Source organism: Monomorium pharaonis, chromosome 7 (genome assembly GCF_013373865.1).
Source record: "Monomorium pharaonis isolate MP-MQ-018 chromosome 7, ASM1337386v2, whole genome shotgun sequence".
In the NCBI taxonomy this organism is placed as follows: Eukaryota; Metazoa; Arthropoda; class Insecta; order Hymenoptera; family Formicidae; genus Monomorium; species Monomorium pharaonis.
The window spans coordinates 20,643,686-20,704,633 of record NC_050473.1 but is presented as its reverse complement, the minus strand read 5'-3'; the positions used below and the strand labels follow the sequence as shown (position 1 = coordinate 20,704,633).

The window sequence follows — 60,948 nt, the reverse complement described above, 5'->3', positions numbered from 1 at the left end:
ATAAATAGCATAGTTAAATAGAGGTATTTATGTTGTAAAACTTTTGTATGAAACATTTTTTATATTTTGTTTAGTTTGCAAGATATATCGAGAAAACGCAAAAATGTCTCAACTTTGAAGGGTGATTTTACCCCTTCAAGCCGTTTTTGAACTAAAATAGAGAATTTCCGAATTAATGTATTTACCTCCTCTACATTTATGCCAAGTTTCATTAAAATCACAAAATTTTCCGTTTGATATTATAAACGGTTTGAAGGAGTGAAACCACTCTTCCAAGGTTGAGACATTTTTACCTTTTCTTGATATATTAATCTTGTAAATTAAACAAAAAAAAAAAATGTTTCATACAAAAGTTTTACAGCATAAATACCTCCATTTAAATACGCTGTTTATTTTTCAAAAAAAAAAAATTATTTTTTTATTTAAATAAATTTTCAATAAAATTGACTTATATGTATATAGCATTTATAAAGTAATTATACTATCTTATACTACGTTTTATTTATATTATCTATATGTATATTATGTGTGTTATATATTATCTATCTTATATAATACTATACATTTATATTATCTGCACCCCCATTATTCATTTATAGACTTTCATTTATTGGTGAAATATGTATAATTTGAAATAATTAACATATTAAGAACATTCGCAACATTTATGTGTAACATTATGCTTCGCTTAATTAAAAACAATCTAACAGAAAAATCAAGCACACATTAGATGTGATACTGATGTACTGATCAAGCACACGTTAAACTTGATACCGATGTGAAAATGACGCGTAACATCATTAATAAAGATACTAAACTTTTATTAATACGTGACTTCCATTTCATATATGATACATACCGTGACATGACAAATATAAAACTTGAATGTGAAATATGTGACGTAGATAGAATGAACACTGTGTGAAAGCAACGTGACTATTCTAATATTGCGCAACTGTTAGATAAAAACTAATACAGGGATGCAGATAATATAAATGTATAGCATTATAACATAGATAATATATGACATACACAATATACACATAGATAATATAAATAAAACGTAGTATAAGATAGTGTAATTACTTTATAAATGCTATATACATAAAAGTCAATTTTATTGAAAATTTATTTTAATTAAAAAAAAAACTTTTTTTTCGAAAAATAAACTGCGTAGTTAAATGAAGGTATTTATACGGTAAAATTTTTGTATGAAACATTTTTTTACATTTGTTTAGTTTGCGAGATATATCGAGAAAATGCAAAATTGTCTCAACTTTGAAGGGTGGTTTCACCCCTTCAAACCGTTTATAAGCACCAACTAAAAATTTTTAAATTCATGTATTTACCCCCTCTACATTTATGCCAAGTTTCATTAAAATCAGAATTTGGGTTCGCGAGGTTCCCTTGTAAGAAGAATTTGATTTATTGACTCGTAAAGGCATATTCCCGTACGAGTATGTTGACTGTGTCGAGAAGTTGGAGGAAACGCGTTTGCCATCGCGCGAATCATTCTTTAGTTCGTTGACAGGCGATACCGCGTCCGAGAGCGATTACGTGCACGCCAAGAACGTATGGGATCGGTTCCCTATTCGAACATTGGGCAAATACAGCGATCTGTATTTGAAAACAGATGTATTGATGTTAGCCGACGTTTTCGAAAATTTTCGCAATAAATGTGTCAAAAGTTATGGTCTCGACCCCGTGCATTACTATACATTACCGGGATTCACGTGGGACACTATGCTTAAATATACACGCGTCAATTTCAAGTTGCTCACCGACATCGATATGGTAATGTTTATCGAGCGCGGTATACGCGGAGGTCTGAGTCAATGTTTCGGCAGATATGCGCAGGCTAACAACAAGTACATGCAGACGTACGACTTATCGAAATCATCGTCGTACCTTATGTATTTCGATGTGAATAATTTGTACGGATGGGCAATGTGTCAGCCGTTGCTGCATGGAGAATTTCGATGGGTCAAAGACGTCTCAAATTGTGACGTGAACGCGATCGCTGTTGATTCGCCCATAGGGTACATTCTCGAAGTTGATCTGGAGTATCCGCAACATCTGCACGATCGACACACTGATCTACCGTTCTGCCCGACGCGCAATAAGCCGCCTGGCAAGCGAGAATATAAACTTTTAGCGACCTTGCACGATAAAAAGCGGTACGTCATTCATTATTGCAATTTGCAGCAATGCACTCGTCACGGTCTCCGCGTAATACGGATACACCGTGTATTACAATTTGTTCAATCCGCTTGGCTCCGCAATTATACAGAGTTAAACACACAGTTTCGTACCTTCGCGAAAAACGATTTCGAGAAAAATTTATATAAATTAATGAATAATGCCGTATTCGGAAAAACTATGGAAAATTTACGCAATCATTTAAAAAATCACGTAGATGTAAAACTTTTGACAAAGTGAACAGGACAATACGGTGCGGAGGCAATGATCGCAAAACCAAATTTCCACAGTCGCAGTGTTTTTGCAGAAAATTTAATTGCCATCGAACTTCGAAACTTCGAAAACTTGAGGTGAAATTCAACAAGCCGATTTATGTAGGTATGTGTATACTAGACATATCAAAAATTTGCTTGTATGAATTTCACCACGAGTACATACTACCGCTGTACCATGACAAATCTAGAGTCATGTACACAGATACTGATAGTCTCGTGTACCACATTGAGTGCGACGACGTATATGAAAATATGAAACATGATATCACAAGGTTCGACACGAGTGATTATCCGACTGACAATGCATACGGTATGCCTCTTGCGAATAAGAAAGTTCCCTGGCTAATGAAGGACGAGAACAACGGCGCGATAATGACCGAGTTCGTTGGACTCAGAGCGAAAATGTACGCGTTAAAGGTAAATAGAAAAATTGACACTAAAAAAAGGCAAAAGATGTAAAATGTAATGTTGTCGCAAGAACGATAACATTCGACGACTACACGCGGTGTCTGCGAGATGAGATAGAGATGACGCGTCATCAGTCGTGTGTACGATCCAAGCTACATGAGGTATACACGGTATGTGAAAAAAAAATCGCTCTGAGTCCATACGACGACAAGCGGTATTTCGTACCTGATTCAGTAAAGACGTTGCCGTGGGATTTTTTTCTCATTATCAAATACGTTTATAATATATTTTTTGTATTGTACAGGCATTTTATATTTGCGTTTTATGTATTTTATATTTTACATTTTTATTTTAATGTTACATCTCGCGTTTCGCATATTTTATAGTTTATATTTGTGAAGCGTCCGGTTAAGCTCGTCAGGATTGATTCAGGCGTTTAAGATTCAGTCCAGAGCGGTCCGGTGCCGCAGTTCCGTCCCAGGATCGCTGCCAGCGGAGACATCACGTCGTGACGCGAAGGAGCCGGTACAACGCAGAGAAACTGATCAGGGCTGATTCGGTGACTTCCCTGACGTAGGCGGCGTGCAAAGAGGTTCGGCATTTGGTAATCTCGGCGGTGGGAAGCTTCCAAGAGGATGTTGGCCACTCTGATTTGTCCTTACTGAGCCAGCGTGGACCGGTCCAGAGCGGATGCTTGAAGAGTTCGCTAGGTAGAATTCCTCGGGATGCGCAGTCAGCCGAGTTGTCCTTGCCAGGAACGTGGCGCCAGGAGGTTTCTGGAAGGAGCTTGCAACGTTACTTTTTTCGCGTCTACAACTTCGTCGTGCTCGTCACTTCTTTACTATAAGTTGGGCGCCAGGCGCGGAATCCGCGCCGCACAAAAATCGCAAAACTCTCGGTACTTCGCACGACGGCCGAATGCCGGCTAGCCCGCCTCCACACGAAATGGCAGAGGGGCGAGGTTCTTTCTCGGTACGCGGAATAGGAGAGGAGAGGTCACGCGTGAATAACTAGATCGAATTAATAAGAATAATAATTGTATATTAAGAATAGAGATATCAACAATTCCAGAGCACAGATATATGGTCGTTCGACATTACATTACACGACTGTCGCATACTCGACGTGAGATTAACACGTCTCTAATACTCTCAATAGGCTATACGCAAAGATTTTACAATATAACACGCAACTTTAGCAATAGATGGGATAGGCTACGACGGAATGCGCGTATTCCTCGTAGGTATTTTCTCTTACGGAGGCTCGTCTCGGTAACGCGTACATAGCTCGCACTCTCGGTATGCGCCAAGTGAATCCCGGTGATATCAATTTACGCACTATCCCATTGCGAGACTTTACACAAATACAGAGATCGACTGTCGGCTCGACATACTCCACGAGGGAGGAGACAATAGGCGCAATAAGTAATCTATACGAGGCGGAGATCGACACGGCCCTGCTACGCGGTGACTCGACTCTCGGTATCCCGAATATAATTATCTCGCCCACCGAACGCTCAGTAGGGTAATTAGTTTTACGAAATGCCGGGCCAGCCGTCTCCGCCCTTACCGCGTGGTCGAAGTGGTGGCCTTACAGGTGCAGACGTCGTCGAGGACCGTGGAACCGCTCAGTAGCTTGTCTCGCCGAACAGTGACAAACCGTGAGCGGTTGGGGGCGCCGCGGACGCCGGCAGCGGCCCGGGCATCGATCGCGCTTCGATCCGCGCACACCGATCGCTAGTCGATGGGGGGGTCCTCTGCCAGTCCTATAGGGTTCCAGCGTCCGAGGGCGCCTCTGTTCATGACGCTGCGCGATTTGAAGGCCGCGGATTGCACGCCTCGATGTCCTTCGCCGTATCGGCTGCTGCTGGACCGGCTCGGGGTTGATCAGGCCCCGTCCGGCTTACTCCTCGAGGCCGTGGCTACCGCGCCGGCTGGGGCTTTCTCCGCCCTGGTCGTCGGGTGTAAGGGCGCACGCTCTCTCCCCGGCGTCGTCTCCGGCTGCACCGGACTGCTGCTCCTCTCTCTACAATAAAGTATAACAGCAGTGTCTGTCCCCTGACTTTTCTAACGTACCTCGGTACTGTACGCAAATACTTGCCTTTGCTCGCTGTCCTCCGGCTGTCCGCGGCCGCTCGGTCGTCTATGCTTCTTCTTAACAATCCCTCGACGGCTGCTCCATCAATTACAATTGGTAGTTGTGGCACACCACTTCTCCCGCGGATCGCGACTTCCGCTTGGCGGATACCTACGTGTCTTACAAGGGAAGTATCACAAGTGTCCGACGCCAATTTGATTTTCCTTGAAATATGTTGTCAAACACACAAATCTAAGAGACACGTATTTTTTTTTATGAGCGGAGTTTCATGTTTAGAGGGTGAAACACCCCTTTGAAAAAAAAAACAATTTTATTCTTTCGGAGCGAATATCATCGGAAGTATAAAAGATAGAAAAAAATTTTTTAAATAAAAGTTGTACGGTTTCAAGAGTACTATAAATTTGTAAAGAAAAAAAAATTTTTTTTAATTTTTTTGTTTAACAAAACACCTCCCACCATTATTTTTTTTTAATTAAAAAAAAATTTTTTTGCTATATTAAAAGATTTCTTTTTTCTAAATTCAACCATGTATATTAAAGTTATATTACGAAATATCATTTTTGAGAATTAATTATAAAGATTTCCGTATATAAGCTATCCGTGCTCATGTACGCAAATAATTATCGTCTAAACAAGATTATACACAATTTTGATAAGATATATAATAGAAATCTATATAATTGATTCTAGCATCACAAATTATAAATTATAAATAATATCAAGAATTATAATGGTTTTTATTACTTTTCTTTAAAATTAGTAAATTTTTTTATTTTACTAATTTTTGTACATTATTTCTTTATATCTTGTGATTATTTTCTTAAAGCTATTTTTGGTCTTATGCTTTTATATTTTGTTTATTTACATAATAAGATTGTGATTTACATCATCACAATCATTTCTAAATATTTATTAATAAAATAGTTTTTAAATATTTATACAATAAATTTATACATTTTGTATTGTATCATTTACTCATTATACTCATTGCAATAATGATACTCAACGAAGAAATGTTTTAAATATAATGATTTTTTGCACCATGAACATTTTACTATAGCTATATTATTGCAACCTTCGATATCACATGTTGTTGAAGTATCATCCAAACTAAATTCTACTGGATTTTTAAATTCCTGTAGTCTTTCGTTCGTATAACCACTTTTAAACCACGAATATTTAAATAAGTTACGATATCGCGGGGATGACAATTGATTATGTATCAAAGATTGCAATTTTATTATATTATTTCGTTCATGCAAATTTATATCACATTCCAATAATAAAACTATATCTGAAAATCTTTTAGCAAAATTTTTCCAAATTCTAAATCCGTAAACATCTAATGGTTGTATTTTTCCTGTAGTACCTTTCGGTATAATCATAGTAGTAATATGTTTATCTAGAGGTGTTGAATCCGAAATGATATTGGGACAATGTCCGGTCCATGAATCGATAAGAAGAACGCTATTAGAACCAATGTTTGAAAAATAAGCTTCTAACCAAATTTTAAAATGATCTGTAACAAATATAAATTAATTTAATAACTTTCTTATGATTGTTATTAAATTGTTAAATTAAATATAAAATTTTATAAAGATGATAATTGATTATGTATCAGAGATTAATTTTATTATATAATTTTATGTAATTGTTTATCCAAATTTATATATTTTTTTAATTATCAATATTTAAAAATCTAAAACCTTATAAAAGGAAATTTATATTACCTGATGTCATTTTACCAGATTTCGATGCTTTTACAATAACATTTGTTAGTTTAAATAAAGTTTCTTGTACTCTCGGTTCAAATTCGCCGTTAGCTTCTTTCAAAACAATAAATAAAGGTGACAGCAAATTACCATTACATGATATTATTGGTTGTATCGTGTATGAATGGGTTGTTGATGACACAGATTGTACGATACGCCCTACTTTTTTTATTCCTTTAGGAGACAATGATCTTCCAGAATGTATTTCTAATTAAAAACCACTTTGATCAGAATTATAAACATTTTCTGCTCCAAACTGTTCAATAAGTGGTTTCACTGTTTTAAAAAAATTATTTACTGAGTTTTGTAAATCAATAGAATCTTCCACTGTTCTTTTAGTTACAAACTTTGTAACTTTTCTTGAAACAATTCGATGGGATTTTTTGAATCTTGATATCCAGCTGTGAGATGCTTTAAATATAGGAATTACATTTCCTATTTCTTCTTGAGCTTGTAAAGCCCATCTTTTTAAATCAATATCATGAACCATAAATCCTGATTCAATAGTTGCAGTAAATTTATCATGTGTAAATTTGGAGATATAAGATAATTTTTCCAAACGATTTCCAGTTGATTGTAGTTGTTCTTCCCATCGTCTTAACTGACGTTCAGATGAAACTCTTTTAAATTTACTTTGTACTGATTTTAGAGAACGATGCCTTTTTCTGTGGTTAATTTCTTTATTATCGTCTAAATTCCGCCAATATTCAACAGCTCGTCTTTTATAAGTACTGTCAAAATTTACTTCACTGTTTGAACACTGTAGATGAGAATTTAAATTATCTTCACTCCATGCTTCTTCGTCATCTTCAATTATTTCGAAACTGTGTAATTTATAAGGTTCTTGATAATCAAGATAGGTTTCTTCCATCACTTCCAATCCATTATAGTGAAAAATGCTATCCAGCAATAATTTTTGTATGTCTTCTTTTAATTGTATTTCTGCTTCAGTTACTGGCGTTTCTGTTAGATATATTGAACTTATAGATGCCAATAAAAGTCTAACAACATTACGCGGATTGAGAATCATTTGTAAAGATGTTAAACTTTGCTTTGTATTATAATTTAAAATCAATTTAACAAATTGCACACATATGATTATTACAAAACGATTGCACTGATTGAACGTAAGACTGCTGCATGACTATATTTATACTGTCAATTTATACTTATCTTGAGTGTACACGTAAGCCTAATAAGAGATAAAGATTAATTATATTTGATGAAAACATTTTAATTGAAACATGTAATTCATCACGTTCTTGATATGAGGGATACGTGACTTTTAGTTTATTATATATATATATATATATATATATATATATATATAGCAATAATTTTTGTACGTTTTCTTTTATATATATAATGAACTCATCCCTCATATCAAGAACGTGATGAATTAAATGTTTTCAATTAATATGTTTTCAAATTTAATTAATCTTTATCTCTTATTAGACTTACATGTATATTCAAGATAAGTATAAATCACGTGTTTTCAATTAAAATGTGTGTGCAATTTGTTAAATTGTTTTTAAATTATAATACAAAGCGCATATGAGCACGGATAGCTTATATACGGAAATCTTTATAATTAATTCTCAAAAAAGATATTTCGTAACATAACTGTAATATACATGGTTGAATTTAAAAAAAAGAAATCCTTTAATATAGCAAAAAAATTTTTTTTAATTAAAAAAAAATAATGATGGGGAGTGTTTTGTTAAACAAAAAAATTAAAAATATTTTTTTTTTTTTACAAATTTAAAATACTCTTGAAACCGTACAACTTTTATTTAAAAAATTTTTTTCTATCTTTTATACTTCCGATGATATTCGCTCCGAAAGAAAAAAATTGTTTTTTTTCAAAGGGGTGTTTCACCCTCTAAACATGAAACTCCGCTCATAAAAAAAACGTGTCTCTTAGATTTTTGTGTTTGACAACATATTTCAAGGAAAATCAAATTGGCGTCGGACACTTGTGATACTTCCCTTGTTAGTAACTAAGAAAAATTATTATTCGAAAAAGGAGAGACCGCTCCTCCCCTCGGGGTAATGAGCGGCCCCAAATGACCTTTCCCAGTCGGGCCATCCGGCCCTCGTGACTGACGAAAAACGTCACGTCACAAGCTTCTGGATGCGCGAAACCCGGTTGGCCACGTAAGTTTTCCACCGAGACGCGTGGCCCTCTATTCAATGAAGTGTGACCTTGGAGTCAGACCACAAGGTGACAGGAGCTGTGAACAAACTCAATGTGTTGCGAACATGTATGATCAAATCGGACAGCAATGAGGCCGCACAGAGCTTCAATCGCGGCAAAGAGATGGGTCTTATCGGGGCGATGTTTGTCTTGGCCGCCAGAAAATGCAGGCAAACGCCGTCGGCTTGAGCTACGCGGAGGTATGCAACGGCTGCATAGCTTCACTCCGGCGCATCAGTGAAGCCATGCAGTTCAAATCGTGAGTCTTTGTCACCGCCACCCACCCAGAGGCCGACTCGAAAACGGGCAAGCTGCGCTTGGAAGAATTGCTGTCATTGCTCAATTGTCACGTCTCCTGGCTGAAAAGGAGCATCCCATTCAGGGTTCTGCAACCAGGTGGACTGGATTAGAATCTTGGCCCGAATCACGATCGGAGTCAGCCAACCAAGAGGATCGAACAGCCGGGCGGTCTCAGCGAGCACACTTCTTTTGGTGTACTTGGAGATGGAGCGGTGCTTGATTTAGAATGAGAACGCGTCTTCGGCAGGATACCAATGCAACCCAAAAGTCGCATGATCCTCGTGCTCCCAAGTGACTGAGTCGGCCAAGAGGCAGTGATCGGACGGAATCCCGACCAAAATGTCCGGGCAGTTGCTACTTCACTTCCGCAAAAGAAACCCGCCCGCCGTGCACAGCTGGCGCAACTCGTTTTGCACCGCTACTGCGTCCTGCTTGGGGTGGGCCCCGGTCACTATGTCGTCTACGTAGCAATCGCGGCGCAGCACGGCGCACAGTGGGCTAGAATTGGCTTTTTTCGTTCAAAATGGTCTAGAGACCTCAATATTTAACCAAATAAAACAAATTTTTTTTTAAATTACTCGTGAAAAGGTATCAAAGAAGACTGTCTGAGCCGATTTTCAATTAATTTCATCCCTCAGGGCATACAATCCTATATTCTCATTGATAATGACAACACATAACGCGGTAACTTTTACCTGCAAAACTTCACGTATGAGCTCAGTGACATCGAAACAATACAAACTCACATTACAGCAATGACTGCATGACTTCATGATTTTATGTAATCAAAATAAAAAGTATAATAAATTATACTTGTAGCTTAGTACGACTCAAATCAGCTACACTTGAGATGAAAAGTGTACCTAGAATGTACCACGAGAAGGCTTCCAGTTTACATTCCATGGTTTTTGGTTTGTTTGTATATTTAATTTTTTACATTTTTGTAATTAAAAAAATTTTTTAAATTAATTTTGATTCAAAAATCTTTAATCAATTTTTATGTTTTTTGTATTTTAATTTTCTGTTTTGATTTGTACATCAGTTTTCAAATTAAGATAACTTTGCATTTTTAACTTGTAATAGAATAATAAAGATTGCTTAATGTTTACTTTCCATATATATCTTCATGTATGTATCTTGATCTCTGAAGACCTCATAAAAAATTATTTGTTTCCTCGGATCCTTATATAGCAAGTTTAAGAATTCAATGGCACAAAAAACCTAAAAATATTGATCCGAAAGCACAGGATCTACTGGACTTATTAATTCAAAATTCAGTATTAATTCAAAAACAAAAAAATTTACAAAAATAAAAAAATTAAATTTGCAAAAAGAAAAAAAAAACAAAACCCCATGGAATGTAAACTCGAAGCCTCCTTGTAGCACATTCTAGGTACATTTTTCATCCTAAGTGCAGCTGATTCGAGTCGTACTAAGTTATAAGTATAATTTATTATATTTTTTATTTCGATTACATAAAGTCATGAAGTCATGCAGTCATTGTTGTAATGTAAGTTTGTATTGTTTCGATGTCACTGAGTCCATACGTAAGGTTTTGCAGGTAAAAGTTACCGTTTTATGTGTTGTCATTATCACGTAATGGTATTTTGTATTTTTCAATGAGAATATGGGGTTGTATGCCCTGAGGGATGAAATTGGTTAAAAATCGGCTCAGACAGTCTTCTTTGGTACCTTTTTACGAGTAATTTAAAAAAAAATTTGTTCTACTTGGTTAAATATTGAGGTCTCTAGACCATTTTGAACGAAAAAAGTCAATTCTGGCCCACTGTGCGGCGGCGCCGCGGGAAAATCGCGATCCCTCGTCGTCGGCAAGCTGGCGGAGAGTGCAAATAGCGAGAAACGGCGTGCACGCGAGACCGTATGTCACGGTATTAAGGCGATATTCGCGGATCGAATCACTTAGTGAGTGCCTCCACAGGATGCGCTGAAAGTCTCTGTCCTCAGGAGCTACAAGGATCTGGCGGTACATCTTCCCGATGTCCGTTGCCATGACGTAGCGATGCCACCGCCAACGCATCAGTACGTCACGCGAGAAGAGGAAGTTGGCTCCGACGAGCAGGTGCGAGTTGAGAGACTCACCGGACTTAATACGTTGAGACCCATTGAAGACGACTCGGAGCTTGGTGGAAACGCTCGTCTCCCGCAGCACGCTATGATGTGTAAGTAGCATAAGTTTGGGTGGCACTCACTTGGACACGGTTTAAATGACCACGGTGCATTTGCATACGATGCATTTGCACACTGTGCATTTGGACACAAAAGAAATTTTATTAAAAATGTACACTAGTTATATGCACACGTAAAATTTTATCACTGGATATTTGCACACGAAAAAATAACCACCGTTCACTTGGACACGTAAATGTTGCACATCATTCATTTGCACACCGCTCACTTGCACACCATTCACTTGCACACCGCCCACGAACTGGGTGTCGGCGACGCATCGGCGTTCCATGGAGGCCAGCAGTCGCTCGGCCGACCTACGGGTCTCACCAAGAGAAGTCGGAGGGGAAGCAAACAGTAACTGCACCATGTATCGCCCGACGGAGGTGCGTCTGTGAGACCACACGAACATGCTTTCGCATAGTCGCTCATCGGGGGTGAGGAGCTCGCGAGGAGCTGATTCCTCTTCCTGCGTCCAAACCTCCCGGTAAACGAACTCGAACAGGTCGCGATCGACCGTGCATTGAAAGGATCCGCAAGTGGACGCCGACCGACTACTCTCGCAGCCTCCGGAGAGAATCCATCCGAGTAGGGTGCACTGCGCGATGGGAGATAGCGCGTCGCCTCTTCGAAGGCCCTCCCGGAGTATAATTAAGCATACTTCTGCTTCGTGAAGCAGCTCGATTGCGTCGTTGGCCAGGAAATCTGGATCCACTAACTGGAGTCCGCGGAGATACGGCCACTTGTTCCGCGTATTTTATTTTATTTTAATTTATTTGCGAAACAAATAATTAACGTGACTATTCAGTTGATCGAATTTAATTATTTTATTTTCTCAAGCGTGACCGATGTAACCGCGCGCATGAGACGATGTGATTGGTGAGGGCCCGCGTATCGGATGGTCGATGAGGGCAGTCAATATCGACTCGAGACATATCGATTGTACGTGGGGGTCGATGATTTATCCAAGATTCGGAAGCGCCACCACAGGGGATAAATAGAAGGTCAAGAGCCCGCTGCTCTTCACTTCTTCCGTGTACGCGACAGCGAGTATATCTTTATCCGCAAGTTAATCCGTGCAATCGAGAATATTCGGTCAAGAGCGCGAATTACCTCACAGGGGTTTAGAGTCATTTACACGTGTATTTCAATTTCAATAATTAAGTGAGCAAGGTGTTCATATACGGGGCTTCGGTCCATTTAAGGGAATATTTCCCGACTTGTCTTCACTCGAAAACGGAAGACCACATGCGATTCATATACGAATAAATTCATATACGATTTTATACGATACGGGGCCCCGATAATTATAGTGGTACCACGACATGCGATATATACGATCTTTATGATCTACACGATTATACGTACAATACGACATATATGATCTTCATGATCTACCCGATTATACGTCTCACTAATTAATACAATAATACGATTTCTATAATTGTCTAATCTGGGGTTTTTATGGGGGGCCGCAAGGCTTTTCCCCACGAGCCAATAAATCTTCTAAAATATTGGCTCAAACCCACGCATTTTGATTTAACATTTCCCTTCCTATCCGAAACCACGAGATCTCTCCACAAGAAGCGGTTTCGACCCTACAGCCACTCGACCTTGCGTTCCGTTACTGCGCTTTGATAGAAAGAGAGAGGCGCGGCAGAATAAAAGCGACGACGGTAATCCTTTCGCCGTTGACCTTGGACGTCAGAGTGAGTGTGACCCTTCCGCGACAGGCTCTGGACCTTGAATCGTCGATTCCAAAAATACACATGGACGAGCGCGATCTTGACAGGTGCAGCCGTTGCACCAAGAATTCGGAGATTAGGGAGACTTCGGACTCCTGGTCAATCAGAGCGTGCACGGTGTGCGGGTCGCCGTGGTGATCGGTGACGTCAACTCGAGCGGCCGCGAGGAGAATCGCCTTGCAATCACTTTCCCCACGCGTTGCGGACATTGTGGTTACTTCGGTCGCCTGTGGCGGCGCGTACGCTTCATGCAGCATGGAGTGGTGCCGAGCCCTGTATGTCGTACATGTCTTGGATGACTGGTACTTAGCGGCGGAGTGCGAGCCAAGGCAATTGAAACACAGCCGGTGCGTCTCGGCGACCGCCTTGCGCTCATTGGTTGACTTAGATTTAAATTGTTTGCACATCATCATGTTGTGGCGGCCCTTACAGAGGACGCACTGCGATCCGTCGGAGGATCGTTTCGCGAAATGTGACTTTGCTGCTTTCGTAGAATTCGCGGGAATCTTTGCAGATTTCGGTCGCGCGGTATTGAGCGAGAGAATTTGTTTAGAAATGAAGTTTATTAGGTCTTCAAATTCAGGCGGATCGGTGGACTCGTTTGAGTGCGTTTCCCATTCGAGCCGAGTCTTGGAATCCAACGACTTTACCACAAGGTAGTTGAAAAGGTTGAATTCATGGGAGCTGATGGGTCGATCGATGCTCTTCTGAGCATTCACTGCACTGGTGGCGGTATTGTTGATGCGGGTAAACTCATCGGCGGTATCTGCTTTTATTTTCGCAACCGAGTTGAACAACGCGAAATTCGAGCGAAATTCGAGCCAGTTCTCTCTTGTTTCCATAATGCGTCGATAGGAAGCTCCATGCGCGCGAATAATTATCTCCCGTTACAGACAGTGAGCGTATCAATCTTTCAGCAGCCTCTTCCACGCTGCATTTGAGGTGGTGAAACTTTTCGATGTTGGACAGCGGGTTGTCGCCTACGATTGACAAAAAAAGGTCGCGGAACAATGACCAATCTTCATAGGCGCCCGAGAACGACTGAATTTTGATACGCAGCAACGACGTTTTTGTGGAAGGGTCAATGCGCGACTCGTTTGGCGTGGGTGCTTGGGCCGGAGGGCTTTGGAATCTCTTCGTATAGTCGTTGAGTATGCTACGCTGCGACACGTACGTATTTTCCGCGGAGTCGAAGAATTGGGTAGTGTTGTACTCACTCTCATCAAATTTGTCCCCGTAGGCCGCTCGAATCAGATCATGATGACCTTCGAACTTTTCCCACAGTTTGTCGAGGAGCGACATTCGGGTCTCAACTGCGTGGAGCGTGATGTTGTCCGCGCCCATTTTCTTCAGATTGGAAATCGTTCTGGCCATGCGACCGTGGAGGTCGTTTTGAGCGGTCAGCAGGGCAAGCAGTTCTTTGCTTATGACTCACTTTGTCCCACTTTTTCAGATGCTGAACACAGACAGCAAGGCGGCACTTTTACGAACGCGTTTACGCGGTATCCGGGTCGAAGGACCAGCAACGTTCGCAACAGCGCCAAGGTAGTGGAAAGCGTTTGGGAAAATTGATAACAATTATGAGTAGTCTTACAAGGGGACCTTACGGGTCATGGAACACCGATTTTTTTTATATTTATAGGATTTGAAGATCAGTACCCGGACTTCAATTTCCTAAAGCAGTACGATGCGCTTCTCAAAAATACTCGAGAAAATGGATTTTGAAGATTTCCGATATCTGTAAGTACAGAAAATTTTAACCTTTTGTCAGAGCCGCTCGTAGCCAAGCGCACAGACCTCTAGTTTCGTAAGCGCGGAGTCGCTGGTTCGATTCTCGCTCTGGCCTCAATTTTTTTTTCATAAGTTAATAAAGTTTTTTTTTTAATCCTATATCTTAACATTTATCAAATTGAAATGCTAATTAATTATTAAATATTTATTCGTTATTTTTTAAATAAAAATTAACATCTTTTTATTTTTAATTACTACTCGATTGAAAATGCGAATATTTATAATAAATTAAAATTTGGTACAAAAAATGGAAAACATTAAAGAAAATGAAATACTTTTTAAGAGATTACGAGTAAATACAAAAATAATATAAAAAACAAAAATAATATTTATAAAAATGGTTGTTTAATTTTTATGAGTTATTAATTCATGTATGTTATAAAATATATTAATAATAAATACATTTGACATTACTCGTCAGTATTACATGAGCCAATTTAATTTTTATTTAAAAAATAACGAATAAATATTTAATAATTAATTAGCATTTCAATTTGATAAATGTTAAGATATAGGATTAAAAAAAAAACTTTATTAACTTATGAAAAAAAAATTGAGGCCAGAGCGAGAATCGAACCAGCGACTCCGCGCTTACGAAACTAGAGCTCTGTGCGCTCGGCTACGAGCGGCTCTGACAAAAGGTTAAAATTTTCTGTACTTACAGATATCGGAAATCTTCAAAATCCATTTTCTCGAGTATTTTTGAGAAGCGCATCGTACTGCTTTAGGAAATTGAAGTCCGGGTACTGATCTTCAAATCCTATAAGTATAAAAAAAATCGGTGTTCCATGACCCGTAAGGTCCCCTTGTTAGTCTAATATATTTCACAATCACAAAAAAGAACTAAGGCAATTTACATATAATAAAGAATTTGATTTTAGGCACTCCAATGACGATGGTAGATAATTGCGCGCAGCGCGGGTACTAGTTGTAAGATTTTTCGGTGGGCTATACTCAAGCAAAGGATACGGCGGTTGATATAGACTATCTCGGCCGAATTCTTTCAAGAGAGTGGAGAGAACTCGAGAACTGTCGCGGCGATCGAAGAGACGTACCAAAAGGCTCCTCTTCCTTGTTCCAATGAGAATCTCAAAATTCTCGGAATTTTTAAATGGCCTCGGAGGGCCGCGTGCTATTCGCGGGCTCTGGCTCTTTATCGCGATCGTGCGCGCTTTTGTCATGCGCGCTCTCGGGTATTCAAGCGCGATTGGTTCGCGAGTGCATCTCGGAGACTGCGCTATGCGAGTCAGCGCGTGGTGCGCGTCTTGGTGACGGGCGACCGTTAAACCATGTTGTGCACACAGCGTGAGCCTGACCTTAGCGTGGAGAAAACGAGAGGATTAAGCAGATAAATAATAAATTATTCTTCAAGCTCACGCTGTGCGCTCCCGAATTTTCACCGCTTTCTGAGCACCATTTCACGTGAATATCCTGATAAGATATTCACGCGGGGTCTTAAACAATATTTTATGTATTCTGCATTTTACACATATTTTATAATTTTACATTTAACACTTCATATGTTTTACGTGTTACACATATTGTATATTATATTTTACGTTTTGTTTTTCAATTAATTGAATAATTTGTTTGTAACGAGCCGTTCCCCCGCTGCCGCTAGAACGGAGATAGGGCCGTTACCTCTACTTCGCACACTCCCTCCGCTCTTCTCTGCTTCCCTCACCACGGGTGGAGGGTATATAAACCCTCCACTCGTGATAAGAGACAGAGCTTCTCCGGCCGGCGCACTGAGCAGACCGTACCTCCTGGTGCATTAAGCCAGGTATCCCAGACCGCACACTGAGCGCCTTAACCTAACACACTGCCTGGCACGCAGTGAGTGCCTTCCTGGCCACGTAGTGAGAGGCCGCACACCGCTACGCTCCGTACCCGAGCTCTCGGCCGCGCACTGAGCGGTCGCCGTCGTTCCGACCCGGGGACTCCGCAGTGAGGAGGAACCGGCACCGCGACTTGTCACCACGCGGGGTTACAGCGACAGCGACGACCGATCAGCTGATGCGCCGAACAGCTGGTACCGGGCACAGCGCCGACAACCGCGCCGATTCACGCGCCGCTACACCGCCGGCCAGGCTGGCCACCGCATGCAACAACGCCGCTAGCGTTAGGCCTTAAGCTGGTCACACACACTTTCCGTAGAACGTAACAGTAAGATTTCGACATGTTGGATTGGGCGACCGTAACAGTAAGCGACTAAATCAAGTACGTGATTGGTCAAAACCTTACTGTTACGTTCTACGGAAAGTGTGTGTGACCCGCTTTAAGGCTAACGCCACAGCGTATCACCGCGCCGCAACCTACCGACACCGTGCCCGCCGCCAATCTCCGCGCAGTGGTGCAAGATTTAGTCCGCTAGCACCTCGGATATTCTCGGGGCACCTCGGGTGCTCTCGGAGCACCGAGTCGGCCGCGTTCATACCTCGGATTTCGGGCCGGCTCGGCCGTTCTCGCCGCGTCTGCCGCTACTCGAATATTAAAAAGAGAGAGACATCCGTCTCTTTTTCTCCAAGGCTGCCACGAAAACGTGCGTTCGCGAGCACGTTGATGTTGATCAACTTGACGAAAGGAACTTATGCTCGCTCTCCCCCTGCTCGTCCCCCGCTCATCTCAAGCGTCGCGGTCGATTTAAGCAGATTAATTAATTGATATCAATCATCGATATCATTAATTATATTATTTATTATTTATTTTTTTAGTATTAATGTAATTTATTGTCTTTTTTTAATTATAATAAAATTAATTTTAATAAAAATATAAATTAAATAATAAAAATTTGTAATAATTTATGAAATACACAAACAAAAAAGAGCTGACGAGTTAGCAAAAGATTAGTGAAAAAAATTTAAATTGTTAAGTGGCTTCCACGCCACCCATGAGGTGCCACTAATAGCGCGTTAGGTTTTTTTTACGTGGACCTTTGCCGGTAGCCCTATTATACCACATTTAATTTATTGAAATTTTTAACACATCTATTTATAGATGTGAGGTCTAGCATACCAGACTAGTTTTTAATTATTGCTTTAACACACCTATTATTTATAGATGTGAAGTCTAGCTTGCCAGACCTGTTTTTAAATATTGCTTTAACACATCTATTATTTATAGATGTGAGGTCTAGCATACCAGACTAGTTTTTAATTATTGTTTTAACCACCTATTATTTATAGATGTGAAGTCTAGCTTGCCAGACCTGTTTAATACTTTAACACATCTATTATTTATTATATACATATATATATATATATACATATATATATACAATATAAATAATAATAAAAGAATAGAAACACAATTTAAAACATTTTTAAACATTATTGTATATTATTAGAAGTGGAAGGTTGATGAATCTCATCATCATCATCATTATCACAATCTGCAGCATGTAATGTTAAATGACATTTTTCTTTTTTAGGACATGTATAATATAATTGATTAGATGACATTAAAGCTATATGCTTCTCATTAATTTTTATATCTAGGGCAGTTTCTTTTCTCGCTTTCAATGCTGATTTTATAACACAAGTAGCATTGACTACTTCAGACGAAAGTTTATTTCGTTTTTTCGTTTTTAAGTCTGGTAGAAAGGAAAAGATTCTTTCTGAGTCGGCATTCGAATTTGGCAGTGATCTAACAGCATTCAAAAAAGATTTTAAATTAGGAAATTGATCACTGCGTTGGAAAATTTTTTTTCCACATTTCATCCAAATTTAACATTATAAAATTATTTTTTTCTACTTCTGTAAAATTTTGATGTAAAGCATACCATTCTTTTCTTAATCCGTTATCATCAAACCCGCTAAAAGTTTTAGCAATGAAAGAAACATCATTAAATGATGTTTGTCTGTTAGGATCACGTAATGCTGTCTCTGCTTCAAAAACTTTTAATTTGGACAAGAATGGATCATTTATTGGTAGTTTTTTAGAAATTTCTTGAGCAGCAGTAATGTAAAATTGCAAACAGTTCTGTCGAACATTTGCAACTACATCTACGTGTCCTTCTGTAATCAATTCATCAAGATATTTTTCACATTCAGTTCCTAAATATATATCGTTTAATGATTTTTGATGTTCTACATTTGAAAAATCAAAATTAATATTTACATAATTTAAAAACTCTGTTTTTAAAAAAGGTTTACAAATCATGGTTAGGAACTGAAGTGATTTTGGTTGCAATAGATGTATTCTTGTTTCTATTGCTTGAAAGAATGTATTAAATATATTAAAAAAATGTAAAATATGTTTCAAAAATAATAAGTATGCTTTTACATCCAATTTTTGCATAATATCTAATAAATATTCGCCAGTCTTTGTCTTTTCATTAATAACAGTTTCTTGTAAAAAAAGCTCGATAGTATCCCAATATTCCAAAAGTCTCTCAATACACAAATACCGAGAAAGCCATCGTGTATCGGATAACTTTAGAATTTTGCGGTTTGTTTCCTGAAAACATTCACAAAATTCTTGAAAAATAGCGGATCGCTTGGGACTATTGTTAATAAAAGTTGCTATTTTTTTAATAAATTCCTCGCAATAGTTTGGAATCTTACTACATGCAGCATGTGCAACTAACGCGGCGGAATGACATGGGCAAGATAATGTTAAAACATTTTTACAAATGTTCCCAAGCTTAGTTTTAAAAGACGAATTTTTGCCTGTCATTACGGATGCATTATCACATGATAAGGCAACAATATTTAGAAATGGAATTTGTAGTTTATACATTACATTTTTAAATGCCTCAAATAACTTTTCCGCGTTGCTATTTCTTGCATCAATATCAATTAATTTGACTAGTTGCGAGCGAACCTCTAATGTTTCAGGATCAACATACCGACTATGAAACGTCATCCATTTATTAGTAATATCAGACGTTTCATCAATAAAAATTGAAAATTTAGTATTTTGAAGAATGTCAACAACATGATCGGTTTCAACTGGACATAACACGTTTGAAATTATTTTGTTACATTTAGTCCGACTCATACTCATGGCTTCTAATACTTTAGAATCTTTTCCTATCTGTTGAAAAAACGAGAGAATATCTTTTGCAGTTTGATAAGAGATATTTTTTTCGGCGATAAACGCAGCATATTTAATTTCTGCTTCTTTCTTTCGCTCATCAAATGACAAAAGTGACTCTGTAATGTTAATATCTTCGTCTGTTTTCTTTCTTTCTTTATTTATATCTGTAGCAATTTTTAAATGTGTTATGGAATCTGCATGACGATAAATGTGCCATAAACTAGCATCCATGTATTTTTTGCAAAATTCGCAAAAAAATAATGTTTTATCATGTGATGCTTCGCGTAACCATGGTTTAAATATTTCAATATCTAACCATTCTTGTCGGAATTTTTGTTTTGTCTTAGAAATACTTTTCTTTACATCGTCATTTTTTAATACAGAAAATGTAGTTTTTTGCAGATTTTCTTTGTGACATGTAGAATTTGCATGTCTTGAAATATGTGTATTACACGAAAAATTTTTCTTACATATAGTGCAATGAAAAAGATTGTCATTTAACGCTACTTTGCGTATCCAAAATTTATATTCATTGTCGCTAAGCCAAGCTTCCTGAAAGCTTCGCTTATTTTTCTTCTCTAATGGTTCGCACATTTTGATAGACAATAAAAAAGAAACCAAACAAAGAATCAAAGAAAGGATAAGAATTAAAAGAAGGAGAATAAATAACGGAAAAATATATAAAAGTTTCTTACTTATTTCCAATCGAAACTTTCAACTCGAAACTTTCTCAATGTAACGTTATTTATAAAATGTACTTACGTTCAAAATGTTAATGTTATAAAAAGAAAATATTACAAAAACACCGTGAAATAAAGTAACACAAACAAATCACGATCTCGTGCTTTTCGCACAATAGTCAAACGACAAATGCGACTCGCACTCACACAATCAAGAACCAGCCGCGCGACGCTCGGCGCAGCACGCGTACGCGATTCTCGATTGTTTATCATAGCGCTGCCGTTTTGCTCATTTGGGAAGCAACTGCCAAGAAGCACAGTATGTCCCGTGAGTAATGAATTAATTTATTCTCTTTTCTGCATTTTAATGAAATTTTCTTTTATATTATGTACATTTTCTTATATTACCAGAATCGGAGAATTCCATGCAATTGTTGCAACAACTGCTGCAGCAGCAGCAGCAGCAGCAACAACAACAACAACAGCATCTTGAGGAAGTGCAACGGGCGTTGCACTTCCTCTTCGAAGGGCTGCAGCATGGGCAGCAGCAGCAGCAGCAGCAGCCGCAGCCGCAACAGCCGCAGCCGCAACAGCCGCAACTGGAACAGCCGCAGCCGGAACAACCGCAGCCGCAGGAGCTGCAGCCACAACCGCAGCCGCAGCAGCAGCAGCCACGGCCAAAACGTAAAGTATTTTACATTATTCATTATTAATATAAAAAATTATTTGACTTTAATAACGTATTTATTTATTTTTAGGAAAAAAAGAGGTGCCGGCCGCGCGCGGGCCCACTGGCGAACCCAGCGATGGGGCTTTTGGGGTGCTGGCCGAGGGGGAGGCCGAAGCAGCGACGTCAATGACAGAGGTGGTGGCCGAGGCGGCGACCGAGGCGGCGGCCGAGGCGGCGGCCGAGGCGGCGGCCGAGGCGGCGGCCGAGGTGGTGGCCCCACATATATTTACAATTTTAAATATTATAATATCTCAAAAATAAATATGATAAAAAATACTTCAAATCTTTTAAATATCTTTTTTATTCCTTTCATTATTCCTTTCTTTCACATAAATTAAATGTGGTATAATAGGGCTACCGGCGAAGGTCCACGTAAAAAAAACCTAGCGCGCTATTAGTGGCACCTCATGGGTGGCGTGGAAGCCACTTAACAATTTAAATTTTTTTCACTAATCTTTTGCTAACTCGTCAGCTCTTTTTTGTTTGTGTATTTCATAAATTATTACAAATTTTTATTATTTAATTTATATTTTTATTAAAATTAATTTTATTATAATTAAAAAAAGACAATAAATTACATTAATACTAAAAAAATAAATAATAAATAATATAATTAATGATATCGATGATTGATATCAATTAATTAATCTGCTTAAATCGACCGCGACGCTTGAGATGAGCGGGGGACGAGCAGGGGGAGAGCGAGCATAAGTTCCTTTCGTCAAGTTGATCAACATCAACGTGCTCGCGAACGCACGTTTTCGTGGCAGCCTTGGAGAAAAAGAGACGGATGTCTCTCTCTTTTTAATATCCGAGTAGCGGCAGACGCGGCGAGAACGGCCGAGCCGGCCCGAAATCCGAGGCATGAACGCGGCCGACTTGGTGCTCCGAGAGCATCCGAGGTGCCCCGAGAATATCCGAGGTGCTAGCGCACTAAATCTTGCACCACTGTCTCCGCGCCGACTGACCGGCACGCGCGCCGCCGAATCCAATCAGGGCATCGCACCGACGCCGAACACGCACCAGCGCATACCGCGACATCGTCGCCAGTACATAACGCAAGGCTACCTCGCACGGCGAAGCTACACACTGTATATAATAGCATAGGGACTTGTATATATATTAGCATAGGGGTTATTAATTGCAATAAATCACATTATACCGAATACTGCCGTCTTCTCATTTATTCGAGCCCGCCGCCCAAACCCTGAATCCCGCGGCTATCCGTAGCCAATCGGCACACAGGATTCACGGTTACATGTTTTTTAATTAATTGAATAATTTATGTGCAACGTTAGAAATGGACAATGGAAGAATAATAAAGATGCTTTGTATACAGGGTGTTACAAAAGCATTTGCTTAGCAAATCCGATGCTTTTGTAACACTCTGTATATTGTAAAAGTTATATATTTTTATATAATATATGCATTACATTTTTTATATGTTTATAATAAAAAACAATTTTTGTATGGATTAAATAACATTGTCTTTGTGTATCCATGAATTGTGTGATCTATCAAATCCCAACCACTTGACGTAAACCTTTTCTTCTTGCGTAATACTTTCTCCACCAGAAATCCGTCCGGGTGAGTCGCGTGATGCAACTCATGCCCGTAGAACGCTCCAGCGATAGATGTTCCTCCAGCGATGATAATCCTCGAATAAATAAATTACGGGATTGGTACGTTGCACTTTAACGATCTTGAACACCTTGGTTGTTCAATTTGGTGTGTAACCTTTCTCGAAAATCGTCTTGTACTTGCTCACGCGTACAGAGTCGCCTACTTTAAATTTCGCTGGACCAGCAATCTTTATAGCGCTGTATACCGTATCCAAGAGTCTTTCAGCCATCCCAGGAGTTACGTCGACGGGTCGCACATCGATCGTTCGGTGCTTCCGAGTGTTGTAATTCGATACGAGATGCGATAACAGATCAATCCACTTGTAATTGCCGTTGAGCGTAAACTGCTTTCACATATCGTTCTTCAGCGTGCGATTAAAGCGTTCGACGACCGACGCTTTTATTACCGAGTACGTAGAATAATGGGTAATGTCGTGTTTTTGCAATAGTTTCTGCACGTTGGCGTTGTAAAACTCCTTCTTCTAGCGTCAGCTGTTTCGCTTCCACCTTTGCTGTTGAGCGGTATAACCCACGCATACTTGCTCAACACATCGATGACGGTGAGTATGTAGTGGTAATTTCTCACTCAGAGAAAAAATTATAGTACTGGCAACTATGTAGATGACAACTGTACAAATGTTGTACATAAAACTATTATTATAGTTAAATGCACTATTTTATAGTTGTTACAACTAAATTTATTGTTAAGAGAATAAATAAATAATAATTGTACAAACTTTATGGGTAAAGCAACATAAACTATAATTTTCTTTTTCCATTTATTATAATAAAGTTATTAAAACTATAATAAATAGTTAGGAGAACTAATCACTAAAGATTGCATTAGCTTTATAGGATAAATAACATAAACTATAAATTTTGTTTTCATAATTATTTTATAGTTATTGCAACTAAAATGAATAGTTACGAGAACTAATACATAAGTATTGCACATACTTTATGGGAAAAATTACATGTACTACAATTTTCTTTTTCCATGAATTATTTTAGGGTTATTGCAACTAAGCTGAATAGTTAGGAAAACTAATTAATAAATATTGCACAAACTTTATAGGTAGAATAACATTAACTAAAATTTTTGTTCCATAAACTAGGTAATAGTTATTGCAATTAAAATTAACAGTTAGGAAAACTAATAACTAAATATTACATAAATTTTATGGGAGAAATAACATAAACTATAAATTTTGTTTCTATAACTATTTCATAGTTATTACAACTAAAATGAATTGTTACACAAATTAATAAATAAATATTGCACAATCTTTATGGAAGGAACAACTTAAACTATATTTTTTTCCATAAACTATTTAATAGTTATTACAATTAAAATAAATGGTTAAAAAATGTAATAATTAAATATTGCACAAGCTCTGTGAGAAGAATAACGTGAACTATGATTTTTTTTTCATAACTATTTCATAGTTATCGCAATTTTGACAATTTTTAGTTTATTGTATTATTCCGAATACATTGTCATAAAAATCTTTTTACAGTGATAAGATTTCGGATTCGTAAGTATACCTCCACCACATATACCAAACGCTTTATTTGTGTAACATGCGCGCTTAACTAAGTTTAGTACGCGCCAAACGAGCGAGAGAATCTTTTCCTTCTCGCTGTTCTGGAACCATCTCAACGTGACCGAGCGAGAAGAGAGGATTCTCTTGCTCGCTCGGCGCGCGCAGAAGTCGAGCGCATCTATGCATCGTCACATAGAGTGATAGAGTACTTTCGTAGTTTCGTTATGGTGAGGCGCTTACAGATTCGAAATTTCATCACCGCTGCGACCAGCATAAGACACACAGGTTAACAAAATAACAAATGTTAGTTTTCATCTCCTAAATATCCAATTCGAGCAACAAGCCTATCGAAAAATAGATGATTTACTAAAGAGAAGCTACATCTATACGTTTAGCGCCACGAGGTTAGTATCCCTTCTATTCACTTCTATGCCTTTCGACAGGATCGCAATTGAAGCGTGGTCTACAATACTGGAATGAGCGTGGAGTAAGGCGTAAGAGTAACAACTGACCAATTAAAAAACAGGAATAAACGAAATAGGCAAATCTCATTTCATATTTTTTACTTTTTATTCCTACTCTACGCTTACTCGATGTATTGTAGACCACGCTTTAAGTGTGTTTCCAACTTTTCCTTCGTTTCTTCTTCAACTATTACAACGGCTGCATTTCTTCTCATCGCATTGTAACAATATCAACATTGTTGTTATAAATTACCGAAGCTTAAAGTTATTTTTATCAGTTCAGCTAATAATTTTAAGTAGATAATTTGAAATAGTAAAATTTTTATTTATAATAAGTTTTTTCAAAAATTGCCAGTCACATTTATGAAATAACATTAACATCACCTTTGAAGAAATTAATAAATTATAAAAATAAATATGATTCTTAAAAATTTTTAAAAGATTTTAAATTCTTAAATAAAAGAATAAAAAGAAATGTTGTGCAAATAATTAGAAAATTGATATAATTAGTTACGATTCCTTACTTGCAGGGTGATTAAAAGTTTATTTTTATCATATAAAAAGAATGGCAACATCTAATGCAGATAATAATGATGCAGGACCTTCAACATCTAATATTTCTATTCAAAATATGTCTATCGACAAAAATAATGAAGATAATTTTGTTCGTGATAAATTGAAAGAATGGAATCTTGAAAATTATACTGAAATATTTATTAGTAAGTGTGTGTAAATAATTTTTTAAAATTATATTTATTATATACATACAGTTTTGTATGTGTTACATAAATTTGTCATTTATATTTAATAAATAGGTCATTTGTCAATTATGTGTATTTTGCAAAAAATATTTGTAATTGTTTGATGTTCATTTCTTTTTTGTGAATGTTTTAATCAATTTTATAAATTTATTTAAACTTACATAAACATTAATACATAATAATAATAAATACTACAAATATATAATTCAAACCTATTTAAAAAATGATTCATTTCGTTTTATTTATTGCATATTTTATGTTTATTACTTTGAATAATATGCATTAAGTTTTTTTTCTATTTTTACAGATAATAAAATTAATAAGTCTAACTTTATGCTTATTCCTGACGAAACAATAAATGAAAAATTAATTCAGCCACTAGGAGATTATTATACGTTTATCACGCAAAGAAACAAATTAAAACAATCAGTATAAGTATCACATTATAATCATTCCATTTAAAAACTAACAAAAATTAATGTTTCTTTAAGTATATTTATGTGATTTTAAAAAGAAATATGGTTCTGTATTATATTGGCATAAATTATACAAATAAATAATGAAATTGTATAAATTGAATTAATAATTTAAAATTTTGCGAACTTAATTTTTTTAATTCAAATTATTTTTCTTATTATCCATTTTTTACAACGGAGTTATTTACAAAATTTTGTACATTGTAAATTAAATTTTTTATAATTGCAACTTTATTTACATGTGTCTTAATAATAATGTTAAATGTAAATATGCAATTGTTTTATAGAAAAATATAATTTTATATTTTAAATTTTTTACATTTATTTTTATTATAATTATTTGTTTTTTTCATATTTTTAATAATGATATCCTTTAGGTGCAAGAAGGTATTAATTTAGAAATCGAATCTCGCAACACTACAGCGTTATTTAACGATGGAACGGTAATATTTTATTTACATTTATCTTATTTTAATTATCTTATTTAAATTATTTCATATTATTTTATTATTAATAAATTAATTTTTAATAATAATGTTACAGAAATTACGAACATTATTAAAAAAGTCAAATTTTGGCAAATATTTCTTGTCAAAAACGCTTCTTTCCCATACAGATTCAAATGATTTGGCAAAATTTATTATCGAGCATCTCCTACAAAATTGTTGCAAGTAAATGTCATACATTGATTTTTGTTTTTTTTATTTTATGTAATAAGATATCATCTTCTGTAATATGTAATAAATGTCATAAAAAAACAAAAAATAGTTTTTAAATAATAATTATATATTTCAGGATCTCTAAAAAGACATTTTTATTTTGGGCTAATGAGATTGTTCATGTTTGGCGTAACGAATCCGTAGAAAAGTGGTATAAACCTTATAAAAATGGTAAATTAGCATCGGGAAAATTATATCACAAATATATAAACACTTCCAAAAAAATTAAAAAAGCAGTATCTACATTTGACAAAAAAGTGGCAGAAAATGAGAGAGTTAAAATAAATGAGGAAGAAGAGCATTATCTCAACGAATTGACTTGTGAACCATTAGATGACTTTGATAGAATTAAATTTTTATGGGAAAAGACGTTCAACTCTCGTCAAATTACTTGCACTATTGCTCAATATTTTGAAAAATACCCACAGTTACGCCCACCACTTGGAATACAATTAATCGAATTGGATTATAAATTATTAAATTTATCTGAAATAAATATTTTACATAACAAATGGCCCACACTACACCCAAAAATACTCAAATTGGCTAACCAACGGAAACATGCTGTTAACTTACTCGGATACAATGAAAATGTACCACCGGAAATATTAGCTTGGCGAGTTCTGCCATACTTATTTAAACCTACATTTATGAAAACGGGTCAAAAAAAAAATAATTGGAAACCATCATATCACGAACAATCTAACGGTTTTATTACTTGGATAAATGTAAGTTTAAAATTTAATTTTATATTTGTTGAATTAGCATAATTTTTTTGTTGATTTTTCAATTTTCGCTATCCTATTGACAGGTTATCACTAATTTAGAGATGACAATTAAGAAACATCGAGAATTGATGGAGAAATACAATTTGACTCTTCAACCTTTTATTATTGCCGTGGGACCTTTGGAGCAATTAGAAGTTGTCTATGTTATTATCAATGAGGAAAAATATGTATTTCAACATATTATAGATGGTGTAGATTTTTGTTTTAAATCGTTTTATGCTCTAAGAGCAGAATATCCTACATCGTGCAAACAAGTCTGGACATACATTCAAAAAGAAATCTATGGCTTAAAAGATACGCAGACAAATTATCAAAGCGTTCAAAGAGTGAGTGATGAATTAGCGAATTTATCAGAAAATACAAGCGAAACTGAAGATTGAGTTAATTTATTGCACAAGAGATTAATAAATAATTTTCTTGAAATAATTTAAGATAATTATTTATTATTTTTTAAAACAAGAATTTCTAAACTGCAATTTTTTATAAAATATAAGTTTTTTTAAACATTTCTTATCACCTATAAAATTAAAAAAGATTATTGTATTATGTAACAATTAAACATATTACATTATTTGTACTTTTTATACTTTTGTTTTTATTTTAATTCTAGTATTAGTATATTTACATATTAAAATTAATAAAAATATATCAAATAAAATGGAAGTTCGTTGTACGATATGTTCCAAAATAATGAAATGGAACTTGATAAAATATCACATGCAGCATGTGCATAAAGTATTTGATATTACCTATACTTGTGCTGTAAGTTCATGCAGTCGGACGTTTAGTATTATAAATTCTCTTCGAAATCATATTAGAACGTGTCATGAAAAATCAGTAATGGAAGAGAGTAAAAATGAAAATCATGATTTTATTTCAACAATTGAACCCATTGATCATATTGCATCTGATGAGACTGAATTTATTATAACTGAGCAAAATACTTTACAAAATAATGAAATTGTTTTGAATGAAAATGAAAATAAAACTGAAACCAATGAATTGACTTCTAAAATTGCCTTAAAAACTGCAATTTTTCTTTATGGAGATCCAAAACTGAGTCGCATTCAGGCTGAACAGATAATAAAAATATTTAATGATATAATGAGTGGCTATTTTATGATTTCAATAAAAGAAATAATTAAAAAATCTGTTCATAATTTTGCCGTAAATGAAATTCAAGAACAATTTGATAATCTTCAATTAAGCTTTTCTCAAATGGATACTGAATATAAATGTTTTCAAGAATTACGTAAACGACATTACCTTATAGATCCAAAAAGTGTAACTTTTGGTTATAGAGAAGAATTAAAATCAAATGTAATTAAACACATAAAATGTAATGGTTCTGTTATTCCAATAGCTTTGGTTTTACAAAGATTTTTCGAAATTCCTGATGTATTTGCTAAAACAATGATATATATATCAAAGTTAAAATCTGACTCACAGAAAATATCAAATATTATACAGACTCAGTTTTGGAAATCTAAAACGACGGAACAAAATTTTAATAAAATTTTTCTACCTTTATTTTTATATCAAGATGATTTTGAGTGTGGAAATCCATTAGGTTCACATGCAACTATTTATAAAATGTCTGGATTATATATTTCTTTACCTTGTTTACCTACAGAAATCAGATCAAAATTAGACCATATATTTCTTCTTCAAATTACGCATTCTAGTGACGTAAATGAATTTTCTTCAAAAATTGTATACAATAACGTTATTAAACAATTAAATAATTTGGCAACTGAAGGAATTAAGATTAAGATTAATGGAAAAAATATTACCATTTTTTTTAAACTTGCATTAATAATTGGTGATAATTTAGAACTTAATTCCATGCTTGGTTTCTCAAAGAGCTTCAATGCTCATTTTTTTTGTAGATTTTGTAAAGTTGAAAAGAAAAAATCAACTATGATGATTAAAGAAGAAAATTCTATATTACGCAACAAAGAAAATTACAATGATGACGTTAAAAAAAATAATTTTCAACAAACAGGTATAATAGAAAAATGTATTTGGAATAATGTATCAGATTTTCACGTTACAGAAAATTTTTGTGTGGACATCATGCATGACTTACTTGAAGGTGTTTGTAACTATAACATGGGTTTAATATTACATAAATTAATAGACACAAAAAGTAAATTAGAATCGTTTAATTTTAAATTAAAGCACTTTAAATATCCTGATAGAGCTAATAAACCCCCACTTATTACTTATTTGCAATTAAAAAATAAATATTTAAAAATGTCAGCAGCAGAAATGAAATGTTTTATTTTAAATGCTTGTTTGATTTTTGGAGAGTTAATTCCTCGAAACAATAAAATATGGAAACTGTATTTATTACTTAGGCAAATTGTTTCCATTACTCTACAATCTTCTGTGTCTTGCAGTGATATAGAATTACTTCGTAATCTTATAGAAGAACATCATAGTTTATACATACAACTTTTTGATAAAACACTAAAACCAAAGCATCACAATATGCTCCATTATTCTCGAATAATGAAAATTGTAGGTCCATTAGTTCATATATGGTCAATGCGGTTCGAAGCAAAACATCGTCCGTTAAAGCAAAGTGCTTCAACATCAAAAAATAGATTAAATTTACCTTATACTATAGCCATGAAACAACAACTTCATCTGGCTAAAATATTTCTCGACAATGAAATTTTTACAAATTCTGTTACTTATAAAGAATTAAATAATCCTGACGAACGTCCGATTGTAAAAATTCCAGACATTGATTTAAGTACTTTTAATCAAATAAAACATATTACGATAGATAATATTAAATACAATATAAATACTGTCATTAAACTATCAGATACCGATACAATATACGGTCGTATAACTAATATTTTAAAAGAAACAGAAAATTCTATTAATAATGCAAAAATTGCTTTTATTGTTAAAGTTTTAAAATGTATAGAGAAAGATGATCATTTCCAGAGTTATCAACTTAAAGATACAAATAAATATAAGTTTATATTATATAATTCATTATTATATTTTGAACCACGAAATGAAATAAAGTTGGAAAATGGTTTCACATACGTTTCTTATGATAATCATATGTTCTAGTTATCCCTATATATTGTATTTTTACAAGAGTTATGATTATTACTATAAGAGAGATACAATACATACATCCTTCAATACATTTTAAAAATTATCAACATTTGTACACGTTTATTTATTAGGGCTCTTTTTATACGTTTTAAAACTTTAATAAATAAATTTTTTAAAATTAATATTTAATTATAGTATTAATAATTTAATTGTAATAAATAATACATGTTTATTTTATAGAATAGAAATATTTACTAATCTAAAATTTATATGAAAAGTTATGTTTTTATTATATAATTTGTGTTTATTTTATTGTATCACATATTAATTTGCTGTATAGCTTTAATATGTTAATTGTATTTCTTTACAAAAATAATAAACATGTAAAAACTAAAAATATTATGTATTTTTAATTATATTTTTAAACTCCTAATTAGAGCATAAATAAAAATAAACTACTAATAACAATAAGTACATAGTTGACAATGTAACATTGTAGTCATTATTACATCCAAAAACATAATTTAAAAAAGTAAAATTTTATAGTTTTTTTAACATATAAAAATATAGCTAAAAGAACAAAAAGCATATTGTCTATAGTATAAAAAAATTAACTTTGTGTTACTAAAAAAATATTGTACTGAAAAGTGTAAAAGTAAAGTTGTTACAATAAAAATATATTATATACATTATAACATTAAATGTTGTTTCTTTAACACAAGTCTTACAATAGTTTTAATAATGAAAATATAGTTTTGAGAAATAAATTTTCTTTGTTTGCATTACCGTAAATTTATATTTTAAATAAATAAAATGTTTTTATAATAATAACTATAAAAATATAATAGCGTAAATTATATTATTTAATTAACCTAACTATTTTTATAGTTCAATTCAGTTTAATTTTCATAACCTGAAAAAAATAGTTGAGGTGCTATACGACTATATTTTTATAGTTGCTGAAACTTTTTTTTTCTCTGAGTGCTGTTGAAACGCGAGTACGGAATCATTTCGACGATATCGGCCTGCCACAGATCATCGTATTCTCGAACTATGATGTGTCTCCGCGGAAAATTTTTCCTCGCTGAAGAGTGCAGTTTCTCGACAAGTCGTCGTTTTCCGGAACTACTGTTGGATTTTGGTAATTTCATGTTTTCGGTTTGATATGATGTATAGGGTGACGCCGATCAACTGATTCGTTTCAACGATACGCGAGTTAATTTATAATAAGACCTGCCTCGCTAAGTTTTTCGATGATGGACAGCATCTCGTTGTCGTGAGCGTTATGACCGGCCCGATGCGAGGCTACGAGTAACCGTAGACGATCCACCAGCTCGTTAGAATCGTCCCATTGCACGTAATCGATCCCGTTGTCGTTTAGTATTATAGCGCAAGGTAATTTCCGATTGCGTTATCGTTTGGCGTCATAGCGCGAGGTAATCCCATTCCGCTCGTAAAATCATATCTTAGTAACGGGGCAATTATATATTTATACTTGTATTCTTTATTGGCTAATAATATCGGCCGTGCGCAACGTACTTACGTTTATGCGCGTTTGTAGCTAACAATATACCTTTGTACCTTCGTTTATCGTTTTCCGTGTAGACTGAATCATCGGGATATCGTTTAAAGATTGTGACGTGACGCGTCCGGTCGCGTTCGTCACAAGGGCGTAAGCCCGACCGAGGGGGTCGATTTGGGGCTCCTCCTCGCCGAGTCGAGGGGGACGCGACTTTGTTTTACGCTTGTTTCTTTCTTTTTTAGTTTCCGCGTTACCGGGTCAGATTGTTTAGGGTATTTAGGACTAAGGCGCCGAGTGAAGGCTTAATCTTATTGTACCACGAACGGAGGAGGAGCAGCCATCGGGGGAAAAGTATCGCGAGCAGTCGACAGTAGGAGAGGTGCCCCACGCAGAGTTTCCCCGCCGAGCCGTGCACCGAGCCTGGCTGATTATTACCGCCCTGAGCCGCCAGGATACCGCCGCCGTGAGGATACCGTGACAGAAAGGATACCGCATAGCAACAGGAAAGCTGCTTGAGAGGAATCACGCCGAGGGCACGCCACCGGGCTGCGGACCGGGGGAGTTACCGTCAAATTGTAAACGGCCCGCCACGCAGATCGGTTCGGCCACGGCATGGCCAGCCGGGCCAACCGAAAATGGCAGAGCCATAGCACTCTCCCCGGCGGAAGTCGTCACGCACGGACCACGAGGCAAGTGGATAGGCGATGCGGCGCAGCATGGGATCGAGGCGTGCGGATCGACCGAAAATCGAAGCACGCGCATGCGCGGCGGCTCGAGCCGGCCGGCGTGGGACCGGGGCTCCTCACTGTTCGGCAAGCCGTGACGGCGCGTACTTGGCAGAGGACGAGCCCCAGATACCGCGACTGTTACCGACGACTTCAGGGACCGGGACTCCGTTCAAAATTGTAAGGCCAGCACTCGGCAGCCATCGAAAAGTAAGGTTCGGAAAAGGCGGTCAACCCTCGTGCGGGACCGGATACCGGATACCGTTCCCTCTGAGGATATCGGTCATCCGAATCCGATATTATTAGTGATATTAGTGTGTAAAGTAACTCAAAGAAAGAGTAGAGTTTTGTGGCCGCACGAGGGCTCGGACCGACCGACCCCGAATAATTGATACCGCGAGTACGTCCCTCTCGGACTACGCCGGAGCCGACAGTCATAGGATTAATCTTTGTTACCGCGAATCGGTTCCGCAATCATTTATTTTGTCTTTGTTGGAGCGGAGAGCCTCGTCGGCCTCCCGCCGCGTATTATCAATTTTGTCTTTTCCACATTTTTGTGTCCAAAGTTCGTTTCCGTCTCTATCACAGTAAAATCCATGAATTAATCGTGTGCAGACGCATTGAGTAAGCTCCTTGCAACATTGTTACCATTTTCAATCAGTAAAGAAATATAAAATATTCTTTTATTGTTTAATAAGTGAGTACCGAATCTTTATACGACCTGCCTCGATCCGACATCTCCACGCCTTCCGTCTCAAAAAGAACCACGCCACTCTATCGTCTCGCGAGAAAGAGCTACCGGCACTTGTAACGCTTTCCAGTTGGTTACCGTATTATAGCTGATTATTGTGTGGCGCGAGAAGTCGCGCCTGGCGCCCAACAATTTAGCGTATTGGGAAGTTACCGTTCTTGCAAGCTACCGCTATCGTATCGAGGGCAACCTCGATCGATATTGGGGGATACCGTATACAAGATACCGCTATCGTGTCGAGAGCAATCTCGCCCGATATTTGGGGGATACCGTCTATGAGTTACCGTTCTCGCTTCGAGCGCAAGCCTCGAGCGAGTGGGGGATACCGTATGCAAGCTGCTGATACCGTATCGAGAGCATTCTCGAGAAATATTGAGACTACCGTTCTAATAACTATCGCATCTAACTGGAAGGGCGTTACTCGTTACCGCGTATACTGAGATTTCCGTTTAATTGAGCGTAGCCCCTGGCGTTCCCGAGGGCAAGCGACGTTGCAAGATCAACTCGTAAAGACCATGTGTACCAACGTATTTTACATCACCGATAATTATGTGATCACTATCGTTGACGTCGAACGTTTTATTACCCAGCATTATACCATCCCTGTTTAAACGAATACGGTATACGGAACCGTATACGGTATCCATAATTTTCTCTTTTTTACCACGACTGCTAAGGATATCTCCGATGTACTTTTGACCGGGTGGCACTCACTTGGACACGATTCAAATGGACACAGTGCATTTGGACACGGTGCTTTTGGACACAAAAGAAGTCTTATTAAAAATGTACACCAGTTATATGCACACGTGAAATTTGACCATCGGATATTTGCACACGAAAAAATACCCATCGTTCACTTGGACACATAAAAGTTGCACACCATTCATTTGCACACCGCTCACTTGCAAAACCATTCACTTGCACATCGTTCACTTGCCCATCACTCATTTGCACACCAAGAAATGCGCACCAATCATTTGCACATGGAAAGATGCACATTGATCATTTACACACGGAAAGATGCGCACCGATTATTTGCACACGGAAAGATGCGCATTAATCATTTGCACACAGAAAGATGCGCACTGATCATTAGCACACCGTTCATTTAGACACGGCGCTTTTGGACACCGTTTATTTGCACCCCGCTCAGTTGCACACCGTTCAATTGCACACCATTTAAGTCGCAAACCCATGTGGTGCAGTGAATGCTTTACACATACACACACACACACACACACGGGGGGGGGGTGCAAGGGAGGTTTTTGGCCGCCCTCCCGCATCCACCCCGTCCAAGTCGCTAACCCATGTACACACTGCAAACGCAGCCATAATGTACAAATATTTAATTTGCGTTTGATTGAACAATGTGCAATTGAACGGTGTGCAACTGAACGGTGTGCAATTAAACGGTGTGCAAATAAACGGTGTGCAACTGAACGGTGCGCATCTTTCCGTGTGCAAATGATCAGTGCGCATCTTTTCGTGTGCAAATGATCGGTGCGCATCTTTCCATGTGGAAATGATCGGTGTGCATCTTTCCATGTGCAAATGGTCGGTGCGCACTTCTTGGTATGCAAATAAGTGGTGGGCAAGTGAACGGTGTGCAAGTAAATGATGTGCAAGTGAGCGATGTGCAAATGAATGGTGTGCAACTTTTACGTGTCGAAGTGAACGGTAGGCATTTTTTCGTGTGCAAAAATCCGGTGGTCAAATTTTACGTGTGCATATAACTGGTGTACATTTTTAATAAAATTTCTTTTGTGTCCAAATGCACTGTGTCCAAAAGCACCGTGTTCATTTGAACCGCGCAAGTGCACCGCTCCCCTTTTGATCCAGCGCGCAGCAGTTCCAAGTGTTGGGATAACGTTTTTAGACACTCTGACGTTTGTAATCGATTTCGAACGGATGTCGCAAACGAATCGTCGGCGGATTCAAAAACAGTCTCGAGAGTCTTGTTTAACAGTTTTGGAGCTTCAATCGTTGATTGTACAGCTACCGTACGCAGTGTGGACGTTATCGCTGACGGATCTATCGCGTCGTTGGACGTACGCTGCACCGATGGCGACGGTATATTCATTGCATTGTTTGACGTATGCTGCACCGACGGCGACGGTAAATTCATTGCATCGTTTAACATATATCGCATCCATTTGTTTGATTTATTTAATGCATGGTCCTAACTGTCTTTCGTTTTCTCTGTATCTTATTCAGTATCGCATCCTTCTGGGTGAATGACGTTTCGACGCCTACGTCATCGACACGCGGTTCGTCTTTTATCGCGCGGACACCGGAATTATCGACAAACTTTTACAGCGGCTCGACGATCCTACCGGTCTTCAAAGCGCGATGTTTTTTACAAATCGATTCGCTCGTTTTCTCAATCTTCTTTGCAATTTTCTTGCGCTCGCGCGTATCGTTGTTCTCAATCATGTTGACAGAGAGCGTCGATCGCTCACGTTTCATCCCCAACGAAGTGTCGATGACGACTAATTGCTTCACAGCACCGCGAACTCGTTAAATCCTTTTCTGTACCGTCCGTTAGTAAGCGAGCTATCCTTGTCTATTACTAAGAATCTATAATCACGCTGCCAACAATCGCGACATAACGCACAAAAATCATCATACGACACATTGGTGTTAACATGATCGTTGTACACATGCTTCAGGTTGGTACCATCCTGTTTAAACGGGATCAGTAGGTTTGCATTTAAGATGTTTTCGTGTATAAGATGTTTAGGTATTCTCGCGTACGACTGACAGAGATAAAAGCAGTCGACGTTCGAGTGCCGACCTATCGCAAAATACTCTCTCACGGCATCCTGCTTGTTGCACGCAATGTCGTCGAAGACGAAAATTGAGTTTGGACGCGTTTCACTCGGCGGAATAATGTCACAGTTATTGGAGAACGTAAAAAAGTTAATTTCGTTCATCGATCGCAACAAATTCTTCAAATACCGATATTTCGGCTATTGCAAAGATTTCGAGTACACGTACAAATTCTCGAAACGTACATCGTGCGGACATTCCAACAAGTTTATCATAATGTTGGTTTTACCGCAATTCGATGGGCCGCAAATGATCGCGCGTATGGTAGTAGGCAGCATCGCGCCATGCTTACGCCTCTCTTCGTCATCCCCTATTAGTCGTAACTTGTTATCGTAATTCGTAATGCATATCGTCAACGGCTGTCGCACGAATCTCATGTTTTCGGAATCTGATTATATGGCTAAATCGAACGCCTTATTTGTAGGTAGGTGAGTGCAGTGTATGCTTTATTATGTATATATGACAATGTATGCGTGTGTGTGAATGCAGCGTACGGATAGAGAAAGCGCAAGAAAAGAAGATAAGCTCGTCGCGGCGCGTATCAATGGCCGCGCGAAGAAGGAAGATAAGCTCGTCGCAGAGTGTATCAATGGCCGCACGGGCGTGATGCTATACCTCGCAATGGCTGGGCGTGATCGCTGTGCTTATCAATGGTCGGGCGCGGTTTATCGCTGTGCGTACTAATGGGCAATCCTGTGGAAGATGACTGCTAAATTAATATAAAATTAATATAATTCAACGTAAATTAATATACATAATATTTTTCATTGTATAACAAAATTAATGTATTATTACATGCGTTTATTCTGAATATGTATTTTTTATTATGTATAGCCAACATGAAGAGTCAGCAACGTTTTCACATTATTAACATTTTAACATACTTCTTACGTTCGTTTCACGTTTGCTCACGTTCTTCTTACGTTTATTCACATACTTTTAACGTTCATTCACATATTTTTAACGTTCGTTCACGTACTTTCCACGTTCGTTTCACGTTCGTTTACCTACTTCTTATGTTCATTCGTGTACCTTTCACGTTCGTTCACGTACTTCTTACGTTCGTTCACATACTTCTTACGTTCGTTCACATATTTCTTATATTCGTTCACGTACTTTCCACGTTTGTTTCACGTTCGTTCACGTATTTTTTACGTTCATTCACGTACTTATTACGTTCGTTCATGTACTTCTTACGTTTGTTCACGTACCTTTCACGTTCATTTCATGTTCGTTCACATACCTTTTACGTTCGTTCATATTCATTTCACATTTATTTGTTTTAAACATCCTTACGTATATGTATAACCGTTCTTATGTACATATAACCGTTTTACGTATGTGTAACATCTCTTATAATTTTTGCTTTATAGAAACATGTCGCGATTTGGAACTAGTTAAAGGCATGTAAAATCGCGCATCGTTCAGTATTAAACATGTATCTCATACTGTCACATCCCTCCGATATACTCGAATTGACCGCCGAGCAGTTACAATTCGTACCTATTTTGCTACGCATGTGTGGCAACTATATCGAACACGTGTGGGACAGGCTTCCGAAACGTATAAGGGCTGATCCGGAGATTCGAAGTTATCGTCGTTGTTACAATCAACGAGCATTACAATCAACCCGTGGCAGCGGCCGCACATTGACGGACCCGCGCCGTTGATCAAGAATTGTATCGAATGCCAGCTATCGCAACGGTAAAAAGGGGCTATGGTCATTTTCTGAATCGTGCGATAAACGCTCTTTCTTTCGAACTACATATTCCCGGTTACCAGTTTTGCGGTCCGGGTACTCGACTGAAAAAGCGATTGGCTAGAGGTGACCGAGGTATAAATCCGCTCGACGCGGCGTGTCGCGAACACGACATTGCGTACTCCCAAAGCAACGAGCTCACCGACAGACACGCGGCGGACAAGATACTTGCGGACAAAGAGTCAAAACGAGTAATCGCGAAAGATTCACCTCTCGGGGAAAGAGCGGCTGCTGCTGTTGTCTGGGCAGCCATGGAAGCCAAGACAAAGATCGGTATGGGTATGAAGAAGAATTCAACGAAAAAATCGACAAAAAAAATATACTTCAGGCTGCAAAACGAGGCGGTGCATTATCGATTTTACCAATAATGAATGTACTCGGATCCTTGATTGGTGGAGCGATTGGTGTGGCAAAAGCGGTGAATGACAACAAAGCCGCGCGACGTCAGTTAGAGGAGTTACAGCGTCACAATCGCGCGATGAAAGGTCACGGCTTATATCTCGCCCTGTATAAACGCGGGCGAGGACTGTATCTCGCCCCGTACAAGCACGGAAAAGGTGTACAAAAAAAAGACGTCGAAAAAACATTAACACTACCCACAGGTGCGACGACGAACATACAATTGACGCAACTGGCAAAACGCGCGCGTATTCCATATTTCAGAGGTGTTTTCATGCGTAACGCGTTACCGACGATTCTTACCTAGGATTCTTATCAAAGCGCGGTGAATTGCTATCGCGAAAATGGCACGTATCGGATGCGTCGATCAACATAATGAACGTGAACATTATTCGCGTGGAATGCAACGTGACCGCGGGCAACAATAAGAGTGTACACACAATACATAAGTTTTCACCGAGCGTGCCACCAGGATATAAGATTTCGGAAAGGCCCGCGCAGATCATTCATCTACCAATCATCGTGCGGTGTATTACGGATTTGACAACACGCGCCGTCATTCAGAACGGACGAATGCTTGATTTTCAAGGAGAAGAAATGACCGTCAGACTGCACGTGCGTCGACGGTTGCAACAATAACGCGGACGTGAGATGCTCGTGCTAAACATATCGCAGCGCGCGAAAGAGAACGTTATCTCTACACCAGTGCTAACGTTCATTCCACCAATGCCAACAATCATTCAATACTCTTGCGATTTAATAATATTCAATCGTCCTGCTGTCCCGAGAAAAAGAAGCGTAACGCGTCAAACGTTACATTTTTACCATCTCTGGGATTCGTGGTGCGAAACGTCTGATAACGATGACTGACACTCTAAACATCGGGGACGAGCCGATTTTCGACGATCGCATCGTCAAGATCACTCATACGTACAACCCGTTTGCCAACAGAACGTTCGGGCACAGCGACAAGATACGAATACCCATACAGCAACAGGATCTGTATACGTTGCCGAAAGTTTTCTGTATATTGAGGGAAAAGTGACAATAAACAAACTAGCCGAGGGATTTTCAGTGGTACTGGGAAATAATTGCGTAGCGTTGATGTTCGATGAGATTCGATACGAGCTCGACGGTGTAGAGATTGATCGCAACAGAAATGTTGGAATAACCAGCACACTGAAAAACTATGCAACGGTGTCGTCAGACAAAAACGTGATTCTGAGGAACGCTGGTTGGATTTCCGGCTGGGACGTAAATGGATACTTTAATTTTTGCGTACCGCTCAACATGTTGTTGGGGTTCTGCGAGGATTACAGACGCGTGGTGATCAACGCTCGTCACGAGTTAATTTTAATATGCGCGCGTAACGATAACCACAGTCTAATGGGAAGTTCGGAGTTGGAACTCACGATTGATATATTCAAGATACAATGCCTCACGTGCTGCTGAACGAGATACATAAGTTGTCGATGCTGCGTACTCTGGAGAGCGGACGGTACCTGAGCATGGCTTTTCGTTCGTAGGATTTGTACGAGTTTCCGCTATTGCAGCAAACAACTAAGCATTCGTGGGCCATCAAGACCGCTACTCAGCTCGAGAAGCCGCGATATGTTATCTTTGCTCTGCAGACGGGTCGAAAGAACGTTGCGTCCGGAGACCCAAGCTTCGAACCCAAGATTCGATCATTGCAAATTGACAAACGTGAAGCTGTATCTGAACTCGGAATGTTATTCGTACGACGATATGAACTTGGATTTCGATAAAAATAAATGGGCGATTCTGTACGACATGTAAGCGCGTTTCTGCAAGGGCTATTATGGATACGAGTATCTCTAACCGAACCTCACCACTTCAACTTTTCTACTTAACGGTCCGTTTATAATCATCGATTGTTCTCGACAGAACGAATCGGTCAAGAGCGTAACCGTGGACGTGCGCATAGAATTTGAATGCAAAGAGAATATGCCAACAAATACCACCGCGTACTGCCTTATCATACACGATCGCGTGGTTCAGTACAACCCGTTGACAAACATTGGGGGAAAATTACTTAACAACCTTGTCTCGTTGTACATTACAGGAGAGGGGGATGAGATCATATATAACTCTACGACACATCAAAGTCAATCACAGTCTTCTCGAAAACAACAGTCATGTCTGCACCAACGTTCGTAGACCTGCAAGGTTTCATAGTTGGAAGAAGCTTTGTTGTGAAGGAATTTGCCTCTCTCAAAGATGGATTCGAACTCACCCATTATGTTTTTAAATGCTCCACACCATGGCATAGTCTCACCAAGGCGGAGAGACATCAAGCGATGTGGTTGAATAAGAATTATCACGGAATATCATGGGATGATGGAATGGTTCTACATATCATGGCTAGGAGTTTGATTACAAAGGCGGTGATGGGTACAACGATGATCGATGATGATGATGAAATTGTCGTGTACATCAAGGGACGTGAGAAACGAGAATGGCTGCGCGATTTGCTTCTGGACAAGGCGAAATAGGAAGCTTACGTCGAAAATATCAAGACTCATTACGAAGACATAGAATCTCTAAACAAGATGGACGTTACAAACACTTTACGATGTCACAATCATGTGAACAACTGCGCTTTAGAAAATCTATTTAAGCTGTTTAATTGGTGGTCTAAGAATAAAAAATGAATATATATATCGCATTCATTTTTACATTCTTTCATCCTCTGGTATTTCCCTTTCCCCATCTCGTTTTATTTATACAAAAATTTTTTAAATTAAAACTATGTAGGAAAAAACAATTTTAACAATACAATTTTCTTTCGCACATTTATTTGTTATATATAAAATATAATATATAATATGATTCATGACGCAAGTAATTAGCTCACAGTCTACAAGACTGGTTTTTTAATAATTTCATTACACATTTTACTTGTCATATAAAGCATCATATACAATATTACCCAAAGCGTAAGCAATTAGCTCGCACTCTATGAGACAAGTTTTATCATATTTTTCGCGCAACAATTTTATAGCGTCGCTTTTATTAGTGATATGGTTTTGACGCAAATAGTAATAAATTTCTTGTATTTATCACTCGCGCTATACGTATTTTGATGCATTTGATGGCATACATAGTCGACACAATCTTCAAGTTCAAATAGGAATAGTAAGGTTGACGGCTTCATGTACATATAATTATCATGCAACGTCAACTTTACAATATCTTCGTAGCGTATTTTTACAAGTTCTATAACCACATCGCGAACCGAAATTTTTGAAGATACAGTTGATTGCACGAATTGCTCAATATCTGCACATTGCTCCATAAACGTTTTCCATGTTGCGTATAGCAAAATTATCTGATTGCTTTTGTTGTCGCCAAACAGTATTTCCACATAGGATATAGGTCTCACGCTAATTCCAATATCCAAATATTTGTATGCTGTGGCGGTCAAGGCGTTTCTCCTTCCCAAGATGCGTGGAGTATAGCGCGGCTGCGATAATGTTCTGTAAAAAAGAATATAGCAAGCTATAGAAAAATATAGGATATTAATATAAAGAAAAATTTAAAAATTATAAAATACTTACGGTTTATCGTACGCCTCTTTCTGTTGGATTGGAACGTAATACTTTTTGTTGTACGTTTCTTTTCGGGAATCTTTTGAAGTCCGTTTTCCACCGATCGACTGAGGAGCAACGTTATCGAGGAGTTTTGCCGTCCGTCTTGTGACACGCGAGTGATGTGGTATTGTTGTCAGAACTCTTCTTATATTGTACACCCCTCCACAAATTTCTTAGTCTCAACTGGAGCACTCATCACCCCCGACAAAATTACAGCGTTGCCGGCGTTTCAACTTGATCACGTGATCATCTAGAGCTAATCACGTGAAACATGTTCAACGTATGAAACGCTTATTACAACGTTGCCAAATCTACAGCAGCAGAGAATCCCACCGCGATAAACACTCTTATCTTTTCCCGCCATATCGCGTAACCGACATAGTATATGTATGAGGAGAAGGGGGGGGTAGAGAGTGGTATTTTTTGATACCCCTAATAAAAACATGTCGGTTTTTTAAAGGCATAATTGTTTGCGGGATCTAATCCCCTATCAGAAGTAAACTGATATCCCGCATATCAGATAACATCTGATATGCCGGGCTCCGAGCAGGGCTCTCCCCACCCTCCTACCCTTCAGGGAGTTTGAGAAAAGGGAGACCAACGGTGGCCGGGAGGCGGTGGAATACCTTGTGTGATCCCGTCTCCCGGCCTGGCACCGGTAGATGGCTACCATACTAGGTACCATACTAGATACCATACTAGGATTTTTAGTGGATATTAGAGAGTTTCTTCTGGATTCCCCGAGTCCTACATGCCCTCTGCCGATTCCCCATCGGCGGAGGAATGCGTAAACGCATTTTCCCTATTATGAAAAAAAAGGTTCGTGTACTAATTGAACCGTTTGGTCTCTAGAATCGTCAGAGTGCCAACCAGAGAAAACCAGGCGTGCCAACAAGAGCTTTGGACTGATCACTCGAAATTTCGGATTCGTTTAAAAAAAAGTCGATACGTCTGGGTGCAGGATTAGAGTGAGTCCCAGATGCGCACAGTAATAAACGGACATAGCAGGCTGAGTGAAACGGACACAGTAACAATAACAAACGGACACAGACCAAATGCACACAATGCGAAACGGACACAGTCGCAAACCCATATGATGCAGAGAATGTTTGCGCGCGCACACACACACACACACACACACACACACACACACACACACACACACACACACACACACACACACACACACACACACACACACACACACACACACACACACACACGGGCAAGCAAGGCTTCCCTCCCTCCCGCACCCACCCCGTCGGTAGGGGTGCTCTGAGAAGTTGCAACCCATGTGGTAAGTTTGTGCGCATTTGGTCCGTGCGCATTTGGTTTGTGCGCATTTGGTCCGTGCGCATTTGGTTTGTGCGCATTTGGTCCGTGCACATTTGGTCTGTGTCCGTTTGTTACTGTGTCCGTTTGGTCTGTGTCCGTTTCACTCAGCCTGCTATGTCCATTTATTACTGTGCGCATCTGGGACGCTTCTTAGGATTAGAGAGTTGGGAGGGAGTAGAACTATGGAGCGTCAATTTACATATGGATTTACTTTGGTTTTCTAAAGCGGCTCTATAAAGTTCAGCGACCTCAGCTTTATCGGAAGTAAACCTCGTACTCATTCCCTTTTAAAGATTGTATCTTTTATCTCGTACGAGCCTCCAACAATTTTAATGTTCTGTTACATCCAGTCTTACAGAATTAGGATCGAGTGTTAGGGAAGTATTTATGGGAGATGGAGATAAAAGCACGGAAGAACGTAACGTGACACGACTCCTGAAGGCGCACGCTCAAGAGAAGAAAAGCGTTTCAGGGCGGAACTCGTTATGCCCAGGAAATGTGGATCAGCGCGCCAATACGCCCGTTATAACTCTGTTTTTCTGGACGTGCGGTTGTTGGTCTTGTTTCGAGTCAGCGAATTGAATCGCTTTAACTCGGAATCGGATTTGGTGCTATCTTTGATCAGGGAAAAGCGTGGGGTCAGGTAAAGAAATTTATTGAAAAAACAGATTTAGACTCTTAACACAACTATTTATTCATTACTAATGTTACTTAAGTGACAGATAATCACAAACTGAGGTCGCAATGTGATTATAAATTTATCCGGGTTGATTTAAATATGATGGGTTGTTAATTTTCTTATGGTTAAATCTGCTACAGTTGACAGCCGTGGTAAACGATTCATTATCGAAACAATAGGGTTTGGAAATGAAGCGCATTTTATTGGTAACGTTACAGCTTAGGTTTTGTTATTGTGTGACAATTAGAATTACAATAAGGTAAATACAATTATTCGTGTGGCTTACGCAAATAAATTAGGCATTGCTCGGATGTCGATAGTGAAACTTAATTCAACGCAAAATGATAAGTACAATTAATTGTTGCGGATCTTACTGTCTCAAATTGAATTTATTACTGATGAGATAAATATGAAGGAATCATTCAATTTTCTGAAGTATGGCGGTGGATGGGAGGAAGAAATTATAGAAAAAGTCGACAGGGGCTGCAAAGGGGTGAGATATACGGGGGAGATGTGGTTGGTGGAGACAAGGAAAGATACTATGGAGAGTAAAACATCGAAATTTAGTGAGTTGTCGTATATTAGTGAATACTCACGAAAGTGAAAACTCATTGGGTTAGATTTCATAGGAAATCGAGAAGATATCGATGATTCAAGTGAATCTTGGAAAAAGGGATCGAAATGATAATACGAAGGACGGAAGGGTGAGGCAGAGAATTCTTCTAAAATTTTGATACTGGAGTTGGAGGGTGCAGGGAAGAGTGGTGGGGATTCATTTTCAGGGTCTGGGGAGCTGATGGGGGAGAACGAGGGAGGAGGGACTCGTGGAGAGTCCTTGCGGATCGGAGAATGAGAGTAAGGAGAGACACGAGGTGAGTCCTCGTCGGAGAATGTATCGTTTCTAAAAACTCCCAATAGGTCTGGTCAAGAAGGGCTCGTGCCGCTCTGTCTTGGCTCCGACGTTTCCGTCTTATTGACTGGTGGGATTGGTTAAGTCGAGGATGGTTGTCCACTAAAATGACAACAGTATATTATATGGGGGTACAAACCATGAAAAAAAGGAAAAAGGAAAGAAAAACGAATCTGAGTGAATAATTTATTACTTGTTGACCGCTGTGGAATGTGCGGGTGAGTGGAATTGTGGGTGGACGATACTCCGCATTTATTGGCGATGGTGCTCTAACTCGAATCACTCACGAGGGCCGCACGAACTTTATTTCTCACGCCGAACTTGCGCTTGACTCACTCGCGGAAAATGTTCGAAGACGTTGCGAAAAAAATGGTTGACGATGACGATCGGGTCGCGGCTTTATAGTAACTTCTCAAGAAGGTAGGTTTGGGTGTGGGGGAGGTTCGACGGCTTCAATTGGTTTACCCTTTTTGGGGATTTCACGAGAGGTGGTTCTTCATTGGATGGGACCTTATTTGTTTTTGGAATAAACCCCTGTTAGAGTCCCTAATCATTAGTTTATTCTTTTTTGTCTCCGCCCGAGATAGTTCAAGTTCTGGGGGGGGGGGGATTGATATTCTCGGATGTTCTTATTTAAGGGCAGTAAAAATGAGAATTTTATGTTTCCTATTACCCTGTCTTCAATACCTTTCTAGGATTGAGAATCGTGTCTTGCTTTGAAAGGTGAGTTATTTCTTTCCGCGTTCAAAACGATCGGGTTTTTGTTTGTTTTACGCTCGGAGTAGTTCTACGCGGTCTCACGCTTTTCTCAACGATTCAGATTACATCTGGCTAAGTCCTCCGAACGTAATATATGCAACATTTATTTTTGTTTAACATTAGACAAATAACAAGGATGAACGATGCCCTATGCGTAGGTATAGTTTGGTATAACGTTTGATATAGTTTTTTTTAAAGTGAAGTATGTTTTATTTTATGCTTTTTTTATTGAAAAATATAAAAAATTTAAACATTATTTTTAACTAAAACAGGTTATTCTTTGTAATTCCTTTTTGCAAATTTTTTTTTATTAGAATCAAATTTTTACATTTGCTATTAGGCAATATTTTAGATCAATGTTTCAAGTTTATCCAGTTTTTTGTCAAAATAATGAAAACAATGAAAACTACATCAATTAATATAACATATAAGAACATGAGCTGGGGTTCGATATGACTACCCTGATATGACTAACACGGAACTTTTTAGATGTGTGATCACAAAGGATTAAATAGGTCTTTCTTAATCCGTTTCTATACATGACAGAACTATTTTAATATTCTCTTTTAATTTGTATTATTATTATTGTTTTGTGATACACGGCTTAATTGCTCGCGATCACTTGTGACTCGTGTTACGTGCGTATGCGGACGTTATTACTTCCTCGGGATAAAAAATAACTTGCGCCAAATTTCTGAGTAATACAAATTTATTTGATCTTTTCTCGACAATCTTCCTTGTCAGACTCACTGTTACTAAATGTGTCCTAGCGTCGGTAGCCAAGAACGGAAGTGACGCCTATGCTTAGACTAGATGTTGCAAAAACTACAAAAATTAACTAGACTAGCAATCTGTCCCTAACTGAAACGGAGGCAGGGTTCGTTCAACATTACATAAGTACTCAACATACCGCCGCCCTTGAAAGCGTCGGCTTTCAACAATAAAAGGAAATTGTAACTTTATACATTCCAATACGGATGTTAACGCAAAATCTTTGAACATAAAATAAACTATTAGACTTACAATAAATTGGTCGTTGCTATTCAATGGCAAGCACATATAGCTTAGTGATAGGTCTTTTGTAAATTTCCTTCGAAGTACGTACGGAAATCACACGAGTAATATTATCTTTGCCAGGATAGATTTTTTCTACTCGACCCAGACTCCAACACAAGGGTGGCAAGTTGTCTTTCTGTAGTACTACCATGCTTTTTACTTCAATAGATTGTTTGGCAACATTCCATTTAATCCGAATTTGACAATTGTGAAGGTACTCTTTAATCCATCGCGACTAAAAATGTTGTTTGAGCTGTTCGACTTGTTGCCATCGAGACAATCGATTGATCGGTAAATCCTGAAGATTCTGGATACATTGTGATAGGACATCCAATCATAACATGTGCTGGTGTTAGCGCGCTTAAATCGTTGAAATCGTTTGATAACGGCGTGATTGGTCTCGAATTTAATATAACTTTAACTTGCGTTATCAATGTAGACAACTCATCAAATTTTAAGACTTTACCCAACATAAAACGATACGTGAATCAGTCCATAAGCGAATAAAATTAACTTCAAAGGGTAAGCAATCCAGCACCCTTTTTATCAACTGAGCCAGCAGCAACGCCCCACAAAGCTTAAGACGCGGTCTGGATTTCGAACATAATAGACGGGCTTCCGCTCCACCAACGATAAAACTAGATCGTATATATACTAGGCTCCATATGCCTGTGGTGTTGGCTAGCATCTGAAAATCCGTAAATCTTTATATCTCGTGTTTTGCTAAATGCTATTACCTTGCGGAATATTTCATAATATTTCATAATTTCATCGTTTAGAAAGTGTAGCTTAGATTTGTATTCTCTCCAAGACGTGTGTAATTCATTGGGTATAGATTTGTCTCAATCGATTTTAGCCTTTCAGAATTCCTGCATTAAAAGTTTAGCAATTATGACAGATGGTCCTAATAAACCTAAAGGATCAAATATTAATGCTATTCTAGATAGTACGCTACGCTTAGTGAGCCTCTTCAAAAGTGCATGAGAGCCTATGCTAACAAATTTGAATGCATCTGAATCGCAATTCCAATTTATGCCGAGGGCTCTAGTTTCATTGCGGTCAATGTCCAAACTAAGTTCCTTTTGATATGGCCCTTCCCCAGGGAGAAATGAAAGATCGGATAAACGTCTATAAACGTCGGAGCCATCTACGTCTAAAATGACGGCTAGAAATATTTGATTTAGATGTAATGTGATTTTGTGTTATTGTGTTTGTTTAAAACCTTACAATAGCAGTCTTTATACAATAACAATAAATTATTAATAAAAAATTATTTTAAACTGCAAATCATTTCTCGATGTCTAATAAACATGTAATAGACGAGTGAGTCCCAGATGCGCACAGTAATAAACGGACACAGCAAGCTGAGTGAAACGGACACAGTAACAAACGGACACAGACCAAACGGACACAGTAATAAACGGACACAGTGCGAAACGGACACAATAACAAACGGACACAGTGCGAAACGGACACATTAACAAACGGACACAGACCAAATGCGCACAGAGCGAAACGGACACAGTGCGAAACGGACACAGACCAAATGCGCATACTGCACATGCGCACAGACCAAATGCATACACGGAAAGTCGCAAACCCATGTGATGCAGTGAATGCTTTGCACGCACACACACACACAGAGACACACACACACACACACACACACGGGGGGGTGCAAGGGGGGCCTTCGGCCCCCTCCCGCACCTACCCCGTCCGCTAACCTATGTGGACTTTACTCTGCTTGCAATGTACATGGATTGCATTTGGTCCGTGCGCATGTGCAGTGTGCGCATGTGCAGTGTGCGCATTTGGTCCGTGTGCATTTGGTCTGTGCGCATTTGGTCTGTGTCCGTTTCGCACTGTGTCCGTTTCGCTCTGTGCGCATTTGGTCTGTGTCCGTTTGTTACTGTGTCCGTTTATTACTGTGTCCGTTTGGTCTATGTCCGTTTGTTACTGTGTCTGTTTCACTCAGCCTGCTGTGTCCGTTTATTACTGTACGCATCTGGGACGCTCCCTAATAGACATCTAACAAGGGGACCTTACGGGTCATGGAACACCGATTTTTTTTATACTTATAGGATTTGAAGATCAGTACCCGGACTTCAATTTCCTAAAGCAGTACGATGCGCTTCTCAAAAATACTCGAGAAAATGGATTTTGAAGATTTCCGATATCTGTAAGTACAGAAAATTTTAACCTATTGTCAGAGCCGCTCGTAGCCGAGCGCACAGAGCTCTAGTTTCGTAAGCGCGTAGTCGCTGGTTCGATTCTCGCTTTGGCCTCAATTTTTTTTTCATAAGTTAATAAAGTTTTTTTTTAAATCCTATATCTTAACATTTATCAAATTGAAATGCTAATTAATTATTAAATATTTATTCGTTATTTTTTAAATAAAAATTAAATTGGCTCATGTAATACTGACGAGTAATGTCAAATGTATTTATTATTAATATATTTTATAACATACATGAATTAATAACTCATAAAAATTAAACAACCATTTTTATAAATATTATTTTTGTTTTTTATATTATTTTTGTATTTACTCGTAATCTCTTAAAAAGTATTTCATTTTCTTTAATGTTTTTCATTTTTTGTACCAAATTTTAATTTATTATAAATATTCGCATTTTCAATCAAGTAGTAATTAAAAATAAAAAAATGTTAATTTTTATTTAAAAAATAACGAATTAATATTTAATAATTAATTAGCATTTCAATTTGATAAATGTTAAGATATAGGATTAAAAAAAAAACTTTATTAACTTATGAAAAAAAATTGAGGCCAGAGCGAGAATCGAACCAGCGACTCCGCGCTTACAAAACTAGAGCTCTGTGCGCTCGGCTACAAGCGGCTCTGACAATAGGTTAAAATTTTCTGTACTTACAAATATCGGAAATCTTCAAAATCGATTTTCTCGAGTATTTTTGAGAAGCGCATCGTACTGCTTTAGGAAATTGAAGTCCGGGTACTGATCTTCAAATCCTATAAGTATAAAAAAAATCGGTGTTCCATGACCCGTAAGGTCCCCTTGTAAGTGAATAACACAATAATTTTGAAAAGACGTCGCATTACTTTTTAAATGATTAATGCAATTTTATTCATTCCCAGACAGCACACAATGTTTATAAAATATTTACAAAATATTTATAATATTTACTTGAATGTTTTTTAAATATTAACGTAAATATTTTATAAATATTTTTGTGGTCTTAGATTTGACAGATCGTAAAGATTTATCATAAATATTATAAAAATATTTATAAAATATTTATAAATATTTACAAAATATTACTACAAATCTTTATTTTTTATTTACCATAAATATTGTATAAAATATGTAGTCCATATTTTAATAATATGTTGAATAAAAATCTTTTCTTTATGTATGTATATAATAGGGAGCGTCCTAAATACGCACAGATCCAAACCGGACACCACCAATCAGATTGCTGAGTTAGTTAGAGTTAGAATAAAATTATTGAATTTAATTGGTGGTGTCCGTTTCAATCTGTGCGCATTTGGGACTCACTTATATAAAATATGTATAAAATATTTATAATATATTTAAAAAATAAATAAAAATAAATATTTATAAATATTTATCATAAATATTGTGTGCTGTCTGGGTTACGCATTACTTTTTAAATAATCAATGCGTTTTTTTTATTACGCATTACTTTCTGAATAATTAGTCTGATCTTTTTCATTTTAGATTACTTTTTTAAATAATTAATTAGTAAAGAAATAATTACTTCTTAAAAATTAATAAACAAAATGCATTTTTTAATTTGAATTTTTATTACTCTGCATGGGAGTAATTTATTTTTTTATTAATTTTATTTAATTATTAAAAATAAATTAATTTTATTAACATTAATTAAAATTAATTAAAAAATAAATTACTTTCATGTAAAAAATTATATCTATTAATTATGTATTTAATTCTGTGCAAAAGTGCTGTGCGCACGTTTGACGCTTTCGACGCTCGACGTGTTTGCATACGTGTGATCCGTGTCGCGTACGTGGGACTTTCGTCTTCTCGCTTTCCGGCGTCTTGACGTTGGATTTTTATCATCAAGCGTACGTATGACCGATCGCTTGCCGCTTGCGTTCTTTTATTGTGTCTGATTAGTCTTTTTCCGCGATCGTTGTGCGTCGAGATCTGTGTATGTGATCCAGCTCACTCGTGAACATAATGATATTTGCATTACAAATCAGCCACCGGGACACATGTTCCCGCTAGCTCGAGTGGCCGACATCTTGATTCTTGATCGAATTTCGATCCAGCGTACGACATGATCGGTCGTCTGCGTGTTCTCTTGTCGTGAATGCCCAACCTTTCTGCGGTCGGGAGTGCGTTCGTCCAGGCGTTCTCGTTGTGCGTCGGCGAAGATTTTTACGAGCGTATATATATATATATAATATATCTGTATGATATCTAAGCTCGTGAAAATATTTGCGCGTGTTCTCTTGTAGCGTTTTTTAACCTTTTTTGTGGTTGGAAGCTTGTTCTGAAAGCTTGTGTTGAAGAATGTTCTATGTTTGCTGGGAATTTTTTCTTAGAATTTACTTTCAAAATTATGGTAATCATGGAACAACACGGACTTCGAAGAATTTTACTATGTCTTTAGTAAAATTTAGTAAAATTTTAGTAAAATCTATTTAAACTATTCTGCAATGTAAAATGTTTTGGTTAAATTTTAGTAAAATTTTATCAAATTTTACTAAAAATATAGTAAAAAATTCTTTGAAGTTTGCGTTGTCCTATGACTACCACTGATTTTGAAAATAAATTCTACGAAAAAATTCTCTCCTTGTAAAGGAGTGTAGATATATTATACATCTATAATACAGTTACGCAGAACGCCTATTAGAATTCTATAATAAGATTGCAGAACGTCTATTAGACGTCTATTATACGCGTCTAAAAAAAATTACTTTGACGTCTATCTAGATGTATCTATTGATGTATTTTAGATGCGTCTGATAAACGTCTGCTCGATGTCTAGCCGATCTCGCGTTTCTCCCTGGATCGTCATCTTTCAAGAAAGAATCATTAGAAGACCATTTCGTTAATTGGAATCCATCCTGCCTGACCAATTCAAAGTCTGTTGTTTGATTTTTAACGCCTCCTACAAGGTCAACGCGCCTGTAATTAGGTCGTCAACGTAAAAATCCCGTAAGGCCGTTTTTGTTCCAATGGGAAGTGAATTCGCCTCGTCTCCGGCGAGTTTACGGATTGTTCTAATAGCCAAGAATGATGCCGATGCAGTGCCGTACGTGAGTATCAAAAGTTCAAACGTTTTTAACCTTTCCTGTTAGGATTTGCGCCAAAATATTCGTTGTAGAGACCTTTGAGATTTATCAACAAGAACCTGCCTATACATCTTAGTGATGTCGGCAGTCATTGCGTATTGAAACGTATGAAAGCGTGATAAGATGGAAAATAAGTCCTCTTGGATGGTAGGACCAACCAATAGCGTGTCATTCAACGATATCCCCGTCGCGCTCTTGCACGAGGCGTCAAAAACCATCCTTAATTTTGTCGTGGCAAATAGTACTGCTTTCCTTTATGACGGCGTGATGTGGCAAATAGTACGCGAATTGTGAATTGATTTCAGTTTCTTTAACTTCATGCATATGATTTAGTTCAATGTATTTCCGCATAAACTTTTGATATTGTGAATAAATCTCGGGTTGCGCGAACAAACGTTTTTCCAGACTGAATTCTGTCCATTGTGATTTCTCTAGATTCACCTAACTGTTGGAATTTTTCATCGATTATTGGCAATTTAACTTTAACTAAATCGACCTTCATGATTACGACGGACATTTTGTTAGAAATGCTCTTCACAAGCTCGTTCATTGGGCGTATAGCGCGATGGACTTCCAAGGGGGATGTTGTGCTCGATTTCCCAAAACTTAAAAATGGCTTTGTTCAATTTGTCGATTGCCGTGACATGACATACGGCTGTTGTTGCTTGGTCTGAGGAGTTACACGCCGCGGCGGAAATAATCCACCCTAATTTAGTTTTTTGCAGAGTAGGATGCACTGTACACGCCTTGATCTGTCCAACACAGATAAGTTGCCAGAACAATTGAGCGCCTATGAACATGTTGATTTCATTCGGGATGTTGAAGTTGGGATCAGCGAGTATTATATTTGATGGAATTTTAAATTCCGAAACGGAAGAGAATTCTTGTGGCAAGTTTTGCGTGATTTTGGGGAGAACTATGCATTCAATTTTGCCAATATATGCGTTTACGCCCAATCGAAATGTAATTTCGACTATTTTCTTTGTTTCAAATGTTCCCTTTGCTATTCCAGAAATTGACATGTGTAGCTCACGACTATCAAGCCGAACTTTGTTCAAGAAATGCTCTGTAACAAAGTTTAATTGAAAACCGCTATCCAACAATATTCTATAACCGTGAAGCTCTCCCTTATAGTCATACACGTCAACTCCATAGTTGACGTGTATGACTATAATGGCTGTCGAGAGAAATATCTTGGAGGCATTGCTAATTTGGCTGCATTGAGTAGCCACGGGTAATAGAAAACCCGTCGAAAGTGCGTTTGCTGGATTAGATGAGTTAACGACTGCTTGACTTTTATGTTTTGAATCATCGGCCTTTGCCGTTTCAAAATGTAACGAGTTATGCGACTTCCCGCATTTACGACAAGAGCTCGCCGTATAATTTTTCGCTTGATGTTGTCCCGACTTCAAACAGTTAACACATGTGAGCGTTTTTAACAACCTCAAAATGTTTTTCGGGGGTAAGTTTACGAAATGATTCATACTGAAATAGAAAGTGCTTGTTTTTGCAATGTATACAAGATTGATTCGACGTGGTAACATGCGCGCTAGGACTTTTGGCCTTCTGGGTGCTATTCGACGCGTCAGAATTCATACGGTTCGTTGATGATTTACTGGAAAACGTTTTTAAAGCCTAACATCTCTTTGATAAAAAATTAGTGAGCTGTTTGAATGTAGGTATGGTCGAGTCATCGCGACTCATTTCCCATTTCTTTGCCGTAACAGAATCGATTTTAGTTAATGTTAAATGAATTATCACGTCATCCCATATCTCAACCGGCCTTTGCAGAGCCTTAAGGGCTCTGTAATGTTTAAGAATGCTATCAAGCAGATTGCGCAATGCCGTGCAATTTTCCTTATATATTGGAACAATCTCGAATATAGCCTTAACATGGGTTTGTATTATACGCCTTTTGTTATCGAAACGTTTGTTCAATAATTGCCAAGCCTCTTCATAATTATCCGCCGTGATATCAAATGATTTGACAATTTCCTCCGCCTTGCCCTTTAACGACGAGCGTAAGTAATGAAATTTTTGAGTGAAAGATAATTTATCGTTCGTATGAATAAGTTTTGGAAACAAATCGTGAAACGTATACCAATCTTCATATGATCCCGAAAAACTGGGCAATTCAATTTTTTGTAACCGAACTTGAGAATTATCTGCATTGTCTTGATTTGTTTGACGATAGTCGTTATTACTGTTTGATTGAGAAGCAGCCCGCGATTGCTATTCGATCAAATCGATACGCTGTTCGTATAAGGACATGACGTAGAAATATGCCTCTTCAAGTCGCGCGCGCTTTTCGGAATGATTCTCCGCGTTTGCTTCGGTATCTGGCATCTGGTATTCGATTTGCGATTGTATTTCGTCAAATTGATTGAATAATTCGCAAATTTGTCTTTACGCTCAGCTAACTCAAATTTCGTGGCCCGTTCGGATTGAAGTGACTCAATATAACTTTTAAGTCTAGTAGCCGCGGCCTTGATCGTTTTTCGTTTTGTTTTTGCTTCATTCTCCGATAGGTTCATTTTGATGTATTGTACAACGACAAAATTGCTAACTTACGTGTAATTAATAAACAAAAATGCAACGCGACAGATTTTTTGTGGTATACCACCTCTTTCGAAGCTCCGTTGCCTCGATGATGATGTGTTCCAGTGTTCGACGTCCGGGATCGCCTTCCGTGCGCTTGCCTTGACAGATGACCTTTTTCGATGATTTTGTGAACACGGTGGCGCCCCTTGCTTCCAGCGTAATGGGCCCGGATGCGCAGGATAGCACGTGGTACTACTGGCAAGACAATATGGCCGCCTCGAATAATGCGATGTGATTTCAAGTGACTATGGGTGGCTAGCCACGCCGGACCGCTCGCAGAGGATAAGAGCTCGCCCAATGAGAAGAACGATTCTAATAGTGCGATGAATATGATGCTTAAACGAGTTCCACAATACACTGCTCTGATTTGCACTTCTAAGCGTGATGTGATGCTGCGTCGCGCGACGTACAGCCCGCACACACGTGCGTGAGAGATCGTTTTAAACCTTGATATCTCCAATGTATCCGGCTCGAAGGACCAATGTTTTGTGATATACAGCTTAATTGTGCTCGCGATTACTTGTGACTCGTGTCATGTGCGTATGTGGACGCTATTACTTCCTCGGGATAAAAAATAACTTGCACCAAATTTCTGAGTAATACAAATTTATTTGATCTTTCCTCGACGACCTTCCTCGTGAGACTCATGGTATATCCACACAAACTTGCATAAGCGCATAAGCATATGCATAAGAAATTCGATTGGTCTACTTTCTTATGTAAGTGCTTGTAGACCAATCAATTTTCTTATGTATATGCTTATGCGCTTATGCAAGTTTGTGTGGATATATATCACTGTTACTAACTGTGTCCTAGTGTCGGTAGCCAAGAACGGAAGTGACGCCTATGCTTAGACTAGATGTCGCAAGGACTAGAAAAATTAACTAGACTAGTAATCTGTCCCTAACTGAAATGGAGGCAGGGTTCGTTCAACATTACGTAAGTACTCAACAATTATAATAATGATACAATTATTTTAGATAATATTATCTAACATTTTTAATAAAAACGGTAACTTATTCTGCTATGTGTTTTTAATTAACACACTACAGCATCTCTTAATATAATTTAATATAATATTACATATAGATACACATAAGTATACATAATTACATATTATTATATATAAATGTACAACATGTATATATTAAAAATTTTAAGATTTTTTCTTTTCATGCTTTTCACATTTGTTTGCATTGCGGGATTGAATAAACATTCGCATTAATAATATATAGGGTATCTCAATTGTAACATATAATATGTAAGCATAAAAGTAACTGATTACAATGTAACCTACGCCCATAACAAACTGAAAATAAAAATAAGAAAGACATAAGTACATTTTGTTAATATATTCCTTTACTGTGTTGAAATTTTAATTGTTCGTTTATTTACTAAAGAGAAAATTTCAGGATGAATTGCTGTTTCACTGTGGAGATTAACAAATCGAATGATGACAGGATGTATAAGATAAGCACAATATGAAAGTCTGCTAAAAGGGACCCACATCTTAAACGAGAAGAATTGATAAATAATGTCTGTAACAAAGTTATTATACTATCAATTAGAACATCTTTTTAAAATATAACGTTATTTATAAGTATGATATGTCACTTTATAACAAAAATATTTGATAAGTTGTAATTGTATAATAATAAATAAACAAACCTTTTTGTTTAATTGTATATATAAATATCCCTGCTAAAAGTACTTCTAAAATTAATCTGACTAGAGCAATGGAAATAGCAGCAAATAGAATGACCATTTGTCGCTCATAAAGAGCGTATAATATGAAACCACAGCAAGCGGTAATAAGGAACCAACATAAGACTATAATTTTCTGAAATATATGCCAAATTATTATAACATGTATTCATTTATGCATTATTATGTTAAACAGGACTATAAGAAAATTTTTGAAAATTAACAGAAATCGAAGCAGATGTTTCTTATATAAATTTTAACATATGCTGCTTCGAATCTGTTTAAGAAATCAGTACGCCGGTTGCAATAATGTCCGTTAAGTTGCAATAACGCAAAATATAATAATAATAAGAAGCAGTTAGCAACTCAAAAAAAATTAAGAAAAAGAAGAAGAATTAAATATCCATCTGGTTCAATATTAATTAGTGAAAACTACAATAAACAAGATATCATTTACAGATACTAGACAGCAAGGCAGCATACGAAGCAAATTAAATTAATAAATGGCATCAATGAGAGACTAATAATTTGTTAAAGACAGACCACCACATTTCAGCAAATAACGTACGTAAATTACAAAGAATACAACGCATAAATAAAGTGTAGATCGAGTAAATAAATTATTGCTCGCAGATGGTTAAGAGTTAATAAATTAATAGCTGAAAAGATAGTTAAAATAGTAACGATTGTATAACATAAGTAATTACACTTAAAAGCTAGATTAATACTGAATTAAGACTTATAGTTAAACATACACAACTACAAGGTGTTTAACTTAATGTAAACGAATTAATTAAGTAATTATTATTGATGCTATATAATTGTGCAAACTTAGAAAAAATGAGTACTATAAACTAATAGCAATTACAGAACTAAACCATCTACGTTGATCTAGAGTAGTGAAAAAAATGATAAAACGCGATTATTCGTGAAATATGCAGATTGACAGTATGTAAAATTTGCAATGCAAAATAACCCGAGTAGAAAATAGTTAGGGAAATCCTTATGTAGCATAAGGATCCGATGAAAATTTAATAAGGATGCCATAAAAAGAGCTACCTTAATATTACCACATGAGGGCCTTATAAAGTGTTATTAAGGATGCCTTAAACTTACTGAGTAAGATTTTGTTATGGAAAACTAACAAGGGCCTTACAAGGTGTTATTAAGGATGCCTTAGATTTACTAAGTGTTGGAATAGACGCTTAGACGTTTTCATTGCTTAATGCACTTAAAGCCCGGAGAGTAGTGTCATGCAGTGGCACGAGGGGCGCTGCTGCGCCGCGTATTGTTTGTCCAGCGGAAGGATGCCCTATCCATGTTCATTAAGAAACTATAGGCACGATATAGGGAAAAAGTTCTAGGTCTCGTCCGTCTATCTCTCGTTAGTTCCCACGAAAAGTACCGCGCAGAGGCATATTGTCACGCATCACATTTTAATCCGTGTACTATTTCTAATAAAAAGCTTTATTACTGTGTATAAAACGCTGCCGTCGTCATTGTCTTTCTCCACTAAATCCATCAGGTTATGGGCCCAGTGACGATAGTGACAAAATTAAAAGAAATAGTTTGAAAGCATCGGAACCGCGTGGCAAGACAAGATAGCACAAGAAAGTTTCAAGTTAAACATCCCATTGTTAAACGGAGGAAATTACGTCTTCTGGAAAACAAAACTAAAGGCAGTGCGCGATGAATTATGGGACGTAGTGAAAACAGGAAAGCCAGAACCAACGCCGAACACGTAGGAGAAGAAGAATAACAGAGCCATGGCATACATTACCCTGAGTGTTGAGGACAGTCAACTTATACATTTTCAACATATAGAGGAGGCATACGAAGCGTGGCAGATTCTGTCGAAAAAGTACGAGAGATCCACATTTGGTAGCAAATTGTATCTACGTAGAAAACTCTACAGAATCCATTACAAAGCGGGACCTATGAGCGATCATATCGACGCCATAATGAATATAGTGGGGCTGCTGCGAGGATCAGGGAAGCCATTGGAAGACGAGGAAATCGTCGCTGTCTTATTGGTGAGCTTGCCAGAGTCATACTCGGGATTGGTTACGGCGCTCGAAGGACGTGACGAAAGGGATCTGACGGTCGAATACGTCACCGGAAAAATTCTCGATGAATACCAGAGAAGGACAGAAGCAAGTGCGACTGGCGAATTAAACGGCTAAAACTCGGAAGTGACGCTCAAGTCAGCAGATAACCCGAGCAGAACTAACCGCTATAAAAATAAGAGCAGTTCCGGCAAGGGTCCGAAACAGGAAAAGAATGGAAAGGGACAAAGAGAAACACGCACGTGTTTCTACTGCCATAAACCTGGACATTTGAAGTCAGAATGCAGATGGTACAAAAAGGTACAAGACCAGGCAAAAATAGAATCGGCAAATTCCACGGCGGAAGCAAACACACAAAGTGACAAGAGCCAAGTAGCTTTTGAAGCGAGAGGCGGCATGAAAAACCTTGAAGGATGATGCGTGGACTCCGGGACAACGAGTCACATGACCAATCAGGTGAAATTCTTTTCAAGCATGCGCAGTATAAGTAGTTTAGTTTATCTAGCGAACGGATCTTCTGTAACAGCTACGGGAATCGGAAGCGGATACCTACAATGCGTATTGCACGAAAAAATACAAAGAATACAGTTGCACGATGTTTTTTACGTTCCCCAACTAGATGATAACTTACTTTCAGTAAAGCGCGTGGTCGACAAAGGATATAAAATAGTAATTGGAAAAAACGGATGTAAAATCTACAAGGGCAAACGAGTTGTTGCGGAAGCGGAAAGCGACGGGACACTTTACAGACTCAAGGTAGCAAAGTCGATGACGTCGGCTTATGTGGTGCGAGAAGAAGCATGTATACACCAATGGCATCAGAGGCTAGGACATCGAGATCCGGCAGCGATCAAGAATTTGGTTACCAAGGAATTGGCTACAGGAATACGCATTTCCCCATGTTCAAACAAGGTAACATGCGAAGAATGTATAAAAGAGAAACTAACCCAAGCAAAATTTTCAGAGAAACAGCAGAGAGAAAAGGAACCAATAAGGCTAATCCACTCTGATGTATGTGGACCAATGCAGACGGCAACACCAAGCGGAAATCGGTACTTCCTCAGTCTCATCGACGACCACTCCAGATTTACGGTCGTAAGATTAATAAAAACAAAAGACAAAGTTATGGATGCAATCAAGGAGTACATCGCTGCGGTGACAACGAGGTTCGAGAGAAGACCGATGGCGCTGAGGTCAGACAACGGCAGAGAATACATTTCACGGGAATTGGAGGATTTCCTGCGAAAGGAAGGAGTGGAACATCAGCTTACGGTTCCATACACGCCACAGCAAAACGGCGTGGCAGAAAAGAAAAACCGATCTTTAGTCGAGTCAGCCAAAAGTATGCTGTTGGATGCTCGTCTGGACAATCGTTTCTGGGGAGAGGTGATTTTGACGGCGACGTACTTGCAGAACAGAATGGTAAGCAGAAGTATTGACAAAACGCCATTAGAGCTTTTTACAGGGCAAAGACTGGACTTGTCTCACATAAGAGTTTTTGGATCCAAAGTATTTACCTTGATACCGAAAAAAAACGAAAGAAATTTGACGACAATGCCGAAGAAGGGGTCCTGATCGGATATCACGGTGATACAACAGGATACCGGATTTTGAATCCAGCGACGAACAGAGTCTGGATTAGCAGATCAGTAAGGATCATCGAGACCAATAAAAGGGAGCAAAGGAATTTGCCAGAGACAGAGAGAGAGATCACCACTGAATATTGAGCTACCAGTGACGCCAACAACGCAGTACGTCAATTTGCAGGAACTAGGAGATCAGGAGCCAGAAGGGGGAACGGACAGCGAGAGTGAGGAGTTCCAGACGCTCCAATCAGTACCCCACAAGTTCCTCAAAGAAGAGTGTCGCAACGCTCAACCAAAAATGTGCCGCCATTACAATTCACATACAAGATAGAAGCAGACAATTTTTTTTGCAACTAACTGTTACAAAAATTATTGCCAAGAACTGCATTAACATTTTCTCGATATCGCGAGATGTCCTTATTAGCTTACTAAGTAAGATTTGGTTACGAAAAGC

The 60,948-nt window shown here is 37.8% G+C and overlaps 3 protein-coding genes across 3 annotated transcripts; 2 read left to right on the top strand and 1 right to left on the bottom strand.

Moving 5' to 3' along the window:
- Positions 1 to 21,012: 21,012 nt before the first annotated feature.
- LOC118646560 (transcriptional corepressor LEUNIG-like) lies at positions 21,013 to 24,069 on the top strand. The gene is made up of 5 exons (XM_036289701.1): positions 21,013 to 21,019; positions 21,103 to 21,375; positions 21,450 to 21,628; positions 23,493 to 23,603; positions 24,055 to 24,069. Exons 1-5 carry the CDS (start codon positions 21,013 to 21,015, stop codon positions 24,067 to 24,069), a joined length of 585 nt encoding a protein of 194 aa, XP_036145594.1.
- Positions 24,070 to 24,637: 568 nt separating this feature from the next.
- Positions 24,638 to 28,267, top strand: LOC105841087. The gene is made up of 7 exons (XM_036290010.1): positions 24,638 to 24,991; positions 25,582 to 25,770; positions 26,120 to 26,241; positions 26,666 to 26,731; positions 26,832 to 26,959; positions 27,084 to 27,735; positions 27,819 to 28,267. Exons 2-7 carry the CDS (start codon positions 25,617 to 25,619, stop codon positions 28,173 to 28,175), a joined length of 1,479 nt encoding a protein of 492 aa, XP_036145903.1. The 5' UTR covers positions 24,638 to 24,991; positions 25,582 to 25,616; the 3' UTR covers positions 28,176 to 28,267.
- A 24,791-nt stretch (positions 28,268 to 53,058) lies between these two features.
- LOC118646514 lies at positions 53,059 to 57,215 on the bottom strand. Its single transcript, XM_036289588.1, has 3 exons — positions 56,807 to 57,215; positions 56,534 to 56,676; positions 53,059 to 56,447 (listed from the first exon to the last, which is right to left on the bottom strand). The coding sequence occupies exon 3, from the start codon at positions 54,079 to 54,081 to the stop codon at positions 53,059 to 53,061; it is 1,023 nt and encodes a 340-aa protein (XP_036145481.1). The 5' UTR covers positions 54,082 to 56,447; positions 56,534 to 56,676; positions 56,807 to 57,215.
- Positions 57,216 to 60,948: the final 3,733 nt, after the last annotated feature.

What these genes read in the sequence shown, in the direction of transcription:
- LOC118646560 (XM_036289701.1), top strand. An exon ending in GCAGCAGCCACGGCCAAAAC is followed by an intron (nt 21,376 to 21,449) that starts GTAAAGTATTTT and finishes ATTTATTTTTAG; the next exon opens with GAAAAAAAGAGGTGCCGGCC. An exon ending in CGGCCGAGGCGGCGGCCGAG is followed by an intron (nt 21,629 to 23,492) that starts GTGGTGGCCCCA and finishes TTTTTGCAATAG; the next exon opens with TTTCTGCACGTTGGCGTTGT.
- LOC105841087 (XM_036290010.1), top strand. Translation starts at nt 25,617, where the DNA reads ATGGCAACATCTAATGCAGATAATAATGATGCAGGACCTTCAACATCT. An exon ending in TTATACTGAAATATTTATTA is followed by an intron (nt 25,771 to 26,119) that starts GTAAGTGTGTGT and finishes CTATTTTTACAG; the next exon opens with ATAATAAAATTAATAAGTCT. An exon ending in CTCCTACAAAATTGTTGCAA is followed by an intron (nt 26,960 to 27,083) that starts GTAAATGTCATA and finishes TATATATTTCAG; the next exon opens with GATCTCTAAAAAGACATTTT.
- LOC118646514 (XM_036289588.1), bottom strand. Translation starts at nt 54,081, where the DNA reads ATGTTACCACGTCGAATCAATCTTGTATACATTGCAAAAACAAGCACT.